The sequence below is a fragment of the Panicum hallii genome, chromosome 3 (assembly GCF_002211085.1).
Source record: "Panicum hallii strain FIL2 chromosome 3, PHallii_v3.1, whole genome shotgun sequence".
Taxonomy (NCBI): Eukaryota; Viridiplantae; Streptophyta; class Magnoliopsida; order Poales; family Poaceae; genus Panicum; species Panicum hallii.
This window is the reverse complement of record NC_038044.1, coordinates 43,337,569-43,409,657: the sequence shown is the minus strand read 5'-3', so window position 1 is coordinate 43,409,657 and position 72,089 is coordinate 43,337,569. Positions and strand designations below refer to the sequence as shown.

The window sequence follows — 72,089 nt, the reverse complement described above, 5'->3', positions numbered from 1 at the left end:
TCCAAGCGGTATGCTACCTCACCCTTCCGTTCCAACACCTTGAACGGACCAATGCATCTAGGGGCTAGCTTCCCTCTCATGTTAAACCTGCAGATTCCTCTCATCAGCGAGACCTTCAGGTACACATGATCACCCACTGCAAAGGTCAGATCTCGACGACGAACATCCGCGTAGCTCTTCTGACGAGTCTGAGCGACCCTTAGATTCTCTCGCACCTGCTGTACCAGCTATTCTGCATCCTCGATAATCTCCGGACCAAATACCTGCCTCTCGCCAATCTGATCCCAATACAACGGAGTCCTGCACTTCCTACCATATAAAGCCTCGAAAGGTGACTTCTTCAGACTGGCCTGATAACTGTTATTATAAGAAAACTCCGCATACGGCAGGCACTTATCCCAGCTTGTACCGTACAGAATAGCACAAGCTCAAAGCATATCCTCCAACACTTGGTTGGTTCTCTCTGTCTGCCCATCTGTTTGAGGATGATAAGCGGTGCTGAAACGCAGCTTCGTATCCAACGAATCATGCAACTGCTCCCAGAATCGTGAGGTGAACTGAGATCCTCGGTCAGATATGATCTTCTTCGGAACTCCATGCAGACAAACAATCCTGGAAATGTACAACTCTGCAAGTCTAGCACCGGAGTAAGTAGTGTTCACCGGGATGAAGTGAGCAACCTTCGTCAACCGGTCCACTACTACCCATATAGAGTTGTACCCTTTCTAAGTACGAGGCAACCCAACAATGAAGTCCATAGTGACCTCCTCCCACTTCCTCTCTGGAATCTTCAACAGCTGCAATAGGCCTGCTGGCCTCTGATGCTCTGCCTTGACACGCTGACAAGTGTCACAGATAGCCACATACTCCACAACGGAATGCTTCATTCCATACCACCAGAATCATTCCTTCAGGTCGTAATACATCTTCGTGCTGCCCGGATGAATGGAATATGCCGTATCATGAGCCTCACTCAAGATCAGCTTCCTGAGATCCTTCACATCTGGCACACATACCCGTCCCTTGTACCATAGGGTACCCTGATCATCCTCTCTGAAATGAGGTGCCTTGCCAACTTTGAGCAGTTCACGGATCTCCTGCAGCTTCCTATCTTCTTTCTGATGCTGCCTGATCTCTGCCTCTAAAGTGGGTTCTGCCTCGAATGATGCACTCGAGGTGTGATGTAAGAAACCCAGACTCAACTGCTCGAACTCCTCGCATAACTCCGGAGGCATCTGAAAGGCCACGGCCATGTTAACATAGCTCTTCCTGCTCAGAGCATCTGCTACAACATTGGCCTTGCCCGGATGATAGTGAATCTCCAGGTCATAATCCTTGACCAACTCTAGCCATCTTCGCTGCCGCATGTTCAGCTCACTCTGAGTGAAAATGTACTTGAGGCTCTTGTGATCGGTGTAAATATCACACTTCTGCCCAAACAAGTAATGCCTCCATATCTTCAGAGCATGCACAACTGCGGCTAACTCCAGATCATGAGTGGGATAATTCAGCTCGTGCCGGCGCAACTGCCGCGAGGCATAAGCGATAACTCTGCCTTCCTGCATCAGGACGCAACCAAGGCCATCCCTCGACGCATCACAATACACTGTGAACCGCTTGCTCTAGTCTGGCAGAGTAAGGATTGGCGCCGTAGTCAACCTCTTCTTCAGCTCCTCGAAGGCATTCTGATGCTCATCAGTCCAAGAGAAATCCACACCCTTCTCCAGCAAGGAAGTCAAAGGCTTCGCAATCTTGGAGAAATTCTCAATGAACCTCCAATAATATCCTGCTAAGCCCAGAAAAGAGCGGACTTCCTTCACTGTCTGCGGTACCACCCAATCAAGCACATCCTTCACCTTTCCGGGGTCCACAGAAATACCTCCCTTGGAGATGACATGGCCGAGGAATGGAACCTCGTCAATCCAGAATTCACACTTACTGAGCTTGGCATACAGCTTGTACTCTCTAAGCCTCTGCAACACAAGACTCAGATGTTTCTCATGCTCTGCTTCTGTCTTGGAATATGTCAGGATATCATCAATGAATATCACCACAAAGCTGTCCAGATAATCCATAAAAACCTTGTTCATCAGATGCATGAAGAAAGCCGGAGCATTGGTCAAGCCGAAGGACATGACCGTATACTCGTATAGCCCATACTTGCAGGTGAATGCCGTCTTCGGGATATCCTCGGGACGAATCTTCAGCTGGTGATAACCCGAACGCAGATCAATCTTCGAGAATACACAAGCACCCTGAAGCTGATCAAAGAGATCCTCAATACGAGGCAATGGATGCTTGTTCTTGATGGTGACTGCATTTAGATCCCGATAATCGACGCACATTCTCTTCGCGCCATCCTTCTTCTCTACAAGCAATACAGGAAAAGCCCAAGGAGAGAAACTACGACGGATATAACCCTTGGCTAGCAACTCGTTGACAGTCTTCTTAACTTCCTCATGCTCAACGGGTGCCATACGATAGGGCCGCTTAGCAATAGGAGCTGTGCCAGGCAAGAGATCAATAGAAAACTCAATGCCGCAATTAGGCGGCATACCATGCAAATCATCCGGAAAGACATCCGGGAATTCAGACACCCCGCGAATACCATCCGTGGGTCTAGCCTCCATCTAACAAAGAATTCCAGAAGGCTCTGAAGCACTGACTGTGACCTCCTGTCCATCCGGTGCCGACAAGTGGACAGTCCTCTGAGCACAGTCAATCCTGACACCCCATCTAACAAGGGTCTCCATTCCCAAAATCACATCAATACCCTTGGTGTCTAGCACCATCAGATTACATTGAATTTTACCCCCCTTATGACAACACTGACTCTGGGACAGAAGATATGAGACCTCAACTGCCCTCCCGGTGAAGATACCAACATGCCCCTCTTTAATGTGCTAATATGAATGCCATGATGCTCAACAAAAGACCAAGTAATGAAGGAATGCGTAACACCAGTATCGAAAAGCACCGTAGCAGGGTGAGTATTGACCATGAATGTACCAATAACCACGTTGGGAGCCTCGGCCGCTGACTCGGCCGTCACGTGGTTCACCCTGCCCTGGGATGGCGCCTTGGGCTGAGCTGGGCGCCCCTGCTGTCCGGACTGCGCCTTCCGGGGATAGACGTTGGCGTAGTGTCCCGGCTTGCCACAGTGAAAGCACACCCGTGGGAGCGCTGGAGCCTGCTGTCCGGTAGGAGGAGTAGGCATTCCCTGCCGTGGAGCTGGTGGAGCCGGTGGAGTAGAGCGTGCCGGAGGCGTTGGAAGCCTCTGGCCCTGTCTCGCCTGTTGCTGCTGCTGAGGACGAGGCGGGTACTGCTGCTGTCGTTGCTGGTACGACTGGATCTGCCTCTGCGGCTGCTACTGCGGGTACTGGTACCGAGGCCGGGTTTCCAGACGCAGTAGGAACCATCTTCCTCTTCTTGTCCTCAATCTCCCAGCGCTTGCACTCGGTGTTGAGGGCAGCGTCAACCAGATGGTTGAAGTTGTCGAAGCGGTGGTTCATGAGTGTGTACTCTAGGTGGTCATCCAGACCCTCCCTGAAGCGCTCCTGCTTATCACCATCATTGGCGACCTCAGCGGGGCGTAGCGAGTGAGCTGGAGGAAACGATCACGGTACTCGGTTACCGTCATAGCTCCCTGAAATGATAATCACCGGAAAAAGAGGATGGAATTTACTCAGCATTTCTTATAACAAGGGTGGGTTTGAGCTCAAAAAGAAATTGCGGAAAGATTTTACTCCAATTTACCTGCTTGAGCGCAAGGAACTCCTTGTGCTTCATCTTCATCACTCCAGCGGGGATGTGGTGGTGCCTGAAGTGCTCCCGGAACTGGACCCAAGTGAGGGCGTCGCGGTCCCGAGCCGGGTAGGACTCCCACCAATCGAGAGCTGAGCCTCGCAGCTGCCCTGCTGCGTACAGAACTCGCTCCTTGTCGTCGCACTGAGCGACATCCAACTGGCGCTCCACTGAACGAAGCCAATCGTCAGCCTGGAGTGGATCAGCCGCATGAGAGAACGTCGGTGGGTGACCCCTCAGAAAATCCGCACGCCTGTCGCGGGGCTGCTGCGGTGGAGGAGGTGGTGGCTGAGTATGGATCTGCTGCAGAGCCTGAACGGTGTTGTTCAGGGTCGCCATCATCTGCATCTGGAGCTGAAAGAACTGCTCCGGGGTCAGTGGTGGCGGCATCGGTAGTGGCTGGCCAGTACGCTGGTTGTTCTGCCCCTGCTGGCTAGAACCGGAACCGGTGCTCCTGGTGTTCACCATCTGATTGCAACAAACAAAATTCATAAGAAAAGATATTGTGCAGCTGCGGAAATGAAACTCCGACAGGATATGGCAGAGAGAAAAGAATATAGATTTTACCCCCAACGATCTAACTCAGTTTTATTATTTAGTTCAAGTCTGTGTTAGGGTCGATTTGCATGAACAAGTTTAACTACTAAACTATGCAATCAACCAAAAATCCAATCAAACATTTGCACAATAACAAACATTCAATATTCAAACTTAGTCGAGTTTATCACACTACTCAACTAACACACTCGTTCTAGCGCATTTTCATCGGGATAGCCTAAACTTATAGATTACAAGATTAGATGACTCCGGCCAACTTCTACGGAAAACTCCAGCTATTTCTCAAAAAGGACAGAAGAGAGATAGCAAATCAAGGGTTGAAGACTCAAGGAATAGAATCAGAAAATGATTTTAGGAGGTTTGCGGAGGCAAGGCAAGAGAAAAGAAGTCCTAAACTCATCCAGATCTATCTAGGCTTCATCCTACAGTCGATATGGCTCTGATACCAATTCTGTCACACCCAATTTATAAAGAACATAAATCGAGCAATCATATATACGCCAGGATCAAGTCACGCATATATACCACAGAATCATCAAGATATCATTACACATATCACGTACAACAATAATATAAATCGTAAATGAATTATTTTATTACAACCGAATCAAGAATTGGTTCAAGAGTTGCGGAAGCGCAAAATGAAGTACATGAAGAGCAGGGCGCCATAGGGACGTCGACTGGGAGACGAACGTCTAGAAGTCATCGAAGCCGCTGACGTAGTCCTCCATGTTGCTGGGCACTGAGCAGCAGTCGAAGGTATCCAAGAGAACAGAAGAGTAGAGAGGCAAGTGTGAGTACAAACTCGTACTCAACAAGTATAACACAAACTATGAGGCTCTAAGGTTGGCTGACTCAACTGCATTAGCTTTTAATCTTGGCAGAATTTTATTAAAACTATTTACTACAAGTGGATGAATTACCATATCCCAAATTACATAATAATTAATCAGGATTTATTAAAGCTACTGAGAAACCAAACCAAACCAAACCACCAAGATAACCCCACTAATCAGACGGAGGATCTGGGCCGCTCATGACCGTGAGCACGGCTAGTATACCAGTTTTACACTCTCGAGAGGTTGCACAACTTTACCCACAAGTCGTGAGCTACGCTAGTTGTTCATCACACTTCCTTAGGTGAGATGACTAGCAAGCACACTACGAGACCGTTACAAAGGATCACATTAGTAAGGTGTAACCGCTAAGGTTTCTGGATCAGCGACGATGGGGCCACCTCCGGGGGTACAAGACACACAGCACAGACCAAGCCGGAGGAGAAGGGACCATTGAAGCTTACCACCCCTCTTGCCCCGCAGGTAAGTTACTCCCAAACCAAAATAACCTAATTAGTAAGTCAAGACCGTCCCATTCCAGTCTTGTGGTTGAGCGGTTGTCCCAGGTTGTCGCTCTATGAACCGGTCCTTATGGAGAGTGGCCAACAAAGCACTAAGCACCGTGCTGGCCCCCTAAGCCATGTTTCTAACAAAAACATATTTTAAGGAGACGTGAGCCACTCAAGCACACAGCACAGAGGGCCACTCTCAGAATTAAGTTGCATATAACCATTAATCAAATTAATTAAAAAGGACCGAGGTGTGTGAGAGCGCAGCACCTAGCACAACTAACCAAAATGCAACCCAAGGTATATATAAAGGATAAGGTGGCTAGGCAGTCCTTATAGGCATACAGAATTAAAATGCAGTATGAAATTGTATTTAAAAGTGATAGGATGTTCATGTTATACTTGCCTTCCTCAAAGTTCTCCTGCTGCTGCTCAAACTGCTCTGCAGAAAGGGGCTCTTGGTACTCGTCCAAAGACTCAGCGTCTACTCACGATCGCAACGCCAAAACATGGTCCAGCACATACACATACATACAAACAAACAAAAGATAAGAAACAGTACAACATTACATAAAACAGCACACAAAACTATGATAGAACTATTCTACACGTTACAACGATCGCGTGAGCGCACAAACCAACTAAAACGGAGCTAAACGTGAAAACTAGAGCTAAAACAAGTTCCAGGGGCTTTTCTGAGAGAAAAACAGAACTTCCAGGGGGTTCTGGCAAAAACCAGGGACCTAAACGTAGTTAAAGGCTAGATCTGGGGGCTAACCCGCAAAAATACCGGGGATGGACGGCGGGTTCTACTTTTAAAGAACTCAGGGGCCTAAACAATAAAAACATGGCCTGACTGTAAATACTTTTGAATGGCATAGGACTGCGGGTTGATTCCAGAAAAAACCGGGGACTCTTTAGCAAAATGGGTAGGCCGAACCGGCACGCACAGACGTGGTCGCTCGGATCTCGATCCTACGGCTCACATCAAAGGAGGTCGCGATCTAATCTCACCCGCGGACGTCAGATCGAACGGCCTAGGAGCAAAGGGGCACGAGCTGGCGGCGCTGCGACGCCGGCGACAGATTTCGTGGCGGCGCGGCTCGGGGCGGCGGACATCGCCAGCGAGCGGTGCTCCAGGAGCTAGGGCGGGTCCTAGGCTACAACAGCTAGCGCATAAATTTCAGGGAAGGGATGTGATGCTCACCAGGGGCTTGCGGAGGCTGGAGCTGCAGCGTAGGCTAAGGTCGACGACGGCCGGCGGCGAAGGAGGTCGGGTTCTCGCGGACCGGCGGCTACAGACGGGCTTCAGGAGGCTCCTGCGAAGATGACTGAGGGGTTAAGAGGGTGCAAAGATCACCGGCGGCGAGGAACTACCGAGGCGGAGCTCCTCACTCGCGACGACGGTCGTGGCGGAATTCCGGTGATGCCGGGGTCTAGGGCTCCAATGCTGGGCTCGAGAAGCTTCTAGGGGTCGAGGCAGGGCGTTTGCGGGGGTCGTGGTGGTCTGGGGCGCGACGGAGTGGCTCAACCACGTCGAGGCCGAGGATGCAGCGCGGCGGAGGAAAAGGGGCGGCGGCGCTGGGGGTCTCCGGGGTGTTGCAGGCTAGGGTTAGGGCACGGGGTGATAAAGGGCCTCTTTTGTAGGGCGGCGGGGTCACATTGGCGTGCGGGCCTGGGGAGAGAAGGTCGCCGGAAATGTCGCGGCGGAGCAGAGCTCGGGGATGAAGAAAAAGGAAAGGGGAGGGAGGGGCGCTGACGAGTGGGGCCGCTAAGTCAGAGAGAGAAAGGAGGGAGAGTGCGGGCGCGCGGGCGGAGAGAGAGGGCGCCGACAAGTGGACCCGGGGCGTCAGCGTGGGAGATAAGGAGAGGGAGCTCAGCTCGGGCTAGGGGAGGACTGGGCCGGGTGCGGCCGACGCGGGGAGGGGAGAGGAGAAAAGAGGCCCGAGAGAGAAAGGGAAGCACTGAGCCGCCGGCTGGGCCGCGGGAGAAGGGAAAAGAGAGGGGCCCAAGAGAAGGGAGAAGGGTTGGGTTGGGCTGGCTGGGCTCTCTTCCCTCTTTCTTCTTCTTTCCTTTTTCTTTTCTATACCCAAACTATTCAAACAAAACTATTTGAATTCAAATAAATTCGATTTTGAACCCTATAAACTCAACACAAGGAAAACAATGCTCCAGCATGAATGCACAAACATGTTGACCTTATAATAAATTTTATTTTCTTATGTTATAAAATTACTTTAAATGCAAGATAAATTAGAGAAAGCCCTGGAAATTTTATTTGAGCCAAAATAAATTCATTAAAATTTGGGAAAATTACATTAGGGTGTTATAGACTGGCTGCTGGATGAGGAGTGATCTGGCTGAGGATTAGGTTCTGGGTCTCCATGCTCGGAATCAAGATCAGAAACTCCTTCAATTTCCTCCGGGTCTTCTTCTCCACCTTGAGGTACTACAAGTGCAGCAGGAGGTACTGGCTGCTGCTGGAGTTCGTCGATGTGAGCATGGGCGTCGTCAACTTCAAGGATAAGGTCGTGGATTTGCTCCTGGAGGAACTCAATGATCGTGTTGTGTTGAGTGATTATTGCATCACTCTCATTGATCTGATCCTCCAGGTGAAGAATAGTCTCCTCACGTGCTGCGATAATCTCCTCCTTCTCCGTGACCAAGGCTTGATGCTCTACTATCTGAGTGACCTATCGATCATCATTTCGATAGTGACCTTGAGCTATGCCAATCAACTGACCCATACCGCGGCTTAGCAGGATTTGATAGTGGTGCTGGATATTCATGAACCTGATAGTGCCACGGAGTGTTTCTTCGGCTGAATCTCCCAGCATATGACCATAATGGGCTATCCTAAAATTCCACTTAGGATCACTGGAATCTATTGTAGGGAATAAGCCAAAGGATACCCTGCAACTTCCATAGGGTGTTGGTTGCAAAAAATGTGGATGGCCTCCAGAGCTATAGTCTTGATGGTGTCAACGAGACGATAACCAACCACATCGACCCCGATGGGCTGCCACTGAGAACGAAAAGGTTGCTGAGGAATAGTCATCTTGACTCTGCACCGGGGAACACCCTCCTCTCTATACTCCACTCCATCGTACTAGGGAGGCTCGGTGTCGAAGAATAAACTAAGTGATTCCCATAAAAGATGGGGAAAACCCTCCCAGTGCAAGGCATTGGTATGGAGATGCCCTGCATGATCCCAGAAGATGTTTGAAGGAGCTGCCATCTGAAACAAGAATTCAGATGGTGAGATTTGGAAGAATACTGAAAATCCAACTAAGGCTGTAACAAGAATCCTATTAAAACCATACTAAAGATAGACAACACTTTACCTGTCCTTAAAAGAACAACACATTCAAGCACTCATTTTGCTTGTTAATGGATTATGCATGCACGTAATATTCGACCTCACAACCAAAACAACTGCCGAATATCTTCGGACTTACGTGGTTAATTTCGGTGGCATAACACATACGGCTCTCTCTAATAACTAGTCGATAAATCCTATCCATCTTAACATCTTAATCGTGGTTAGTGTACCTGCAGAAAACCACATTCATATAATATAAACCTTTCATGGCAGCACGACATGAAAGCGTCCCCAAATAGTACTATTCACTATAGAAACAGCATCTATACCATTACTACCATACAGACAACGTTAACATACGTCATCGGAACAACGTATTCACGAGGGTACCGTGTAAAACGGGGGTATGAACACCGATCGCCATACCCTGCGCCGAACCATATACTCCCAATATATTCAACTTAAGTTGATATATTGGCAGCATCTCAAGTAGGCCACTGCTTGAGAAACAGCGTTCGGTTCGCATTACCGATGGGAAGGCCAAGCTCCCTCAGTTGGCTGAGGATCCTTACCTTCTTACCTCACCATCGATGGTGTCGTTACAGGAAGTAAAGTTGGGTGGTGCATGAATTTAAATTTTGACAGAAAGTAGTGCTGCAAGTCAGAGCTATACTTTTTACACATATATATATTAGTAACCACCTGATTACTCCCATATAAATCCCTAGGGCTTTGCGTTCTAAGCACCAACCTTAACGAATCCAACGTACTTTGTAAATTCATTTGTTAAGCAAGTTTTTATCCTGAAAACATTTTTAAGAGCTACTGCAATTGTAAGAGTAAACCTATAGCTCTGATACCAGCTGTGGCAGAACCGCCTGAATTATTCCAGCTCAAGTGCACTAGTCATCGCTATACAGCCGATACTATCTCAACGCACTTCAAACGGAACAACCCATTGGTCTGTCGGGTCTCAGCCCGATACAACCACGGTTCAACAGGATCGAAGCAGGTTTACCTCGCACGAAGGTGAGTTTACAATCGCACAACAGCTGACCAACTTTTAATTCACAGAATATTAAACATCATTACAAACGTTTCAAACTTAAGTATGCTTATACAAACATTGTTTGAAAAACCACAAGTTATGCAAGCTTGTCTAGAGTCACAGCGGAAGAAATTAACATGCGACTACTATGTCGTGAAGGTTGACACCATGTTCAGCTTGAAACTTGGTATCATTCCGGAGGGTCACTGCCAGCCGGGGACGGATCCCACTCCACGGACCAGCCAAACGGAACAGAGGTTGGCCATGCAGGACTATCCGTGGGGTTCTCAAAGGTCATACCTGAAAAATTCACTAGCAAGACTGAGTATACTAATACTCAGCAAGGCTTAACCGCTTCATGGTATACTTAGCTATGTAACTAAACTTATGAAGGCTTGAAATGGTTCTGGGTTTAATTTCAGCTGAAAAGCAACAAAGAGTATGAGCTAATTTTCATATTTTAGCTGTCAGATTCTAGTTTCATTAATCATTCTAGGTTAGCACCTATACTAGACAAACAAGGTAGGGATTAGCATCCATCCAGATTATTCCATAATGGTTACTGTTCTTACTCTATGTGGCAGAAGGAATAAGCAGTCTCAATCTCCGTGAGAAACGGACGATTCTGAAACAAATTTTCAAACCTTGCAAGGCAAACCTAACTCACACGCTTGGAACATCCAACGATAGTTCCGAAGCAACCATTTGCCTTTCATTCCGACTCATGGAATAGGGCCACCACAAGCGACTGTAGGACCGTACGCACACCAATTGTACAGGACATAGGTCTGTAGCGCGACTACATGGCCGTACTCCTATCCGCTACGCGGAACGTACTCCCGCACATCGGTGCATGAGAAAAACCAAATTACGAGTGGTGGGAGGTATGTCCACTCCTCGGGCCAATTGGTTACTAGGCTTACCGCTTTACCATATTTCGCGGCATGTGGCTAGTATTTTCAAACGCTTAGCCACTACTACCACACACTACGACCTTATCAACTTTTATCAACACAGACGGGATAACCTTCCGAGTCATGATACTGCACATGACCCTGTCCATGATCCTTATAGTGATTGCAGAATAGTAAACATTCAACTCCTATATCGCGCGAGTGACAGGAAATCACCTGACTTCTGCCGGTCCTATTAGCAAAGCATCTATCCAATAAGGACTCAGGCACAATACATAGGTTCCTAGTATCAATGCATCTTGGGTTCCATTTCAACTCCTAGACTTAATGCAAGATATAATATATACATATAGAATTGCATAAATGTAGTAATTTTAAATACTAGGTTATGCACCAGGGCTTGCCTTCTTGAGCGGGGCTGGGGGCAGGAGTGTCAAGGATATCTAAACTTGGGTTCGGAGCTTCAGTTAGAGTTTCGATGACGCTCACTGGGTCTTCAGAAAACCCTTGCCCTTGTTCCGGGACTAGCTCGTAGTCTCCGTCGTCGAGTGTCGTTGACTCTACATGATATGCAAGGATTTGATTTAGATGGTTCTCGAGTTAAGGGTTTTATTTTACGATAAAGTTGCAATCCAACAGAATAATACACATACATTCATAAAGCAAGAGGTTTAAATATAAACTTATTATTGGTATCCTAATTCAATTATCCTAATTAGTTGAATTAATTGAATTAGGTTAACAAGTTTGATTTTAAATTTGAAATTCATAAAGGCTATGGCCTTGAATTTTTGTGGATAAGTTTATTCATAGTGGATAAGCTTACTATGAATTTTTCATAATTTTCTGAAAATAAAAGCTATAGTAGTTGAATTAAGTTCAAATTTCAAATTCAAATACAAACCTTAAGTAAAACAGTGTTGTAAATTCCTAAAATATTCACCATGGACTACTCTATTTTAGATCATCACATGGTAAAAAGATCTATGTATAAAAACCTTAACAACAGGCTTAATTAAATTTAAACTCTTTCAAGCTTGATTTGCATAAGTTTAAATTAACTTAAGCTAGAGTGTAGTGTTATAGGTGAATCTTTCACACAAGATCACTTATACCTTAAACAAGCTGCTCACCAAAATTCACAGGTAACAAAACTAACATGCAAAAGTTACACACAATACACTCTGTTTCTTGACTTTAAAATAACTTAACAAGCATTGGGTTTCAAACCATCCTCTATTAATCAAAGATGTAGAGCTAAACTTCAGGAGTATAACTAAATTGGTTTGGCTATTTTTGGATTTTTCTACAAATTCCTATGGATTTTACAAGTTGGCTGATTTGAATTAGAGAGGGGTACTGATTTCCTACAGATAGGCCCTTGAAAAAATTTGAATCATTACAGATAGACCCTTGGTCGGGTTTTACAGAGGGGCAGATCGACGGCGACCAAATGCGGCGAGGGGCAAGTGAGGGAAAATGTTCAGGAGCTCACAGCGGTCTCAGGGGTGGCCGGGGTTGAGGCAGAGAGGGGCTGTGGCGGCGTATCGACGGCGAAGCCGAGCGGGCGGCGGAGCTCCGAGAGTGGCGGCAGCGTTCTGGTGGCTGGGAGGCTGGGTGGCGGTGGAGGAGTAGCTAGAAAGCTTCTACGGGATGATGTAGTGCTGCTGGTGCCCTTGGCTGGGGCTGAGGGGCGGTGTAGCGTCGGGTCGATGGCGAGGCCGAGCGGCGGCGGAGCTTAAGCTCGCCGGTGCTGTGGGGGACGACGCTCGAGTGCGGGAAAGCAAAATTGGATGGGTCAGTGAGCTCTAGGGAGTCGCGGCGGTGCTCTAGGAGCACTGGACCGGGGATGGGAAGCGGCGTAGGCAGCTGACGATGGCGGCCAGAGGCTGCGGCGGCGCTCCGGTAGGGTGTGGTGGTCGGGAAAGGGAAATTCAGTGGAAATGCACTGGTGTGAGCGTAAGAAGGAGTCCATGGGAAGCTCCAGGATGTGCTTAAGGCCTAGAAGAAGGCGTGGTTGTGCGGGAGCAGGAGCTGGCAAGCCGGCGGGAGGCGTGGCGGCTCGAGCGGCAGCGGCGCGACGTGGTGAGGCAGGAGCAGGCCAGCGCGGGCCAGGGAAGCGGTGGCGCGGGTGCTGGGGCGGCACGTGGCACGGCTTAGAGTGGCACGGGGGCGGCCGAGGCGTGGCATGTAGCAGAACCAACCTGAATTATACCGGCTCAAGCACGCGAGTCCACTCCAGAGGGCTCCAACGTACTTCAAACGGTATAATCGCTTGGTCTATCGGGTAGCGTCCCGATAAACCACAGATACAGAATCAAATAAGGTTACCTCACACGAAGGTGAGTCCAGAGATACAGTCACTATCATATTTTACATCATAGGGAAATTATTTTACAAAAGTTTCCACAAGTAGTACAAAATTCCACACTTAGCAAAGTTATTACAAAGTTTGCAGAAACAGCAAAGGTTCAAACTAGGAGTCATTATTACAAACCAGTTTTAAAGTTCAAGTTCTAGCAGCGGAATTTAAAGTAGGATAACTATACACGTCGCCAGTAAGGACGTCATGCTAAGCCAGGGCATAACATCACTCGTTATGATCAGGATTGGCCGGGGACGGGTCCCACTCCACGGACCAACCGTCAAGCAAAGCATAAGGCCAAGGTATGGGTTAAGTAGGGTCTTCAGAGACATTACCTGAAACAAAATTATATAGCAAGACTGAGTACTCTAATACTCAGCAAAGCTTACCCGGAAATTTGGGTATACTTAGCCCATAACTAGACCATGAAGGCTTTATAAGGGTTTTGGGTTTTGTTTCAGCTGTAAAGCAACAAAGAGTAGGTCCTTACTTTCTGATTTTAGCTTTCAGATTCTAGTTTTCTTTAACCATTCTAAGTAAGCACCTGTAACTACTCAAGCAAGGTAGAGTCCTTTAAACATACACCAATCTTTCTCATCAACATCATCACTCTTGTTACTCTATGTGGCAAAAGAGTTAAGCAGTCTCAATCTTCGTGAGAAACGGACGATTCTGAATCGAATTTCAACCCTTGCAAGGTAAACCTAACTCACAAGCTTGGAACACCAACAGGTCGTTCTGAAGCAACCGTTTGCCTTTCATTCCGGGTCGTGGAACAAAGCCACCACAAGCGACTGCTGGACCGTACGCACATTCAATGTGCAGGACATACATCTGTAGCGCTTCTACATGACCGTATTCCCGTCTGCTCTACAGAATGTACTCCCACAGTCGGTGCGTGTAAACATAAAATAAAAGTCGAGTGGTGGGGGACGAGTCCACTTGCCGGGCCGATTAGTTACTAGGCTTACCGCTTACCATATTTCACGGCATGTGGCCAGTACTTTCAAACGCTTAACTGCCACTACCACACACTGCGACCTTAACCAAATTCATCAACACAGACGGGGTATCCTTTCTTTCCATGATGCTACACATAACCCCGTCCGTCATCCTTATAGTGATTGCAGAATTGTAATCAATCAATTCCTATATCGCGCGAGTGACAGGAAATCACTCGACTTCTACCGATCCTATTAGCATAGCACTAGTTGGACTCAGTTTCTAATATTCAGTACATTGGTTCCTAGGGAGATGCATCTACGGTTTCCAGACAACTCCTAAGAACTTAATGCACAAGTATATAAACATATAAAGGTAAATTGCAGTGTAAATAAGATACTGGGTTTATGACCGGGGCTTGCCTTCACTGGCGGGGCTGGGGTCAGAAATGTTAATAATTTCTTTCGAACTCGGGTTCGGGGCTTCGACTGATTCTTTGACGATGTTCCCAGCGTCTTCAGAGACTTCTGTTTCGGATTCCGGAAAGATCTGATAATCACCATCGGCAAGAAACGTCGAGTCTACATGTGATGAAAAAGATGCAATTAAGAAAATGCATAGATTGTCATTCTACTTCACAACAAAATTACAAGCCAAAGAACATAACATCATATATTAGCAAACAACACAATTGCCCCTTACTGGGCAGTCATTTATCGAGTATTAAATAAATTACTGAGTTACATTAAGTAACAGGGTCATCTATCCCAAACATTTAGCTCACTACAAGAAGTAACATGGTTGACTACTAAACTAATTACACTTAACATTTTTATTTAATTAACTAGCTAATCACCTTGAAAAACCCTAAGTTATTATTTAATATAGATCTACTAATAAAATTCTATTTATTTTAGTTATTTTACACCTAATCATAGGTTGAAATTTTGTAGTTATGCTACACTACTTAGGAACAACATCTTAGAATATTTTCATAATTTTCCATGAATAGAAGCTAGCATAAATGACTCATTTTTGTAATTAACCCAAAATTTCATAACTTGAAATATGACCTACTATTAATCCTAATATTTTTACCATGGATTACACATTCAGAAAGGAAGTTATGATAAAAATTTCAAATACAAACATCAACAGAAACACCCTACTATTAAGAATTTCATCAACATATAACAAAAAGTACTCCAAATCTAAGCAAATGAACAGTAAAGTACTTGAACTTTTTATACAGAGCTATACATAGCACATACAATCTAAGTTCCAAATTTTAGCTATAACACATGCCTACAACATGAGATACAAATAAAACACTTATTTTCTAGTATTTAATCTACAACAGAAATTATACATATATATAGCTCAAGTTTACTACACAAAAGTAGTCAAATTTAACTCAAGGATTCCAACAAAACTGGTTTGGCATTTTTCTGAACATTCTACAAATTTCTACGAATTTTTGAAGTTCACAGCTTTTGAATTGGGGGGCTCTGGAAATTTACAGGGACACCCTTAACATTTTTGAAATCCTTGCACTTATACCCTTGGCTCGTCGGGGAAGAAGGGCAGAGGGGGTGCCGGCCAAATTCCAGCGAGGGGACGGCGAGGGGTTGGAGGAGAAGTGGTCAGCGAGCACTAGGAGGTCAAGGCGCACCTATTAGAGGTCTTGAGAAGGGGAGGGGGTGACCGGAGGGGGCTTTCCCACGGTAACCGAGGCGGCGGCGGAGGGGTGCTCGTCGGCGAGGAGGTTCCCGGCGAGGAGGAGGGCCAAGCTTGGGCTCAACAGCTGCAGGAGGATGTGGGGCAGCTATTGGAGAAATTGAATTGGGCAGAGGAGGGGTGGAGGCAAGAGCTCGACGGTAACAGAAGCTTACCAGCGGAGGGGAGAACGGCGGCGAGGTAGCTCCAGTGGAGGTCCGGCCTCGATAAGTGACTGGTGAGCGTCAGTAAGGTACGGGGAAGCTTTCTAGGGAGTTGTGGTGGTGCAGGAAGGATTGGAGCGGGCTGCCCACGGTGGACAGGAGGGCGCCGGAGTTGGAGGGGATGGCGGTGGTGGTGCTCGGGGTTCCGGGCAATCCGAAAGAAAGAACAGAAATGGAATGGGAAGGGAGGGAAGCAGTACTGCTCTTGAACCAGAAGAGATGATGCGAGGGGGCACACACGGGCAATGCCACGGCGACGGCAAGGTGGCAGCGGTAGAGCTGCGGGACGGCGTGGCGCGCGCGCGAGAGGGCCAGGGAGGAGAAGCTAGAGCGGCGCTCGGGTTGGGGGCGACGCGTGGAGTAGCTAGGAGCTGGAGGTGGCGCCGGGGAGCGACCGAGGCGCAGCACATGGCCGGGGAAGCAGCGCTGACACCGGCGGCAGGGGTGCAGCGGCGGAGCAGAGGAGTTGCCAGAGGAGGAAGAAGAGAGGAGGAGGTCCGAGGGACTTGGTTGGAATTTGCAAAAACCTCAGGGACTTCACTATAAACAGAAATTTCCCACTGAACCAGAGCTCTAATGAGGAAATGGTCAAAAAGGAAGTTGTAGAACTTTTCAAAACCTATAACTTTGCTTTAGGGCTGAAGTTTAGAAACCTAAAGTACAAAGTTTTATTTCACCATTTTGCACTCACGTGAAACTTTACATAAGTTTGTCCTAATAAAGTAATTTTTATGAACTCTTGGGCTTATTTGCAAGCATTTAAGGCTGGTCATGATGACATTCACCTTTTTCACTTTGACCCTTGGTAATTTCTTTGAAAGTTACTTTATACTCCAACTAAATTACATAAAAGGACTTGTATTTTCACAAATTTACACAAATACCCTTATTCTCATAACTTTATTAGATTTTCACACAATTTCTCACACACCAAACATTATTTCTATTGGTTTGATCTATTTGACACCTCGGGTGTCACAACCTTCCCCCCTAAAAGGAATCTCGTCCCGAGATTACAGGAATGAGGTCATAAGAGCATAGATACCTAGGAATTCCTGAGAAAGTCTAGGAAGTTCCTCTGGAGATAGTCTTCAGTTTCCCAGGTAGCTTCTTCTTCTGTATGATGATTCCACTAGATTTTAAACATTTTGACCGTTGCTCTTCTAGTACTTCTTTCCTTGGTATCCAAGATTCTGATTGGAAGTTCCTTATAGGAAAGATCAGGCTCGATGTCAATACTTTGTGTATCAACGATTTTGGTAGGAACACGAATACATTTCTTCAGCTGGGATACATGGAAGACATTATGAATGGCTGCTAGCTGAGGAGGAAGTTGAAGTCGATAGGCTACGGGTCCACAAATTTCAAGAATTTCAAAAGGACCAACGTAGCGAGGAGCGAGTTTGCCTTTGATACAAAATTCTTGAACACCTCGAGTAGGAGATACTCGCAGATATACTAAATTAACTACTTCAAACTGTATTGGTTTCCTCCTTTTATCTGCGTAGCTCTTTTGTCTTGAATGAGCTACTTTAAGATTATTCCGAATGATCTTTACCTTTTCTTCTGCTTCATTAACAAGATCAGGTCTAAAAATTTCGCGTTCACCAGTCTGAGACCAATTCAAAGGAGTTCTGCATTGGCAAACATATAAGGCTTCAAAAGGAGCCATTTTGATACTTGACTGATAGCTGTTATTATAGGAAAATTCTGCCAAAGCTAAGCATTTGTCTGAATGCTTGTCGTATTGGATTACACAAGCCCGAAGCATATCTTCTAGAATTTGGTTGATCCTTTCTGTCTGTCCATCTATTTGCGGATGATATGCGGAGCTTCGGATTAACTTGGTTCCAAGAGTTTGTTGAAACTGTTCCCAGAAACGGGCAACAAACTGTGCTCCACGATCAGAGATGATCGTTTTAGGTATCCCATGGAGACGAACGATCTGGTCTAGATATATTTCCGCATACTTCCTAGCAGGGTAAGTGGTATGTACTGGAAGAAAATGAGCGGTCTTGGTTAACCTATCCACAATCACCCAAATAGAATCATGCCTTTGAGAAGTATTGGGTAAACCTACGATAAAGTCCATACTGATATCTTCCCATTTCCAAGAAGGAATAGACAAAGGTTGTAGTGTACCAGAAGTCCTTAAATGACTGGCCTTAACTCTCTGGCAAATATCACACTCAGAAACATATTTTGCTATTTCTCTTCTCATGCGAGTCCACCAAAAATTCCGTTTCAAATCTTGGTACATTTTCGTACTGCCCGGGTGCATAGCAAATTTAGATAGATGTGCTTCATCCATTATTTGCTCACGAAGCTGATGGTTCTTGGGTACAACTATACGTTCCTTAAACCATAGAATTCCTTCAGAATCTTCTTGGAAACATTTATACTTCTCTTCTCCTTGGGCTAATTGTTGTTTGATCATTTTAACTCCCTTATCGTGTTGTTGTGCCGTCACAATACTAACCTGGAGTATAGGCTTAACTGCTATATGGTTCAGACTACCTTGAGGAACGATTTCCAGATTAAGCTTCCCCATTTCCCAGCAAAGAGTATTGCTAAAAACTTCTACTGATAAATAATGGCAATGTGACTTGCGGCTAAGTGCATCCGCAACCACATTGGCTTTGCCGGGATGGTAGTGCACTTCAAGATCATAATCCTTTATAAGTTCTAACCAACGTCTCTGCCTTATGTTCAAATCTGCTTGTGTAAAGATGTACTTTAAACTCTTATGATCTGTATAAATATTGCACTTAGTACCCATAAGATGGTGTCTCCAAAGTTTAAGTGCATGTATTACGGCTGCAAGCTCAAGGTCATGAGTAGGATAATTCTGCTCATGTGTTCGAAGGGCTCTAGAGGCATATGCGATCACGCGATTATCCTGCATGAGTACACATCCAAGTCCGGTGCCTGATGCATCACAATAAACATCAAAAGATTTGGATGTGTCTGGCTGAGCCAAAACTGGAGCAGTGGTAAGATATGCTCTTAGAGTATGGAAAGCTTCGTCACAATTCTCATTCCAGGAGAATTTAATTCCCTTTTTCAAAAGTTCTGTCATGGGCTTGGCTATTCGAGAGAAATCTGGAATAAAACGACGGTAATAGCCAGCAAGACCGAGAAAACTGCGGATCTGATGGACCGAAGTAGGGGGTTTCCAATCCATCACTTCTTGAACCTTACTTGGATCGACTAATATACCATCCTTGGAGATGGTATGACCCAAAAATTTGACGGTATCTAGCCAGAATTCGCATTTAGAGAATTTGGCATACAGATGGTGATCTCGTAGATGTTGAAGAACAGCATGAAGATGTTTAACATGATCTTCAAGAGATTTTGAATAGATCAAAATATCATCGATAAAAACCACGACGAATTTATCCAGTTCCGGCATGAAGACAGAGTTCATGAGATACATGAAATATGCCGGTGCATTGGTAAGACCAAAGGACATAACCAAATATTCATAGAGCCCATATCTGGTGGAGAAGGCGGTTTTCGGAATATCACTTGGTCTAATCTTTATTTGATGATACCCGGAGTGAAGATCAATCTTAGAAAATACCTTGGCTCCGGCTAACTGATCGAACAGAATATCAATGCGGGGAAGAGGATACTTATTCTTAATAGTAACCGCATTGAGGGGACGATAATCAACACATAGCCTGAGACTGTTATCCTTTTTCTTAACAAACAAGGCAGGGCATCCCCAAGGTGAAGCACTTGGGCGAATATAACCCTTATCCAGGAGTTCTTGAAGCTGAAGTTTTAATTCGGCCAGTTCATTGGGTGGCATACGATAAGATCTCTTAGAAATGGGGGCCGTGCCAGGTTGTAAGTCTATGACAAACTCAACATCTCTATCCGGAGGCATTCTGGGTAACTCGTTTGGAAAAACATCTAGGTACTCACATACAACAGGAATATCCTCTACCTTGATTCCTGTTGTAGCATACACACAAGAACTGATATATTCCTGTGATGGAAGATGAAGGATGGTATTTCCATATTCTGGGGAATTTATTTCCACCTCTCGAGAAAAGATATCTAAAGATACTCGATGTCTAGTCATCCAATCCATGCCTAGGAGAATATCCATCCCTTCTAGATTTAATGCAATTAAGGCTGTTCTTATTAAAGTACTACCCATCTGGATCGGGACATCTCTACAGATTTGATTTGATGCAATTTTACCTCCTGGGGTTGTTATCATATAGGTTCCACTTGTGGGGTAGAAATCCAATTCTATTTTGGTCCCAAACCTTGTACTAATTATACTATGGGTTGCACCAGAATCAAAAAGTATAATAGCAGGGTGATGGTGTAGAGTGAATATACCCGTCATTACTGGTGCACCTTCCGGGAGTTCCGATAGAGTGGTGAAATTCACCCTTCCTTGACGGACTTGCATAACTTGCTTCCTGCCTTTATTCCTAGAGTTGGAGTTGAAGTTGGAGGTCTGTCCAGGGAATGTCCTCTTGGGTTGGGGCAGTCTTTAACAAAATGTGCCGGACTACCGCAGTTGAAACATCGATTGATGTTATTCCCTTGATTAAACTGCGGAGGCTTCGGCCTTGGACCAACTGGTCGTTGCTGCTGCGGTTGAGGTACTGATGGCCTATTGAATCGAGGCTGCTGAGGAGGCCTAGCTACCCACCTGCCTATTGGGATATTTCTAGGTGGAGCTCGGGAAGCCAGGTTTTGAACTAACCGATACCTCGAAGGTTGTGCATTCGAGGGTCCAGTAGACACTTTCTACCTCTTCTCAGCACGATGTGCTGAGATACAGTCCTCTTGGGTAATGGCCATATGGACCAATTCATTGAAATTGTCGGACCTGACCAGATTTAAGCGCTCTTTCAGCTTGGTGTTTAGTCCGCGACGGAATCGATCTCTTTTCTTGGTGTCCGTATCAGCATGATAGCCCGCATACTGGCACAAGTGATTGAAAGCTTGTGCGTATTGGAGTACAGTGTGGTTCCCTTGAGTTAGTGCCAAAAATTCATTGAACTTCCGCTCAATGAGTCCTTCCAGGATATGGTGCGCCCTAAAGGCAGCCTTAAATTCTTCCCAATTGACGACATGTCCATCCGGTTGCATGACACGGTAATTGTCCCACCAAAGGCGAGCATTTCCACGGAGCTGTTGGGATGCGAAGAGAGTTTTGTTTGCTTCGGAGCACGGGACCGGGAGTAATGCAAACTTGGACTTGATTGTACGGAGCCATGCATCCGCATCCAGGGGTTCTTCAGTCTTATGAAAGAGTGGGGGTTGTGTACTGAAAAAATCCTGATAACCAGCCGAGGGATACTCTTCACGTCCACGTTGAGGAGAATGGAACTGATGTTGCTGGGCCTACACCAGCATGTTCAGGAGTTCGGTCTGACGGGCCATTACTTCCGCTAGATTTGGTGGTGGCGGAGGTGGTTGTTGTGAACCACTAGCTTGATCCGGTCTGAATCCTTCCGGGGTTCCTCGCGTAGCGCCAACCATCTGAAATATAGAAGTTGTCCATTAGCATTCACCAATACTTACTTCTATTTTCAGAAATCATATCATACCAACATAGCTTTATTTGAACAATGCAAGGTAATAAATCCAAGTCACAAGTGTTAACTTAACCATCCAAACAGCAACTTAGATTTACATAACCAACTGAAACTTGTCCCATAATACATCACCTGGTTCCAAACCAAACCATACATAGGTTTGCCACATATTCTACAACAAGTGGCTCGCAAGTCATCTAACTACTCACTCCATTACCACACTAACTACATCTAGGATGCTGTCAACTCAAATGAAACTAAAAGTCATCGAGGTTGCCCACAGATGACTAACTACCGGAAGAGGAATGATGAGGACTAAGCACAGGATCTCCATGCTCAGAGTCGATCTCAGAAACTCCTTCGACCTCTTCAGGGTCTTCTTCTTCTTCTTCACTCTCAAAATCATCTACAACAGGCTGAACTGGTTGCTCATGAAGCATGTTGATATGGTCAATGGCTTGGCCAAGGTTAAGGTTGAGCTCATGAACTTGCTCTTGAAGAAAGTCAATGACAGTGTCACGCTGGGTAATGAGAGTATCGCTCTCAACAATTTGCTCTTCTCGATGCTGAATGGTTCCTTTCCGCTGAGTAATAACCTCTTCCCTAGCAGTGACAGTAGCTTGAAGTTCCTCAATCTGTGTATTCTGCCGGCCAACTTGATTATGATAACTTTGGGCTATGTTGGTCAAGCGATAAATACCGTGCTGCTGAAGTGTCTGGTAACGATACTGTGCATTCATAAATTTGACTGAGGTGCGTAAAGTCTCTCCAGCTAGAGTTCCCAGTAAGTGGTCACGGTATATCAATCTGAAAGTCCATTCTGGGTCACGAGAATCCATGGCAGGAAATAAACTGATAGGGTATCCTGCAACTTCCTCAGGGTGTTGATCACAGAAGATGTGAATAGCTTCTATAGCTGCCGCTTCAAAAGTATCGGCGAGGCGATGACCAATCACATTTACTTCAATCGGCTGCCACAGAGATAAGGTAGGATGTGGAGAAACAGTCATTTTCACCCTAAAACGGGGAACACCTTCTTCTTCATACTCTACTCCATCATAAGGTGGAGGCTCGGTGTAGCCAAACACCTGGAGAGATTCCCACAAAAGACGAGGAAAACCCTCCCAATGCAAAGCATTGGTATGAGCGTGTCCTGCGGAATCCCAAAAGAACCTTGGAAGCTCGGCCATCTGAAACAAGGATTCAAATGGTGAGATTACAAGTTTCCACCACACACCTTGAGAAGACTGCGGATCCAAATGTGGGTTAGATTGATAGATTGATTTGGACAACAGCTATCCTTACAGGGTAAAAGAAACAAGGTAACCTATCGTGATAATAGCAAATTCTGAAGATCGAAAGATTGTTCTAGATCTTGAGAAAGAAATGATAAGGTAGAAACATTAACCTGAAAACTACCCAATTACCCTTTTCAAACTATATTGGTTACTAACATACCCTCTAGATATCGTTGAAGCAACAAGCCATGCCATTCACACAATCAAATCAAGGAATATGCATGCACGTGTTACACGTCCTCACAATTCAAAATAAATGCCAAATATGTTTTGGACTTACATGATTAGTTTCGGTGGCACAATATAATCGTCTCTCCCTATAATAACTAGTCGGATATCCTTATTCGTCTTAACCTATTTAACCGAGGTTAGCATACCTGCAGAAAACCACAATATATGTGAACCATTCATGCCAGCACTCATGAAAGCGTCCTCAATCATTACTGTTTACTATAGAAACAGCATCTGTACAATTACCGCCGTACAGACGACGTTAACATACATTATCGAAACAACATATTCACAGGATACCGCAAAATGCGGGGGCATTGCTGTTCATACCCTGCTACTGACCATATACTCCCAATATCATCAACCTAAGTTGATATATTGGCAGCATCTCAAGTAGGCCACTACTTGAGAAACAGCGTTCGGTTCGCATCACCGACGGGAAGGCTAACTCCCCAGTTAGCTGAGGATCCTTACCTTCTTACCTTACCATCGAAGATGTCGTTACAGAATGTAAAATTGATTGTGCATAAATTTAAGGTTTAACAGAAAGTAGTGCTGTAAGTTAGAGTTATATACATATACTATAGCCACCTATACTTCCCATATTAACATTACCCTAAGGCTTTACGTACTAAGCACCATCCTTAACGAATCCAACGCGGCTTTGCCAAACATTTTGTTAGTCAAACTTTTATACTGAAGGCATTTTTAAGGTAAAATGTATCTCCAGAGTAACCTTATAGCTCTGATACCAGCTGTGGCAAAACCAACCTGAATTATACCGGCTCAAACACGCGAGTCCACTCCAGAGGGCTCCAACGTACTTCAAACGGTATAATCCCTTGGTCTGTCAAGTAGCGTCCTGATAAACCACCGATATAGGATCAAATAAGGTTACCTCACATGAAGGTGAGTCCAGAGATACAGTCACCATCATATTTTACATCATAGGGAAATTATTTTACAAAAGTTTTCACAAGTAGTACAAAATTCCACACTTAGCAAAGTTATTACAAAGTTTGCAGAAACAGCAAAGGTTCAAACTAGGAGTCATTATTACAAACCAGTTTTAAAGTTCAAGTTCTAGCAGCGGAATTTAAAGTACGATAACTATACACGTTGCCAGTAAGGACGTCATGCTAAGCCATGGCATAACATCACTCGTTATGATCAGGATTGGCCGGGGACGGGTCCCACTCCACGGACCAACCGTCAGGCAAAGCATAAGGCCAAGGTATGGGGTAAGTAGGGTCTTCAGAGACATTACCTGAAACAAAATCATATAGCAAGACTGAGTACTCTAATACTCAGCAAGGCTTACCCGGAAATTTGGGTATACTTAGCCCATAACTAGACCATGAAGGCTTTATAAGGGTTTTGGGTTTTGTTTTAGCTGTAAAGCAACAAAGAGTAGGTCCTTACTTTCTTATTTTAGCTTTCAGATTCTAGTTTTCTTTAACCATTCTAAGTAAGCACCTGTAACTACTCAAGCAAGGTAGAGTCCTTTAAACATACACCAATCTTTCTCATCAACATCATTACTCTTGTTACTCTATGTGGCAAAAGAGTTAAGCAGTCTCAATCTTCATGAGAAATGGATGATTCTAAATTGAATTTCAACCCTTGCAAGGTAAACCTAACTCACACGCTTGGAACACCAACAAGTCATTCCGAAGCAACTGTTTGCCTTTCATTCCGGGTCGTGGAACAAAGCCACCACAAGCGACTGCTGGATCGTACGCACATTCAATATGCAGGACATACGTCTGTAGCGCGACTACATGACCGTATTCCCGTCCCACAGTTGGTGCGTGTAAACATAAAATAAAAGTCGAGTGGTGGGGGACGAGTCCACTTGCCGGGCCGATTGGTTACTAGGCTTACCGCTTACCATATTTCACGGCATGTGGCCAGTACTTTCAAACGCTTAACTGCCACTACCACACACTGCGACCTTAACCAAATTCATCAACACAGACGGGGTATCCTTTCTTTCCATGATGCTACACATAACCCCGTCCGTCATCCTTATAGTGATTGCAGAATTGTAATCAATCAATTCCTATATCGCGCGAGTGACAGAAAATCACTCGACTTCTACCGATCCTATTAGCATAGCACTAGTCGGACTCAGTTTCTAATATTCAGTACATTGGTTCCTAGGGAGATGCATCTACGGTTTCCAGACAACTCCTAAGAACTTAATGCACAAGTATATAAACATATAAAGGTAAATTACAGTGTAAATAAGATACTGGGTTTATGACCGGGGCTTGCCTTCACTGGCGGGGCTGGGGTCAGAAATGTTAATAATTTCTTCCGAACTCAGGTTCGGGGCTTCGATTGATTCTTCGACGATGTTCCTAGCGTCTTCAGAGACTTCTTTTTTGGATTCCGGAAAGATCTGATAATCACCATCGGCAAGAAACATCGAGTCTACATGTGATGAAAAAGATGCAATTAAGAAAATGCGTAGATTGTCATTCTACTTCACGACAAAATTACAAGCCACAGAACATAACATCATCTATTAGCAAACAACACAATTGCCCCTTACTGGGCAGTCATTTATCGAGTATTAAATAAATTACTGAGTTACATTAAGTAACAGGGTCATCTATCCCAAACATTTAGCTCACTACAAGAAGTAACATGGTTGACTACTAAACTAATTACACTTAACATTTTTATTTAATTAACTAGCTAATCACCTTGAAAAACCCTAAGTTATTCTTTAATATAGATCTACTAATAAAATTATATTTATTTTAGGTATTTTACACCTAATCATAGGTTGAAATTTTGTAGTTATGCTACACTACTTAGGAACAACATCTTAGAATATTTTCATAATTTTCCATGAATAGAAGCTAGCATAAATGACTCATTTTTGTAATTAACCCAAAATTTCTTAACTTTAAATATGACCTACTATTAATCCTAATATATTTACCATGGATTACACATTCAAAAAGGAAGTTGTGATAAAAATTTCAAATACAAACATCAACAGAAACACCCTACTATTAAGCATTTCATCAACATATAACAAAAAGTACTCCAAATCTAAGCAAATGAACAGTAAAGTACTTGAACGTTTTACACAGAGCTATACATAGCACATACAATCTAAGTTCCAAATTTTAGCTATAACACATGCCTACAACATGAGATACAAATAAAACACTTATTTTCTAGTATTTAATCTACAACAGAAATTATACATATATAGCTCAAGTTTACTACACAAAAGTAGTCGAATTTAACTCAAGGATTCCAACAAAACTGGTTTGGCATTTTTCTGAATTTTCTACAAATTTCTACGAATTTTTGAAGTTCACAGCTTTTGAATTGGGGGGGCTCTGGAAATTTACAGGGACACCCTTAACATTTTTGAAATCCTTGCACTTATACCCTTGGCTCGTCGGGGAAGAAGGGCAGAGGGGGTGCCGGCCAAATTCCGGCGAGGGGACGGCGAGGGGTTGGAGGAGAAGTGGTCAACGAGCACTAGGAGGTCAAGGCGCACCTATTAGAGGTCTTGGGAAGGGGAGGGGGTGACCGGAGGGGGCTTTCCCACGGTAGCCGAGGCGGCGGCGGAGGGGTGCTCGTCGGCGAGGAGGTTCCCGGCGAGGAGGAGGGCCAAGCTTGGGCTCAACAGCTGCGGGAGGATGTGGGGCAGCTATTGGAGCAATTGAATTGGGCAGAGGAGGGGTGGAGGCATGAGCTCGACGGTAATAGAAGCTTACCGGCGGAGGGGAGAAGGCGGCGAGGTAGCTCCAGTGGAGGTCCGGCCTCGATAAGTGACTGGTGAGCGTTAGGCTGACTCCAACGGAGCAGCCATCTGGGCAGTCAAAGCCAAAATGGCTCCCACGCGGGTACTGTAGCGCTCGGATGGGTGTTCCAACAGGCCAGCCATTTGGGCCAGCCAAAATAGCGGCACGAGGGAGAAGCAGCTAAACTGGCCGGTACTGTTGCCGCTAGCGATCGGCGCTGGGCCCAGTCGTACCAACGGCAGCAAGGCGGCTTCCTTCTCCCCGTCCCGCTCCCCCTCCGTCTCCATCGGTTTCGAGTTCCCCTCCTCCCCGCCTCGACCGCCGCTGGCGCGCATCCCGTCCTCGTCGCCTTGGCCACCGACGCGCCTTCCCCTCCTCCCCGCAGGGTCGCTCCCAGCAGCCACTTCACCGCCGCCGGCGCACTTTCATCCTCCCCGCCTCGGCCGCCGCCGGCGCGAATCCCGTCCTCCTCACCTCGGTCACCGACGCGCGGACAAGGTGCGTTCTTCCTCCCTCCCTTTGCTGGCGACGAGTGCATCGTCCAGGTATGCCCGCCCCCTCTCTTTTCTTCTGCTGTGCGAGACGGAGCACCCCAAACCCTATTTTAGCGCCGGATCTGAATCCAGTTACAATATATACGTACTAACTTCGATTTCGTTTGCAAGAATTATCGGGTGTACATGTCCTATGCTGGTTCCGCCCCTGATTTCGATCTGTAGCGCCATGTCCCATGCTGGTTCGCCCCTGATTTTGATCTGTAGCGCAGCAAATGCTTAAGCAAAGGAAATGTTTCTGAGCACCCTCACTACTAAAATGAAAATTGTGTCAAATTTGTTTTCGCAATCCCTTTTATTGTTTCCCCAATATCTTTTGCTGTCCATTTCATAGTACTATTGCAGTATCGCTATGGAAAGCTTAAGATTCAGTGCTGGCTACTTAACTACATCACAGAAAAGATTATGTTTTGCATGTGGAGAGTCGCTGATATTTCTCTTTATCTTTTGAGCACAATATATATAGCTCGAATCGTTGCTGAATATTTGAAAGGAACAACGATTTGAATTTATGTTGATAGCAAAGACAAACTTGCAGTATGTCTTGTACGAGGCCAACAGTCGTAGTAACAGACATGGCCTGTTGCAAGACAGGAAGGAGTTAGTTAATGATACTTAAGGACGTATGTATTTATTTTTTCCTTCGATCGATATCCACGGGCCATGGATTGATCACAAGCTGAAACTTTAGAGCTCTAATTTCCATTGTAGTTGGAATATGTGTTTATTTTTTTCAATGCTTTAGTTATAATTAAATGATCTAGAATTAGTTTGCAACTGGAAGTTTGAACTTCCAAACAAAATTGACAGTTGATATTTCTATGATTTGTCATTTCAATTTCAGTTTCACTGCATCTTTTGTGGCCTGTGATGCTGATTGTGTTCGATTTCCTTTGATTTAGATGTGGGCACGATTTCGTTCGATTTATAAATATGCCCTACTTGCTTGCAGTAATGGAGTCAATTATTTAACAAAGTATACACTCATTATTCCAGGATGGACAACCAATTCAATGGTTACATGTTTCAGGGTGGTCCGTCTCAAGGAGGTGACAATTCCAATGAGTTGTCGTTACCTCTGCCGTCAACCATAAGGGAACTTGAGAAGGTATGTTTCCTTCCTTTTGGATTTATGATGGCTGATGGCTGATGAAAACATTTTGCGTGCATGTTTCAACAGCAGTGTAATTTATGAAATTTTTATTAGATGTGCTTAGGCTTGATGATTCTTTACGATGTGCTTCTATTTGATCAATGAAAGTAGTTTCGTCTGAGATGATTAAATATTGAAGCTGTGCACAAGAGAGTGCTCCTCTTCGTGTGTTGCTTGAAAAGTGCAAGAAAGCAGTACAGTCCGGCCGCACCAAAGAAAGCTGCAGGTTTTCTGTGCTTTCAGCCAAAGGTCTTCCATGTGATCAAATAAAAACTTAACTGAGAAAACATGTAGCAACAAAATCACAGCAGGAAACTAGCCCTCAGAGACAACACGACCCATTTTAGCCCTTTCCAATATCAGGGAACGTGCCCAGTTACAATTAATATCTAAACACAGCCTTCCTATTACAACAGTAATTCGAGGATATATACGTCCACCATGCAGTTATCTAGGCCTCCCACCTCTGAACGAAGAGTCAAGCGGAGCACATCACATTTATGTAGGCCTCCCACCTCTGAACTGCCAGCAGCTGCCCGTTTCTTGTACTGAAATTCCATTGTTATCACGAGGTTCATAGTCAGATTCTCTGCAGAAACAAAAAAAAGCTAATCAGAGTTTCATGGCTAATAACCTTCAAAATTGAATGGAAGTAAAAGGTCAGAGGCCCAGAAGTAAACATGGCGACATTACATTTCCAGGATATATACGTTTCTAAAGCGTTTGAAGGTAACACCTCCAAATTCAGTTGATGCAGGAGCAGCTGATCGAGGGGGTCCTTTGACATCAAACTCCTGAAGCTTTGGATTTATATACTGCTGTTTTCTCTATGACCTTAACATCTAGTATTGAAGCTTCAACTTTCAGTTGGTCATTTGGTTGAATAACATTACCTTTTGTTCCACTTAATTCGAAGATGTAACAATGACTGTTAGAAACCGAATTAAGAGAACATTTGAATTTATAATCTTGATATGATGCAGGGAAAGGCATCAAAGATGCTAGTGTGAAGGTAAAGAAAAAGAGAATAGCAGTGAGTGGATTTGTTGTACTAATACTTACCTGCAGGTTGTTCAATAGCAGTTGCTTCCAAGCTTGCAGACAATATAGCACCAAATATCTTAACATCACTGATCTTTGACAACGGAAATAGCCCACGTATCTTACTGAACTCTTAAAGGATATATTGCAGGAACCACAAGAATTTGTTGATCACTATCTCCAGCTACTGAGTCCTGTCAATGATAAGGTACAAATTGGTTGTGGCACCAAAAGCAATGTAGCAATCAACTAGAATAACTCATGCAAAATTCTGCTGGCATAGACCAGCAGGGAAAACTTTAGTTTTGGCTACATGGCACTTGGAGAAAACAGATTACACATCTCATATTTTCTAAAGACAACAATAAAAACATGGTCTCACCAGCACTTACCTGGCTGTTTAAGTATTAGTTAATTACATCATTATCAACGCAGAGTTCCATGTTCCTGCAGGCGCTGTTTATTTGCAAAAGGTGCTCCATGAGGTCTCGTTGCAATCTGTTAGACGTGGCCTTGTCACGAATTTTGGTGTATGAATTAATCAACTGAGAAATTTCCGGCACATCTCTATTCTGAGAAATCGGTGGGTCTAAAGACATCTCAAACTCCTGATGATCGTTGTACAAATTTCTCTCATCTTCAATCACCATGTTGTGCAGAATAACACAAGCACGCATGATGTTGTTTAGATCACTTTGGCTCCACAACCTACCAGGGTTATAAATTATCCTGAATCTGGACCGTAACCCCCCAAAAGTGCGTTCCACATCCTTCCTGACTGACTCCTGCCTTTCTGCATATACTCTCTCCTTTAGACTAATCGGCGCACTGTATGATTTTACCAACGTAGCCCAATCAGGGTATATTCCGTCGGCAAGATAGTAACACATGTTGTACTTGTTCCCATTAACATCAAACTCAAATTGCGGTCTTCGTCCTTCAACGAGGTCGTAAAACACCGGGGACCTATGAAGCACATTAATGTCATTATGGGACCCAGGCAATCCGAAATATGCATGCCAGATGCGCAAGTCCTGCGTAGCAACAGCCTCCAGAATTATGGTCGGTTTGCCTTTGTGCCCCTTGTACTGGCCATGCCACGCAGTCGGGCAGTTGGACCATTCCCAATGCATACAGTCAATGCTGCCGATCATCCCAGGAAAACCTCTAGCTTCATTGACTCGTAAAATTGTCTCAAGCTCGCTTGCAGTCGGTGGCCTCAAGAAATCAGACTCATAAACAGCAATGACGGTTCTTGCAAATTGCTTCACAGTCTCAAGAACTGTTGACTCGGCCATGCGGTATGTGTCGTCGAACGAATCAGCTGGACTGCCGTAGGCAAGCATCCTCATAGCCACAAGGCATTTATGAATGGGATGGAAACCGATGTGCATGCAAGCATCCTCGCGTTGAAGAAAATACGAATTCTTCTCGGTAATCTTCTGGACCATGTCAAGGAATAAGGACTTTCTCATTCTAAACCTGTGCATGACGAGGCAATACATTGGCCATTAGTTTCTAGAGCATACCATCTCAAGAAATATGGTAAAACCCTGACAACTGACAGCAGGAAAGGGTACATACCGCCGTCGAAAGTCCTCCGCGCTGTACAGAGGATCGTCAACAAAATAATCCCTCATGATTTGTTCAAAAGCTGCTTCTCTGTCACGACGCATAAATTTATGCCCTACAACGGAACCACCCCTCTTACGTTTACAAGGTTCCAACGAAGCCAAGACAATCGAAGTTGCCATGCATTGTTCATCTTTCTTCCTTTTATTCTGCCAAAAAAGTGATTCCTTCAGGCATGACCAAGAAGACATGCTCGAGAAGTCTGTACAACATAGATCACACATTAAGTTCAGTACCACGGGAATTACAAATAACGTTATGAAATCATAAACAACTGGGGATATGTTCAAAGCATACGCACAAATACAAAGGAGGTACTCGGGTACGATGTATTGAAATGTAAGCACAAATACTAAGTATGACCGGCATCTCAAGTTTTAAAATTTATGAAAGACATATTCTATATGGAATATCCACATCTACTGGAAAATTTAATTACTCGTTCATCCAAGAATTCCCCACCTTTTAAAAAAAGATTGAATCCATTAATACCAAATTATTTCCCACACAATGAACTAACATGTTTGTCTCATTTTTTGATCTGCAAACCCATTGTAATTGGATAAACTAATTTCTAATTGGATGAATTCCATATTGAACCAATTTTTTTTTGATTTGCTCCCCCTGATCTCAGCCTTCTTAACGAGTAGAAATTAATTAATGACAACTAGGTATTTGTCCACGTATGAATACAATCCACAAAAGGGATATCACGCTAGCTGATTGATATGATGCTGGGAGCAGCCTCAAACAGGAGAACCTTGAGTGTGCATAGCATGCATGCTAGCTATTGCAGTGATAGGATGAGCATGGTGGATTCGTGGCTACAAGCCAATATGAAACGGAAATTATGTACTGGTCATACTTTAGGGGAATAAAACATTTACTGGTCATTGTAAGCAATACAATAATCTATCAATTACAAAAGTTATGCGCAGAGCTACAAGCGAGACCATGGCTACGAACCAAATTGCCTGTTGGTCTGTCCATCAATCTGATAGGATGATACTCCAAACCAACAATCGGACTGAACTAATCGACGTACTAATTGAATCGGAAAAATTACACAATCCCGTAGCAGATTTGCAAAGAAATCAATACGAATGGAGTTGAAATAGCAGATCGGCGGTGGGCTTCGTACAGCAGAACGGCGGCGGGCTTCGGAGCGGAGTAGACCGGCGCCGGAGCTGCTTAGGCGCGTCCCCTCCACCTCCGCCGCGTCTTCAGCGGACCTGCTCGGCCGCGTCCCGAGGCGGAGCTCCTCCTCCGCCGCTGCGTCGTTGAGGGGGAGCTGCTTGGGCACGTCCCCGACGCCGAGCTCCTCCTCCGCCGCTGCGTCGTTGAGGGGCAGATGCTCGGCCGCGTCCCGAGCCGGAGCTCCTCCTCCGCCGCTGCGTCGTTGAGGGGGAGCTGCTCGGGCGCGTCCCCGAGGTGGAGCTCCTCCTCCGCCGCTGCGTCGTTGAGGGGGAGATGCTCGGGCGTGTCCCGAGCCGGAGCTCCTCCTCCGCCGCTGCGTCCTTGAGGGGGAGCTGCTCGGGCGCGTCCCCGAGGCGGAGCTCCTCCTCCGCCGCTGCGTCGTTGAGGGGAACCCGCTCGGGTGCGTCCCCGAGGCGGAGCTCCTCCGCCTCCGCCGCGCCTCAAAGGCGGAGTTGGGCCACGCGAGTACAGGCGGCCGGCGGGGGCTACGCCGCCGATCCGTCGCTAGGAGGCGAGGCGCGAGAGGCCGCCGCCAGCTCGGACGAGGTGCGCCGACGGGGCCTTGTTTTCGCTTCTGTGGTGGCAACTAGCGCGGCATTTTCCTTTCCGTGGCGCGAACCAGGCTAGGCCCAACGTCTCCAGCTATTTTACATGCTCCGTTGGAAATAGCAGCTAAATCGATGGCAAGGTAGACTTGACGGGGCAGCCAAACTCCAGGATGGATGGGCCAAATGGCTGCCACCCGTTGGAGTCAGCCTTAGTAAGGTACGGGGAAGCTTTCTAGGGAGTTGTGGTGGTGCGGGGAGGATTGGAGCGGGCTGCCCACGGTGGACAGGAGGGCGCCAGAGTTGGAGGGCATGGCGGTGGTGGTGCTCGGGGTTCCGGGCAATCCAAAAGCAAGAACAGAAATGGAACGGGAAGGGAGGGAAGTAGTACTGCTCTTGAACCAGAAGAGATGATGCGAGGGGCAAGCACGGGCAATGCCATGGCGACGGCAAGGTGGCAGCGGCAGAGCTGCGGGACGGCGTGGCGCGCGCGCGAGAGGGCCAGGGAGGAGAAGCTAGAGCGGCGCTCGGGTTGGGGGCGACGCGTGGAGTAGCTAGGAGCTGGAGGTGGCACCGGGGAGCGACTGAGGCGCAGCACATGGCCGGGGAAGCGGCGCTGACATCGGGGGCAGGGGTGCAGCAGCGGAGCAGAGGAGTTGCCAGAGGAGGAAGAAGAGAGGAGGAGGTCCGAGGGACTTGGTTGGAATTTGCAAAAACCTCAGGGACTTCACTATAAATAGAAATTTCCCACTGAACCAGAGCTCTAATGAGGAAATGGTCAAAAAGGAAGTTGTAGAACATTTCAAAACCTATAACTTTGCTTTAGGGCTGAAGTTCAGAAACCTAAAGTACAAAGTTTTATTTCACCATTTTGCACTCACATCAAACTTTACATAAGTTTGTCCTAATAAAGTAATTTTTATGAACTCTTGGGCTTATTTGCAAGCATTTAAGGCTGGTCATGATGACATTCACCTTTTTCACTTTGACCCTTGATAATTTTTTTGAAAGTTACTTTATACTCCAACTAAATTACATAAAAGGACTTGTATTTTCACAAATTTACACAAATACCCTTATTCTCATAACTTTATTAGATTTTCAAACAATTTCTCACACACCAAACATTATTTCTATTGGTTTGATCTATTTGACACCTCGGGTGTCACACGGCACATGGCCAGCAAGGGCGGCGGCGCGTCGGGCACAGAGAAACAGAGGAGCCGAGGGCTGGAGGTAGACGAAGGGGACCTGTTTGCAATTTCCTGAAAGTGCAGAGACTCCACTGTGAAGCCTAGATAACTTTCAACCATAGCTCAAATGAAAATGTGTCCAAAAGCAAAACTGTAGGGTTCAACAAGATCTACAACTTTGCTTTAAGGTTCAGTTGCAAAAGAGCTAAGGATTTGAATATACTTTGAAACTTGGCTAAATTTTAAACTTTAATTAAATCCTATTTAAAAACTACACTACACTTGCATCCTATGTGTAGTTTCATCTATATTTGCGATTTTAAAGCAAGTTCTTGACTTTTGCAAAACAACCTTCATATATTTGGATTTTACCTCCCATTCTCACCCATTTAACACTAAAGGACCTAAATTTTCCAGAATATATAAAAATATCCTTTTCCCTTTGAATTTAAATTTTAGCACATACGCAAGATCAAACATGCACACATTATACTAGAATTTAGTGTATTTTATTCCTAAGTATCTGAATGTTACAACCGTCCTCGCCGGCCATGTGCCGAGCCTCAGCTGCACCCGCGCCACCTCTCTTCGCGCCACGTGACGCTCCAGCACCCTGCCCGCCGCTTCCCGGCCCGCGCTGGCCCTCTCCACGCTCCTCCACGTCGCGCCTCCGTCGCCCGAGCCTCCACCCAGGCCGCCGAGCTTGCCAGCACCTGCTCTCGCCCGTTGTGTCTCTTTCTCGACTTGAAACATGTCCTGGAGCTCCCCACGAACTCACTCTTGCCTTCACGCACTTGCATTTCCACCGCCTTTTCTTTCCCGAGCTCCACACCTCGCCGGAGCCCCGCCGCTGCCTTGGCTCACCATCGACAGCCGCCTCCGCCGTTTCCCACCCTTGATCCAGTGCTCCAGCAGCACCCCTGCCACCCACTCATGCTCGCAAGCCTACCCAATTTTGCTCTCCTGCCCCAGAACGACCGGACCACTACGCCGGTGAGGCCGAGCTTCTGCCGCCGCTCGGCCTCGCCGTCATCCGACGCTCCGTCGCCCCTTAGCCCCGGCCAAGCACACCATCAGCACCACATCATCGCGAGGAAGCTTCCTTGCTACTTCCCCGCTGCCCTCCTGCCCTCCGGCCACCAGAATGCCGTCACCGCCCCTCGGAGCACCGCCGCCCGCCCCTGTTCGCCGTCGACCCGCCGCCTCGGTCCCTCTCTTCCCCAACACTGGCCACCCCCATGACCGCCGTGAGCCCGTGAACCTTTTCCGCCACTTCCCCCCTTGCCGCCGGTGAGCCCCCTCGCCGAAATTTGATCGCCACCGATCGGCATCCCTGTGTAGCTCGGCCAAGGACCCGATTGCAAAGATTTAAATCTTTCCAGGGGCCTTTCTGTAGAAAATCAAAATCCCCCAATTCAAATCAGTCAACTTGGAAAATCCATAGGAAATTTTAGCAAAATCCAAAAATTGCCAAACCAATTTTGTTGCACTCCAGAAGTTTAGCTCTACACTTTTGTTATTAAAGTGCAGTGTGAAACAAAATATTTTTAAAGTTATTTTAAAGTTTAACAAAGGGGTATCTTCAGTATAACTTTTGCATGTTAGCTCTATTGCTTGTAAATTTTGGTGAGTAGTCTATTTAGGGCATGAGTGAGCCTGTGTAAACATTTCACCTGCAGTACTGAACCCTAGATTAAATTAATTTAAACTTATGCAAATCAAGCTTGGGATGGTTTAAATTTATTCAAACATGTTACTAAGGTTTTCATACTTAGATCATTTTACCATATGATGTTCTGTAATAGAGTAGTTCATAATAAATTTTTCAAGAATTTATGACACTGCTCTGCCTAAGGTTTGAATTTAAAATTAAAATTGGAACTAATTCAAATGCTTTAGTTTCTGTTTTCATTAAATTATGAAAAATTCATAGTAAGTTCATCTGCTAGAAGTAAACTTACCCACAAAAATTCAAGGCCATAACCTTTGTGAATCTCAAAAGTAAAAATCAAACGTGTTAATCTAGTTCAATTCATTCAATTATTCTTGATAATTGAACTAAGATACAAATAATAGGTTTGAATTTAAAGTTCTTATTTTATGAAGTTGTGTTTATCAATTTGTTAGATTGCAAATTTATCATGAAATAAAACTCTTAAGTCAAGAACCACCTAATTCAAACCATTGCATATCATGTAGAGTCAGCGACACTCGACGACAGAGACTACGAGCTAGTCTCGGAACACGAGCAAGGGTTTTCTGAAGACCCAGTGAACGTCGTCAAGAATTTAACTGAAGCTCTGAACCAAAGTTCGAAAGTCTTTGACATCCCTGACCCTAGCCCCGCACAAGAAGGCAAGCCCCGATGCATAACCCAGTATTTTAAATTATTACGCATATACAGTTTCTACTTCTATATTTATATTATGCATTAAGTCTAGAAGTTGAAATGGAACCCTAGATGCATGAATCCTAGTAACCTATGTATTGAGCCTGAGTCCATATCGAATAGATGCTCCGTTAATAGGACCGGCACAAGTCGAGTGATTTCCTGTCACTCGCGCGATATAGGAATTGAATGTTTACTACTCTGCAATCACTATAAGGACGATGGACGGGGTCATGTGCAGTATCATGACTTGAAAGGTTACCCCGTCTATGTTGATAAAAGTTGATAAGGTCGCAGTGTGTGGTAGCTGTGGTTAAGCATTTGAAAGTACTAGCCACATGCCGTGAAATATGGAAAGCGGTAAGCCTAGTAACCAATCGGCCCGAGGAGTGGACATACCTCCCACCACTCGTAATTTGGTTTTTCACACGCATCGACGTGCAGGAATACGTTCCGCTCAGCAGATAGGAGTACGGTCATGTAGTCGCACTACAGACGTACGTCCTGCACATTGGATGTGCGTATGGTCCTACAGTCGTTTGTGGTGGCCCTGATCCACGAGTCGGAATGAAAGGCAAACGGTTGCTTTGGAATGATTATTGGATGTTCCAAGCGTGTGAGTTAGGTTTACCCTTGCAAGGTTATGAAACTCGATTCAGAATCGTCCATTTCTCGGGGAGATTGAGACTGCTTATTCCTTCAGCCACATAGAGTAAGAACAGTAACTATTGTTAGAATAATCTTGATGGATGTTAATTTCTACCTTGTTTGTCTAGAATAGATGCTTACCTAGAGTGGTTAATGCAACTAGAAGCTGAAGCTAAAACATGAAAGTTAGATCATACTCTTTGTTGCTTTTCAGCTGAAATTAAATCTAGAACCATTACAAGCCTTCATAAGTCTAGTTATATGGCAAAGTATACCATGAAATGGGTAAGTCTTGCTGAGCATTAGCATACTTAGTCATGCTAGTCTGTCTTTTAGGTATGGCCTGTGTGAACCAAACGGATTGTCCAGCCTGGCCATCCTCTATTCCGTTTGGCTGGTCCATGGAATAGGATCAGTCCCCAGCTGGCAATGACCCTCTGGAATGACGCCATGTTTAGGGCGAAGCATGGTGCCAACTTTTACGACGTGTAGTCGCAATGTTAATAACTCTCTCTTCCGCTGTGACTCTGGACATGCTGTTTAGCTTGTTGTTTTAAACAATGTCTGTATAAGTTACTTTCAGCTTCAAAACAGTTTGTAATAATGTTTACTTATTCTATGGACTAAAAGTTGGTGAGCTGTTGTGTGATTGTAAACTCGCCTTCGTGTGAGGTAAACCTGCTTCGATCCTGTTGAACCGTGGTTGTATCGGGCGGAGACCCGACAGACCAATGGGTTGTTCCGATTGAAGTGCGTTGAGTTAGTATCGTCTGTATAGCGATGACTAGCGCACTTCAGCCGGAATAATTTAGGCGGTTCTGCCACAGCTGGTATCAGAGCTGTAGGTTTACTCTTACAACTGCAGCAGCTCTTGAAAATGTTTTCAGGATAAAATTTGGCTTAACAAAAGAATTTGCAAAGTACGTTGGATTCGTTAAGGATGGTGTTTAGATCGTAAAGCCCTAGGGATTTGTATGGGAGTAATCAGGTGGCTACTAGTATGTATATATGTATAGTTTAGCTCTAACTTGCAGCACTACTTTCTGTCAAAACTTACTTTTGAGCATAACCAACCTTAGATATTTCATTGTATTGTTTTGTTCTTCAACGTTGCGACAAGAAGGTAAGAAGGTAAGGATCCTCAGCCAACTGAGGGAGATTGGCCTTCTCGTCGGTGATGCGAACCGAACGCTGTTTCTCAAGCAGTGGCTTACTTGAGATGCTGCTAATATATCAACGATTAGTTGATCATATTGGGAGTATATGGTTCGCTGCAGGGTATGGTGATTGCTATTCATACCCCCGTTTTATACGGTACCCCCGTGAATACATTGCAGATGTAACGTATGCTAACGTCGTCCATATGGCGGAAATTGTACGGATACTTTTTCTATAGTGAACAGTACTATTTGGGAACGCTTTCATGTTGTGCTGCCATGAAAGGTTCCTGTTATATACCTATGGTCTTCTGTAGGTACACTAACCACGATTAAGAGGTTAAGACGGATAGGATTTATCAACTAGTTATTAGAGAGAGACGTATGTATTATGCCACCGAAATTAACCACGTAAGTCCAAAGATATTTGGCAATTGTTTTGGTTGTGAGGTCGAATAGTACGTGCATGCATAATCCATTATCAAACAAAATGATTGCCTTGTATATGTTGTTCTTTTAAGGACGTATAGAGTGTTGTCTATCTCTAGTGTGATTTCAATAGGATTCTTGAGGTAGCCTTAGTTGAGTTTTCGGCATCCTTCAAAATCTCACCATCTGAATTCTTATTTCAGATGGCGGCTCCTTCAAATGTCTTTTGGGATCATGCAGGGCATCTCCATACCAATGCCTTGCACTGGGAGGGTTTTCCCCATCTCTTATAGGAATCACTTAGGCTATTCTTCTACACCGAGCCCCCAAAGTATGATGGAGTGGAGTATAGAGAGGGAGGTGTTCCTCGGTGCAGAGTTAAGATGACCATTCCTCAACATCCTTTTCATTCTCACTGGCAGCCCATTGAAGTCGATGTGGTTGGCTATCATCTCGTCGACACCATTGAGACCGCAGCTCTTGAGGCCATCCACATTTTCTGCAACCAGCATCCCATGGAAGTTGCAGGGCATCCTATCATCCTATTCCCTACAATAAATTCCAGTGATCCCGAGTGAAACTTCTGGATAGCTTAGTATGGTCATATGCTGGGAGATTTAGCTGAAGAGACACTCCATGGTACCATCAGGTTTATGAATGCCCAGCACCACTATCAGATTGTGCTGTGCCGCCGTATGAGTCAGTTGACCAGTATAGCTTAAGGACACTACAGAAATGTTGATCGACAAGTCACTCAGATAGAGGAGCTTCAAGCATTGGTCACGAAAAAGGAGGAAATTATCGCAGGCGAAACGAGACTATTCTCCAACGGGAGGATCAGATCAATGAGAGTGATGCAATAATCACTCAACGTAACACGATTATTGAGTTCCTCCAGGAGCAAGTCCATGACCTTATCCTTGAGGTTGACGATGCCCTCACTCACATCGACGAACTCCAGCAGCAGCCAGCACCTCCTGTTGTACCTGTAGCACCTGAAGGCGAAGAAGAAGAACCCGAGGAGATTGAGGGAGTTTCTGATCTTGACTCCGAGCACGGAAATGCAGAGCCTAACCCTCAGCCAGATCACTCCTCTTTCGGCAGCCAGTCCTCCTAGGCATGGATTGGATGACTAGGCACTGAGTGTCATTGGATATGTCTTTCCGAGCCGTGGAGATAGATTCACCAGACAATGACACTACTATTCTCTATCTTCCTCAACGGGAGTGCAATAACTCTTGTGCCTATGCTGTAGAAGGGATTAAGTTAAAGGACATCCCTATTGTTTGCGAATACCCAGATATTTTTCCAGATGATTTGCCTGGAATGCCCCCGGATAGGGATATTGAGTTTATCATAAAACTACAACTCGGCACAGCCCCCATCTCTAAAAGACCCTATCGTATGCCACCCAATGAGCTGACAGAGTTAAAAATCCAACTACAAGACCTCCTTGATAAGGGTTACATTCGTCCGAGTGCTTCACCATGGGGTTGTCCAGCCGTGTTCATGAAAAAGAAGGACAATAGCCTAAGGTTATGTGTAGATTATCGTCCCCTCAATGCGGTAACCATAAAAAACAAGTATCCTTTGCCCCGCATTGACATTCTATTTGATCAGTTAGCCGAAGCTAAAGTATTCTCTAAGATTGACCTTCGCTCCAGATATCATCAAATCAAGATTAGGCCAAGTGACATTCCAAAAACAGACTTTTCCACCAGATATGGACTCTATGAATATCTGGTCATGTCGTTTGGTCTTACCAATGCACTAGCATACTTCATGTATCTCATGAACTCTGTCTTCATGCAAGAACTCGACAAATTCATAGTGGTCTTCATTGATGATATTCTAATCTACTCTAAAAATCAAGAAGATCATGCGAAACATCTTCATGTTCTTCTTCAAAGATTGAGAGACCACCACTTGTATGCCAAATTCTCCAAATGCGAATTTTGGCTGGATACCATTAAATTTCTAGGACATACCATCTCTAGTGACGGTATATCCGTTGATCCAAGTAAAGTCCAAGAAGTGATGGACTGGAAACCTCCTACGTCAGTCCATCAGATCCTCAGTTTTCTTGGTCTAGCTGGCTATTATCATCGGTTTATTCCTGACTTCTCAAGAATAGCCAAACCTATGACCGAACTGCTAAAGAAAGGAGTTAAATTCTCCTGGGATTAGAAATGTGAGGATGCATTTCACACCCTCAGAGCACATCTCATTACTGCCCCAGTCCTGGCTCAACCGGATGTTTCCAAACCTTTTGACATCTATTGTGATGCTTCGGGAATCGGACTTGGTTGCGTGCTTATGCAAGACAACCGAGTGATTGCTTATGCATCGCGAGCACTCAGAACTCATGAACAGAACTATCCTACTCATGATCTTGAACTCGCAGCTGTTATCCATGCACTTAAGATTTGGAGACATCATCTGATGGTTACAAAGTGCCATATCTATACCAACCATAAAAGCCTCAAGTACATCTTCACGCAAGCAGATCTAAACATGAGGCAAAGACGCTAGCTAGAGCTTATCAAGGATTATGATCTAGAAGTACACTATCATCCAGGCAAGGCCAACATCGTTGCAAATGCACTTAGCCGCAAGGCACATTGCTCTTGCTTGTCAGTAGAGGCTTTCAATGAGACTCTTTGTTGGGAAATGAGGAAGCTCAATCTAGAGATGATTCCTCAAGGTAGCTTGAACCATCTTTCTGTTGAAACTACGCTTGAGGATAACATCGTTCTGGCGTAACAGCATGACCAAGGGGTCAGAATCCTAAAGGAGGAATTAGCACAAGGAAAGGGAAAGTACAAGTGCTTTCGAGTAGATCACGAAGGGGTTCTATGGTTCAACGAGCGTATCGTTGTACCTAAGGACCTTAAGCTTCATAAGCAAATATTGGACGAGGCCCATCTATCCAAATTCTCTATGCACCCCGGCAGTACCAAAATGTACCAGGATTTGAAGCAGAACTTTTGGTGGACTCGTATGAAGCGTCAAATTGCAAAGTATGTCTCGGAGTGTGATATTTGCCAAAGAGTTAAGGCTAGTCATCTCAAAACTGCTGGTATTCTTCAACCTCTACCCATTCCTTCCTGGAAGTGGGAGGATATCAGCATGGATTTCATTGTTGGCTTACCCAACACCTCCCTGAGGCATGACTCTATTTGGGTAATCGTTGATCGATTAACCAAGACTGCCCATTTCCTTCCCGTTCATACTACTTACAATGCCAAAAAGTATGCTGAGATCTATCTTGATCAAATCGTTCATCTCCATGGCGTTCCTAAGATGATCATTTCTAATCGTGGAGCACAATTCATCGCTCGGTTCTGGGAGCAATTTCAATATGCTCTTGGAACTAAGCTAATCCGAAGCTCTGCATATCATCCTCAGATAGACGGGCAAACGGAAAGGATAAATCAGATTCTAGAAGATATGCTTAGAGCCTGTGTACTATAGTATGACAAGAATTGGGATAAATGCTCGTCGCTGGTAGAATTTTCCTACTACAATAGTTATCAGACAAGTCTCAAGATGGCCCCGTTCGAAGGATTATACGGTCGCCGATGCCGAACTCCTTTGAGTTGGTCACAAACCGGCGAGCGTAAAATCTTTGGACCCGACCTTGTCACTGAAGCAGAGGAAAAGGTGAAGACTATTCAGAACAATCTAAAAGCAGCCCAATCTCGACAGGAAAGCTACGCTAACATAGAAGGAGACCATTACAGTTCCAAACTAGAGACTTCGTATATCTTCGAGTATCTCCTACTCGAAGTATTCAACGGTTCGGCGTAAAAGGAAAACTTGCCCCTAGATATGTCGGACCCTTTGACATTATATAAATCTGTGGACCCGTAGCATATTGTCTTCAACTTCCTCCTCAACTAGCGGCCATTCATGATATCTTCCATGTATCTCAACTTAGGAAGTGTGTCAAAATTCCTATCGAGATCATCGATCCCCAAGCCATCAAAATCGAACCTGATCTAACTTATACCGAACATCCGATCCGAGTGTTAGATACCAAAGAGAGAAGTACTAGAAGAGAAACCATCAAGATGTTTAAAATTCAGTGGGATCATCATACTGAAGAAGAAGCGACTAGGGAAACTGAGTCATATCTTCAGCGAAACTTTCCAGACTTCCTTCAAGCCAACTCCCAAATCTGACCGTCCAATTTCATTCTATTCTGGAATCTCGGGAGAGATTCTTTTTAGGGGGGAAGGCTGTGACGTTCAGGTACTTAGGATTAAAAGACACTAGATTCTAGTATAAAGTGTGTATGTTTGATCTTATGTATGTGTGCTAAAACTTGAATGCAAAGGGAAAAGGGTATTTGTGTAATTTTGGAAAATTTAGGTCCTTTGGTGCAAAATGGGTGAGAATGGGAGGTAAAATAAAAACATGTGAAGGTTGTTTTGCAAAAAGGCAAGAACTTACTTATAAACCACAAACAGAGGTGAAACTACTCTAAGGATTTAAGTGGAGTGTAGATTTTAAATAGGATTTCTCCGAAGTTTAAAATTTTGCCAAGTTTTAAATTAGATTTGAATCCTTAACTCTTTTGAAACTGAATCTTAAAGCAAAGTTGTAGATCTTGCTAAGCTCTACACTTTTGCTTTTGGGCACATTTTCATTTGAGCTATGGTTTAAAAGTTAACTCGGCTTTACATTGGAGTCCCTACACTTTTAGAGAATTACAGATTAGTGCCCCTCGTCTACCTCCAGCTCCCTCCTCTCTCTATTTTCTCTCTGCCCGACCCCGCCGCCCCCACCGGCCATGTGCCGAGCCTCAGCTGCCCCCACGCTGCCTCTCTTCGCGCCATGTGCCGCTCCAGCACCCTGCCCGCCGCTTCCCGGCCCGCGCTGGCCCTCTCCGCGCTCCTCCACGTCGTGCCGCCGTCGCCCGAGCCTCCACGCACGCCGCCGAGCTTGCCAGCACCTGCTCTCGCCCGCCATGTCTCTTTCTCAACTTGAAACATGTCCTGGAGCTCCCCACGAACTCACTCTTGCCTTCATGCACTTGCATTTCTACTGCCTTTCTCTTTCCCGAGCTTCACACCTCGCCGGAGCCCCGCCGCTACCTCGGCTCGCCATCGACAGCCACCTCCGCCGCTTCCCATCATCGATCCAGTGCTCCAGCAGCACCCCTACCACCCACTGATGCTCGCAAGCCTGCCCAATTTCGCTCTCCTGCACCAGAACGACCGGAGCACTATGCCAGTGAGCTCGAGCTTCCGCCGCTGCTCGGCCTCGCCGTCGTCCCGACGCTCCGTCGCCCCTTAGCCCCGGCCAACCACACCATCAGCACCACATCATCACGAGGACGCTTCCTAGCTACTTCCCCACTGCCCTCCTACCCTCCGGCCACCGAAACACCGTCGCCGCCCCTCGGAGCACCACCGCCCACCCTTGTTCGCCGTCGACCTGCCGCCTCGGTCCCTCTCTTCCCCAACACCAGCCACCCCCGTGACCGCCGTGAGCCCCTGAACCTTTTCCCCCACTTCCCCCTCGCCGTTGGTGAGCGCTCTCTCCGGAATTTGATCGCCACTGATCGGCATCCCTGTGTAGCCCAGCCAAGGACCCGATTGCAAAGATTTAAATCTTTCCAGGGTTCTGTAGAAAATCAGAACCCCCCAATTCAAATCAGTCAACTTAGAAAATCCATAGGAAATTGTAGAAAAATCCAAAAATTACCAAACCAATTTTTTTGCACTATAGAAGTTTAGCTATACAACTTTTCTTATTAAAGTGCAGTGTGAAACAAAATATTTTTAAAGTTATTTTAAAGTTTAGCAAAAGGGTATCTTGAGTATAACGTTTGCATGTTGGCTCTATTGCTTGTGAATTTTGGTGAGTAGTCTATTTAGGGCATGAGTGAGCCTGTGTAAACATTTCACCTGTAGTACTGAACCCTAGATTAAATTAATTTAAACTTATGCAAATTAAGCTTGGGATAGTTTAAATTTATTCAAACATGTTACTAAGGTTTTCATGCTTAGATCTTTTTACCATATGATGTTCTATAATAGAGTAGTTCATAATAAAGTTTTCAAGAATTTATAACACTGCTCTGCATAAGGTTTGAATTTAAAATTGAAATTGGAACTTAATTCAAATGCTTTAACTTCTATTTTCAGAAAATTATAAAAAATTCATAGTAAGTTCATCTGCTACAAGTAAACTTACCCACAAAAATTCAAGGCCATAGCCTTTGTGAATCTTAAAAGTAAAAATCAAACGTGTTAATCTAATTCAAATCATTCAATTATTCTTGATAATTGAACTAAGATACAAATAATAGGTTTGAATTTAAGGTTCTTGTTTTATGAAGTTGTGTTTATCAATTTGTTAGATTGCAACTTTATCATGAAATAAAACTCTTAACTCAAGAACCACATAATTCAAACCATTGCATATGATGTAGAGTCAGCGACACTCGACGACGGAGACTACGAGCTAGTCTCGGAACACGAGCAAGGGTTTTCTGAAGACCCAGTGAACACCATCAAGAATTTAACTAAAGCCCCGAACCAAAGTTCGGAAGTCTATGACATCCCTGACCCTAGCCCCGCTCAAGAAGTTCACTGGGTTGAATGTAGGAATTGAATGTTTACTACTCTGCAATCACTATAAGGATGATGGACGGGGTCATGTGCAGTATCATGATTTGGAAGGTTACCCCATCTGTGTTGATAAAAGTTGATAAGGTCGCAGTGTGTGGTAGCTGTGGTTGAGTGTTTGAAAGTACTAGCCACATGCTGTGAAATATGGAAAGCGGTAAGCCTAGTAACCAATCGGCCCGAGGAGTGGACATACCTCCCACCACTCGTAATTTGGTTTTTCACATGCACCGACATGCGGGAATACGTTCCGCTCAGCGGATAGGAGTATGGTCATGTAGTCGCGCTACAGACATACGTCCTGCACATTGGATGTGCGTATGGTCCTACAGTCGCTTGTGGTGGCCCTGATCCACGAGTCGGAATGAAAGGCAAACGGTTGCTTTGGAATGATCATTGGATGTTCCAAGCGTGTGAGTTAGGTTTACCCTTGCAAGGTTATGAAACTTGATTCAGAATCATCCATTTCTCGCGGAGATTGAGACTACTTATTCCTTCTGCCACATAGAGTAAGAACAGTAACTATTGTGAGAATAATCTTGATGGATGTTAATCTCTACCTTGTTTGTCTAGAATAGGTGCTTACCTAGAATGGTTAATGCAACTAGAAGCTGAAAGCTAAAACATGAAAGTTAGATCATACTCTTTGTTGCTTTTCAGCTGAAATTAAATCCAGAACCATTACAAGCCTTCATAAGTCTAGTTACATGGCAAAGTATACCATGAAACGGGTAAGTCTTGCTGAGTATTAGCAATCTCAGTCTTGCTAGTCTGTCTTTCAGGTATGGCCTGTGAGAACCAAACGGATTGTCCAGCCTGGCCATCCTCTATTCTGTTTGGCTGGTCCATAGAATGGGATCCGTCCCCGGCTGGCAATGACCCTCCGGAATGACGCCATGTTTAGGGCGAAGCATGGTGCCAACTTTTATGATGTGTAGTCGTGATGTTAATAACTCTCTCTTCCGCTGTGACTCTGGACAAGCTGTTTAGCTTGTTGTTTTAAACAATGTCTGTATAAGTTACTTTCAGTTTCAAAACAGTTTGTAATAATGTTTACTTATTCTGTGGACTAAAAGTTGGTGAGCTGTTGTGTGATTGTAAATTCGCTTTCGTGCGAGGTAAACCTGCTTCGATCCTGTTGAACCGTGGTTGTATCGGGCAGAGACCCGACAGACCAATGGGTTGTTCCGATTGAAGTGCGTTGAGTTAGTATCGTCCGTATAGCGATGACTAACGCACTTGAGCCGGAATAATTCAGGCGGTTCTGCCACAGTGGATGCTCCCGCATGGTCAAGCCAAGCTTCTTGACCACCTCAACATTCACCAAATTGTTGCAGCTACCTCCATCAATGATTGTATGCACACGGCAGTCCTTGATGATAAGAAACATGTTGAAAAGGTTGTGACGTTGGCGTTGTTCATCCTCTCCCACCGTGGCGCTCAAAGCTCGGTGCACGATTAAGGTCCTGTAGTTGTTGGTCGCAGATGTACCAAGAAGCTCCTCAGCACCATCATCGGAACCTGAAATGTTAGCTGCAATAATATGTTCATCTTCAATATCAGAAGCACTAGCATACCCACCGTCGGCAGTAGCAATGATGGTCCGTTTGCTAGGGCAATCTCACTGCATATGGCCAAATCCCTGGCAGTGATGGCACTTGATGTTGGATGTGCGACCAGTGGAAGTGTGAGCCTTTGCTGCAACACTTGGAGGCGTCTAGGACTTGCTGCTATCTTGTCCCTTTGAAGTTGGAGGTGCGGTGCCGCGTACGACACCGGTGGAGGGAGGTGTGGCCGCAGAGGGCACCGCTTTGGCTGGCGCCGAAAACTGTCGTGGCGTGAAGGTGTTGTTCCGCCGCTGTTGGTGACCCTGCAGTTCTTTTTCTGCCAACATAGCAAGTTGAAACAAACGTTGTATAGAATGATATTCCTTATAATCAACTATGTCCTGGATCTCACGCCGCAAGCCCCCATAAAACCTAACAATCTGGTCTTCGTGATCCTCAACTACCCCACAACGAAGCATACCCTTCTGCAACTCTTGGTAGTACTCTTGGACAGACATGTTACCCTGATCAAAGCGTTGTAATTTCTTACGAAGATCACGTCTATATGATGGAGGAACAAACCTAGCGCGCATCTCTTCTTTTAATGCAGTCCATGTCTATGGGGCATTACGTGCAGTGACAAGTTCATTCCACCAAATGATAGCAAAATCTTTAAACTCACTAGTGGCTTTTCTAACTCTATGACGCTTAGGAACTAGATGGGAACTAAATTTCTGTTCTACCATCATCTCCCAATCCAAGTAAGTCTCAGCATCATAAGATCCATAAAATGGTGGAATAGAAAACTTAATCTTAGCATAAGGATCATTATCTTGCTTAGGAGCATGAGGACGACGTCTACCATTACCTCCCATACCTTGACAATTACGCAGAAGGCGACGGCGCTGCTGTGCATCAACCTCGCCATCATCGAACTTGTCCTCTGTGTCATTGTGGGCAAGTCCGCCGGCAGCAGGGATGATGGGGGGTGGATCATGGTGTGGAAAATGAGCCTCCACTATGTCCAGCCGTGTGGCAAGACCATCAATACTTGTATGAATCCTCTGAAAGGTGGCTGTTGTAGTGGTCTGGTACTTGTTGAAAGCATCAGTCATCGCCCGCATCATGTCTTTTAGTTCCATATGTGACACGCACTCAGTATTGTCCGGAAGTGTAGAAGGAGAGGTCTCGTCCATCGGCGCCTTTCCTGTCATGGTTAGAACAAAATAGAAATGGAAGGCAAAAGGTTGTGAACCCTACGACTACACTCTCTGAAGTGGAAGTGGAAAACAAGTAGTAAGATGCGTCTTACCCCGCTCTTACCAGTGTCCTACTAGGATTGCGGGTGGCAAACGGTGACCGGTATGATAACACAAAGAGAGTGGGTGTGATTGCACAGGGTACCTATTCTGCTCGGGAGAAGGTAGAGCTTGGGAAGGTTCAAGTGCAGTATATGTATGTGGCACACAAGTTAGTAACAGATAGCAATGCTGAATAAGTGTCCAAAGAACCTGACCTAGTTGCTGGCCTAAAAATGTATTAGAATAGTTGTGGCAGCAAGCAAGGAACAAGGATCAAAGATGATGAGCCACAAAGACAGTACCAGCAGGTATCCAACAATGCACATAGAAAACAGCAAAGTCCCCCTGTTTTGTCTTTTAGCACCAGTAGGAATCAAATTTTTATTTTTTTTGCTTTCGTTTTTTATATTTTTGCTCAACCAGGGGCACAAGAGAGTGAACAGCACCAAATATCAGCTCAAACTGATGAAAGATATGATCGGTACAATTTCAGGAGCGTTTGGGAAAACTCGTGCTGGAACTTCGTAGCCCGAATCAAGTGCCTTCCTGATTTTTTTCAATTTTTTTGAGAATGCCAAACCCAGCGTAGCGGGGGAATCATATGTGCAACTTTTTGAGAGCTTTCCGGGAGAAAAATCACCTTAATTGGAGTTCCGAGCAAAAAATTATGCCCGATTTAAGGAGACTCTCCGAATTAGGGTTTGTGGCGGTGGAAACTGATTTGGATACCAATAGATGGATCGGTGGTGGATTGAAAAGTTTCTATAGATTGATTTTTCTTTTTGTGGATGGCAGCGGATGGAATAAACAAAACTGAACTAAAACAAATCTAAACCAGCAACCAAACTCAACCTAGGACACGAACTTAGAACTACGGACTCCGAAACTAAATTGTGCAAAAGGCGGGAGCGAGGGTTGTAGGTCGGAACGAGTAACAATTTTTTGGCTTTTTGTGGACTATAGGACGAAAACAAAACAAATCTAAAGGCACACGAGTATACCTCACGGGCAACCTGATAACTGATACCACTTGATAGGAGGTTGAGTCCCGATCTTCCGAGAGGTACGGTAAACTTGATTGGTGGAGAACTCGACGTTGATGATCCAAGGCTCCGAACGAACAGAACCCCGCAATCACTACACCACTGCTCCGTTGGTTATCACCCATGTCACACGAATGACCTCACCATGAAGGCTTATCCCTGCAAGCACAATCAAGAACACAAGCAAGAACAGGAGATGCAATCAAATAGACTTGATTACGAGATGGGGGTCTCACAAACCGATGAACGGCGACACTGTTTGATGACAGAATGAATCTAAGCAAAACCCAAACCCTAAGATGGTGATGGCTACTGAATGAAAGCGAGTTAGAGGCATGCAAGTCCCCTGGACGCAACCTTAACGGGCTTCAACACGGTACACGTGCCAACAGCCCAAAAGACGATGACACAACAGCCTGTCAGATTTTGAGGTGGGACTAGTTCTATTGGAAGCTCTATGAAATTCTGGTTCCAACCATATATAGAATGTCTAAATTCGACTCTGTATGTGGCCAGGGCGTCAGTTTTGGTGAAGTAAGGTTCTGGAATCCGAAGTGGAGTCGAAGTCGAGTTGGACGTGGACTCCTCCTTGGTGTGGACGTCCTAGCTCCTCCTCCTTGAGTCCTTTGCCTTCTCCAAGTCCTTGCTGGTCCTCTCCATTATTTCTAATCAATAATACATCCATGGAACCAAGCGTAAGTTCTAAAAAACAATTGACAAGGTTAGAACGTACCTGGAGATCCAACTGTCGCGCACGTGCTCTAGTGATCGGTCCTTGCATTGTATGCAAAGGAGAGATGTCCTCATCAATATCCCCTATGGAGAGTTTAGTGTTCCACTCCGGCCTCACGATAGGGGTTTTACCAAATCTTTCAAGAAGTTGGGGGACATGGTTTCTGATGTAAAACTAATGGATTTTCCATCCAGAAATATTAGAGGGGAATTTGTAGGATAGGTATGTGTCGCCGGCTTGTTGCCTAAGCTGGATGCTGGCGCCCCCTACAATGGATGGATTTTTGGAGGTGGGTTGTGGTTTTACCCGGAAAAGAAAGCGGAAAAGATCCCAGTGGGGTTCAATTCCAAGGAAAGCTTCGCAAAAGTGGATGAAAATAGCAATATGGCAGATTGAGTTTGGGTTGAGGTGATGGAGCTCAAGCCCATAGAAATAAAGAAGGCCACGGAAGAAAGAACAGGTGGGGAGAGCCAAACCCCGTTCAGAGAAATGGTAAAATGAGATGATTTTGTCCACATTTTCCATGGGAAGAAGTTGGCAAAAAGAGGGGCGCTAGTTGATAAGATTTTTCTCCTAAAGCAAACCCTCAGAAACAAGATTCAGGAATTCGTTATTGGAGCACTTACTGTAAGTCCACTCCCCAGTAGGCGGTTGCGACTCCATCCCCTTCCTATCCTTCTCGTTGGATCTCTTGGCCGCCATTTCTAGATTTGTTTGCCACGAGTTGCTCGGGGGCTGCAGAGAAGGGGCAGAGAGATTCGGCTAGTTTAGGGCTTGTCAAAGGGGGTGAAGGTGGAGCATGGATCTGATTGGGGATTCAAAAATTTCTTGGTGGATTGAAGATTAAATGCACGGGTCTTCACTTTCGGTTACCATGGGGTTAAATAACTAGTGGTTGAAGTTGAAGAGTCATCACAGGGAATATTTGGAAGATGAGGGGTCATTTGGTGGATTTTTTAGATAAATTATTCGATTAACCATTTTTTTAGGGTTAATTGTCCCGAAAAAAGTGGTTTTTCGAATTCCAAATCTAACTTCCATCATCTGTTGCTCCAACCAAAAATTACCTTTGGCTAGAGCACTTCCTCTTCTGTGGACCTTCCCTTGCTCCAACCAAAAATTACCTTCCTCTAGTGTACGAGCTGGCCAAAGGTTGCACTGTTGGCCTTGGTAAATTGTTCCTTGGAGAAATTTACAGATATCTTTACCTGATGTCCTTGAGCCTTCTCTCCTAGAAAAAACTTAGGACTGGTGGTCCCTGGTGGTTCATCCAGCTGTGGGTTCATCTTAATTTTCAAGATTTCATCCCAAACTTCTCCCCTCTGGCCAACAATTCTTTTCTGGACCAAAGTGGGAGGCAGATCCGATGCACCAGCTTCGTCCAGACCTTGTACAGTCTCCCTGGCGGCAATTTGAATCCTTTAGACGCCTCATAATGGTTTAGGATTTTCTACAAGGGCCTGGACAACCCAATCTTCCTCCCCTATGCTGAGTCTGAAATCTTTGAGAGCCCAGCCACGTTCCGATTGTGTGGCAGAACCAACCTGAATTATACCGGTTCAAGTACGCAAGTCCACTCCAGAGGGCTCCAACGTACTTCAAACGGTATAATCCATTGGCCTGTTGGGTAACGTCCCGATAAACCACCGATACAGGATCGAATAAGGTTACCTCACACGAAGGTGAGTCCAGAGATACAGTCACCATCAAATTTTACATCACGAGGAATTACATTACAAGAGTTTCTAAAAGAAGTACGAAGTTTCAAACTTAGAGAAAACATTACAAACTGTTAAAGTTGTGGTTTTTGGCAGCGGAAAACATACGCGATGATTTACGATACGTCGTCAAGACGGATGTCATGCTAAGCCCGGGCACGACATCACTCGGTATCCTCAATGTTGGTCGGGAACGGATCCCATTCCACGGACCAACCTTCTGGAAGAGCACAGGGCCAAGGCAAGGAAGAGTAGGGTTTTCCAGACATTACCTGCAAAACATATAGCTAGCAAGGCTGAGTATACTAATACTCAGCAAGGCTTACCCGGGATTGGGTATACTTTAGCCCATAACTAGACTTATGAAGGCTTATAATAGTTCTGGGTTTAGTTTCAGCTGAAAAGCAACTAAGAGTAGATCCTTATTTTCGACTTTTAGCTTTCAAGTTCTATGTGATTATCCATTCTAGATAAGCACTTATAACTAAGCAAGCAAGGTAGAGCTCTTTATCTCAACCATCAGTATTACTCATCATATAGTTGCTCTTGTTACTCTGTGTGATAAAGGGATCAAGCAGTCTCAATCTTCGTGAGAAAAAGACGATTCTGAATCGAATTTAACCTTGCAAGGTAAACCTAACTCACACGCTTGGAACATCCAACGATGATTCCGAAGCAACCGTTTGCCTTTCATTCCGACTCGTGGACAGGTCCACCACAAGCGACTGCAGGACCATACACACTTCCAAAGTGCAGGACGTACGTCTGTAGTGCAACTCCAAAACCCGTACTCCTGGTTGCCCTTGCAACACGTATTCCCACACGTCGAACATAAGTAACCAGAAGAAGCAAGACGAGTGGTGGGAGGTATGTCCACTCCTCGGGCCGATTGGCTACTAGGCTTACCGCTTACCCAAAACTCATGGCATGTGGTTAGTACTTTCAAACGCTTAACCCCGATCGGCACACACCGCGACCTTATCAATTTCAACAACACAGACGGTGTATCACCTCAACCATGATACCTTACATTCTTCCCGTCCGTCATCCTTATAGTGATTGCAGGAATGTAAACATTACAACTCCTATATCGTGCGAGTGACAGGAAATCACCCGACTTCTACCGGTCCTATTAGCATAGCAGCTAGTCGGACTCAAGTGCTAACATTCAATACATTGGTTCCTAGGAAAATGCAACTAGGGTTTCTCATACAATTCCTAAAAACCTAATGCATAGATAAATATAGATAATATAGGTTGCAGTGTAAATAAAGTAGGGGTTATGTCCGGGGCTTGCCTTTACTGGTGGGGCTGAAGTCAGTAAAGTTAAGATCTTCCGAACTTTGGTTCGGGGCTTGCGATATCCCTTGGTGACATTCACCTGGTCTTTAGAAACATCCTCTGCAGACTTCGGGGAGACCTCGTAGGTACCGTTGCAGAAGTAGTCGTATCTACATGCAACGCAATATTTCATTCAAAGTGTGCACATAAAACTACCTTACTTCACAATACAGTTGCAATCCAGCACTCATATAACACACTATTCACATCACAACCAAAAAGATCTGAAACTAAACTTAGATCGAGCTCTAGGTGGATAACTAATTAGAATCGGCTACTTGTTGAGGGTTACAACAGAGCCGACTGGAAACAACGGGGGTTTAGTCGATTGAAAGGTGCATCGGTTCCTAATTGATCGATGAAAGCATCGATTACTTTAGCAGAGAGGTGTTTCCTAAAGCAACTATGTCTTAACTGAGATGTGCTTAAGTGTTATCCTAGGTAACTAGGTATGGTTGTATCGGCTCGATTACGTCAGCACAACTATTGGGTGACGTACAGCTGATTGGAGTGTGGTTGAGGATATGTGACCGATAGATATATAGCCGATCTCTCAGATAAATCGGCTGATAGAAGTGTGTGGATAAGGATAGGAAAACTAAGGGTTGATCGGCCATAACCGATATGCACAACAACTAGAATCGGCTTGGATCGGCCGATAGCAAGAGTCCTAAGATTGTGTATACACCTTTGATATATCGACTATATGCAGTCGATGTAGGATAGAACAAAAGAACTGTATCGGCAGTAGCCGACATTAGAAAGATAACAACCGTATCAGCTAACCAGCCGAGCGTAGAAACATATGAAAAGAAATGCATCGGCTGATAGCTGTTACACAGAAACACCATAGACTCAAAGAAAACTGATGCTTAGTGGCTGAGCTGATAGCCTGACACTGAAGCACAGCTGTCGAGATGTAGTGGCTAAGCAGCAGATACACACGAACTAACAAGGATCCTTTTACGAAAAGGATCTTAAGGAAACGGCAATTAAGACAAGGATGACATCTTGATGGCAGGGACATGAGCACTCATATGAAAGGATTAACTAAACATCACACATCTCTAATTAAGACATATATTCTATGGCTTACTTTTCAGTTATAACACAAGCATACAATATAAAGCACAATAAAACACTCATTCCCTAACACTTGACCTAGACCACACATTTAAGACTTTTAACTCATGATCCTAACATACAACTTGTAGGTTTTGACCTAGGGTTTCAAACAAAGTTGATTTTATACTTTTATGAACTCCTTACGAAAACCTATAAAATGTAGAAGTTCATTGATTTGAAATAAAGAAAGTTTTGGAAATTTTACAGAGAACACCCTAGAACTTTCTAAATCAAAGCAATTAAGTCCCTGGTCCGGGAAAACAGATAACAGGAAGATAACGACGATATTCCGGCAAAGGAATCGCCGGCGTTAAGAAGATTCAGTGAAATGGGGCAAACCTTGGGGTAGCCTTGGTTATGAAGAAGAACAGACGGAAAGTGAACTCCCGCGATGAACAGAATCGGCGATAAGATGAGCTCGACGATGACGAGATTCCGTGGTTGATGAAGAAGCTTGTCGGGGATTGTAGTGGGTAGAGAATGGCCGAAGAGGTAATCCCCGCGGTGATTTGTGGTGATGGTGGTTGGTTGAGTGATCAACGAGGGTAGGAACTGCTGGATGTCGTGGATCCCTGGGGCGAAACGACAGAGCCGGATTGGTTTGCTGGGACAACTCCTCCGCAAACCTCCAGGGTCCAACTGCTCACGAGCTAAGCCTTCTTTTGCTCACGCACGTGTGCCACTGAAACACGGTCGGCACACCCACGTAGCATCCTGCAGGACTGCCGTGCTTGGTTGCATCAAGGCTCCTCCGAGCTCGTCACGCCCGACCGCTGCCTTTGCTCCGCAACTTCTCCTTCCGACTTGCCGCGCCATAAGCGCTTCTCCGCCTCCGCTATGATCGAGGTTTGCTCCCACCTGGCCACCTCCAAACTCTCCACAAGCAGTCCGCAGTGCCGCCGGACTTCGCTCGTTGCCTTCTCCTCGACGGCCTCTAATGTCCATCACACGCGACCCTCCTGCACCCAACTCGGTCGTGGCCTAAGCTCGCCCAGCGGGAACACCGCCATGCGTTGCATGCCGCCACCCTGCACGTCGTCGCTCGGTACATCGTTGCCCTACACAGTTACTCCTCTTCTCCTGTTGTCGGACCCGCGCTTGCTCTGGCCTTGCCGAATCATTCCCGCGCACACCCAAACCGCGAGCGTTATTGGCCCGCATCGCGCTGCTGCTCACGCGTCTGAATCCGCCCTGCGCACCATTGCTTGCTCCGGGCCGTTCGCCTCCGTTCGCGCCGCACCAGTGTTTCACCTGCACAACCCGCTCTGCTTCGCACCTGCCGCGCCACCAGCACCTCCACGCTCTTGCGCTACACCACCAGCTCATACTGCTCCTGCTCTGGCACCGGCCACGCCGCGCCACCAGCACCTCCACGCTCTTGCTCTACGCCGCTAGCTCGCACTGCTCCTGCTCTGGCACCGGCCACGGCGCGCCCACTCCCTGCGTTCGCGCTCACCGGCTCTGCTCTAGTCAGCCACCAGCTCCTGCGCGCCTGCGCAGCGCCCGCGTTCACGAGTCCATGCTTCAACGCCACCCGAACAGCCCTCGCGCCGACTCGCTATGCCCGCGCTCCACTTGAACTGCCCTGCATCGTTGGCGCCCAGCTCCCGCGCTTGCACAGCCCGTCTGCCGTCTGAGCCAGTGCGCCCCTGCTACCTGTGCTCCGCTCCTGGGCTCGCTTGCGCCGCGCTGCAACCGTCACCGGTGCCAGCACGCTGCGTGCCGCCAGCCCACACTCGCCCGGCGCTCGCTCCACGCCGCCTGCGCGCCCAGCCGCTGCCTCCGCACCAACCGCGCCGCCCCCGCGCTCCTGGGCCACGCGTCCGCGCGCCGCCGGCCTGCCTCCGCTCGCCCCAATGCCCGTGCACCTGGACCTGCGCCAGCCGCCGCCAGCACCTGCTGCCGCGCGCTCGCGCGCCACCCGAGCCCGCGCACCCCACCTGGGCCCGCCTAGCGCAGCGCCTCCGCTCGCCGCTCGGGCCCCCTCGCTCTGGCGCTGCCGCCTGCGCGCGCTCAAGCCCGGCCGCAGCCGCCCGAGCGCCTGCTCCGGCCAACATCCTATGCCAGCGGAGGGGAGAGAGAGGGAGGGGAAAAAGCAAGGAGAGAGGGAGGAAAAGGAGTATTTGGATGGAGCCGCCGGTGGAAAAGGATAAGACAGAGACGCTAGGGGAGAAAAGAAATAGAGGAGAAGGATGAACAGATTTCCCCAAGGACCTATGCGTAAATACAGAAAACTGCATGGGCCTGTCTGTAAAACAAAATTTCCCGTTGATTTAAAACCCAAATGAAGAAATGCCCAAAACGAGAGTTGGAGAGTTTTTCAAACTCTACAACATTGCTTTAGGGCCCAAGTTCAAAAACTCAAAACTTATATTTTTACACGTGAATCTTTGAACAAAAGTCGGATTTGAATTGCTTTTGTCCTAAAGAATAAAACTTTATAAAATTCAGGACCTAAATGCAGGCATTTATGACACGTCATGATGACGGGATAGACTCGTCATTATGATTGGATAGACATGTCATGATGACTTGCACTTTTTACACTTTAGCCCTAAGTAAATTTTGAAAGTTACTTTTGTAAATCAAACATTTGCACAAAAGGACTTGTACTTTTATAAAATCACATAAATACCCTTATTTTTACCATTTTACCCAAAATTTTTACACACTTCAACACACACATTTCAAATACAACTTTCAAATAAACATATATTTTTTACAAGGGATAACATAAGAAAAACATGTTTACAAAACCACCTTTCACTTATTTCGAAATTATCCTTCTCCAAATACATTTTGCAAAAACAACCCTAGGTTTTTCTGTAATTACAAAAATACCCCTTTTTACTTGCACTTTAAATTTTCAAAAGCTTCACACAAACACGCACAAGCTTTATACTAACAAATACACATTTCACACTAACAAAATATATGTCTAACATTACAAGTACACGAACTGTCACAGCCTCCCCCCTAAAAAGAATCTCGTCCCGAGATTCGGACGAAAGGCTCTGAAGGGAAGAGAAGCAAATCACCCATCAAAAGTAACAGGAAACAATCATACCAGAGAAGATTGAGGTTGATGATGAGAGCATGACGAGATGAGTATAACGAGAGCATGAAGAGATTGTACACAGATGTGTTTGACAGGATAAGAGAGGAAAAGGTGATCAAATTCTCATAGAGCTAAGATCACAACATGAGGACGATAAATGTTGGCGACATTCATCCCAAAGCTCATGGATAGCAAGTGAGGATAACATAAGAGATTACTAAGTGATGTTTGAAACATTTTTGCTCAGAGTTTATTATCTGAATGATTTAGATGATATTGATTGCAAAATATGCCTATTTATACCGATGCAATCAAGGAATAATGACAAAATGCTCCAACCATGATCGTGATGCACTGTTGAGATGTATGATTACAATGATGGTGCAACATGAGGATGAGGGATCCCATGCACGACCGAGATGATGCATATGACACAACGCAATTACCATGATGTTGACCAAATGATGCATACACTATGATGCAAGGATGATGATACTTGCAATGTATGCACGTATGAAATGCATGAAGTATGATGCACACCCTCATGAGTTAATGATGCACACGACTCGCACCCTGCAACCATTCGCGCGTAACTAACATCTGGGTAGCTCTATATCCTTGAACGAAGATCAAAAGTTAGGACACTAGTAAGGTTGCATAAGAAGAGATTGCAGTGGGGTTACGTCACATATACCTAGTCACCAGTGCACCCCTAATGGCTCAATCATGTGACTGCAGTGCACATGAGGCCTTAGGTTCCGACACGGCATCATGGTCATGTGATTAAACACCACCACAAAAGAGGAATAGCAACCCTGTAGTGCCAACAGCAACAAGAAAGACTTAGGAAACCGAAGGCAACCCAAAGTTGTACTGGAGACACACCCGTTAGTTAGTCTACGGGTTTTCGATGATGATGCAAAACCATGCACTGACCAAAGATGGAATATGTTATGATGCATGACTTTTGCTGGGAGAATTGTATTCAAAAAGTAATTATTGCCATAAATCCTTTTTAATTTATCCAAAATCATCTGAGCAAAAATTGAAGGTGCAACTTTCAGATGTTGTAACCAGAATAGTCAACAATATAAGATACAACATCAAGAGAGGACAGATGAATTACTGAATGATGGATTGAAGGGTTTGATGATAGTTATCAAAGGTTAACCATCAAAGGAAAAGCTCAAAAATTCTGTCGAAACTGATTCAGGACAAGACCAAGGGTTTGATTTAGCTGTTAGGCTAAGATCGGTGATAAGGTCCAAACATGACCCAATCCGCTTGATTCACAAAAGACTTTCCAAACTCTAAGTTAGCCTAGCAGATTACGTTGGCTCTTACAACACAAAGTTTAGGCAGACATTCAGATACAAGCACATATTTTAGTACATCAACGTAACAACCAAGGCAATCAGGTCAATCCAAGATGTCATGATGTATGCACGTTCTACACGTCCTCACAAACAAAAATAACTGCCAAGTAATCTTGGTCTTACGTGGTTAGGTACGGTGGCACAATATAAATACGTCTCTCCCTGTAATATCTAGTCGATAATCCTAACCGTTCAGAACCTATCGAATCGTGGTTAGTATACCTGCAGAAAATCACAAGATATATGTATACCGAACCTTTCATGCCAGCATGTCATGAAAGCGTCCCCAATCATTACTGTTCACTATAGAAATAGCATCTGTACAATTACCGTCGTATAGACAATGTTAACATACGTTATCGAGATAACGTATTCACGGGGGTACCACAAAATGTGGGGGTGTCGCTGTTCATACCCCATACCTAACTATATACTCCCAATATAGTCAACTGAAGTTGGTATATTGGCAGCATCTCAAGTAGGCCACTGCTTGAGAAACAGCGTTCGGTTTGCATCACCGACGGGAAGGCTAACTCCCCAGTTAGCTGAGGATCCTTACCTCCTTACCTCATCATCGAAGGTGTCGTTACAGAATGTAAGGTTGGGTTGTGCATAAATTTAAGTTTTGACAGAAAAATAATGCTGATAGTTAGGGTTATATATATATATATTATAGCCACCTCTAGTTCCCTCATAAGCAATACCCTAGGGCTTTACGTACTAAGCACAATCCTTAACGAATCCAACGCGGCTTTACCAAACATTTTGTTGGTCAAACTTTTATACTGAAAGTATTTTTAAGGTAAAATGTATCTCCAGAGTAACCTTATAGCTCTGATACCATCTGTGGCAGAACCAACCTGAATTATACCGGTTCAAGTACGCAAGTCCACTCCAGAGGGCTCCAGCGTACTTCAAACGGTATAATCCCTTGGCTTGTCGGGTAACGTCCCGACAAACCACCGATACAGGATCGAATAAGGTTACCTCACACGAAGGTGAGTCCAGAGATACAGTCACCATCAAATTTTACATCATGAGGAATTACATTACAAGAGTTTCTAAAAGCAGTACGAAGTTTCAAACTTAGAGAAAACATTACAAACTATTAAAGTTGTGGTTTTTGGCAACGGAAAACATACGCGATGATTTACAGCACGTCGTCAAGACGGATGTCATGCCAAGCCCGGGCACGACATCACTCGGTATCACCAATGTTGGTCGGGAACGGATCCCATTCCATGGACCAACCTTCTGGAAGAGCACAGGGCCAAGGCAAGGAAGAGTAGGGGGAACGGATCCCATTCCATGGACCAACCTTCTAGAAGAGCACAGGGCCAAGGCAAGGAAGAGTAGGGTTTTCCAGACATTACCTGCAAAACATATAGCTAGCAAGGCTGAGTATACTAATACTCAGCAAGGCTTACCCGGGATTGGGTATACTTTAGCCCATAACTAGACTTATGAAGGCTTATAATAGTTCTGGGTTTAGTTTCAGCTGAAAAGCAACTAAGAGTAGATCCTTATTTTCGACTTTTAGCTTTCAAGTTCTATGTGATTATCCATTCTAGATAAGCACTTATAACTAAGCAAGCAAGGTAGAGCTCTTTATCTCAACCATCAGTATTACTCATCATATAGTTGCTCTTGTTACTCTGTGTGATAAAGGGATCAAGCAGTCTCAATCTTCGTGAGAAACGGACGATTCTGAATCGAATTTAACCTTGCAAGGTAAACCTAACTCACACGCTTGGAACATCCAACGATGATTCCGAAGCAACCGTTTGCCTTTCATTCCGACTCGTGGACAGGTCCACCACAAGCGACTGCAGGACCATACGCACTTCCAAAGTGCAGGACGTACGTCTGTAGCGCGACTACAAAACCCGTACTCCTGGTTGCCCTTGCAACACGTATTTCCACACGTCAAACATAAGTAACTAGAAGAAGCAAGACGAGTGGTGGAGGTATGTCCACTCCTCGGGCCGATTGGCTACTAGGCTTACCGCTTACCCAAAACTCACGGCATGTGGTTAGTACTTTCAAACGCTTAACCCCGATCGGCACACACCGCGACCTTATCAATTTCAACAACATAGACGGGGTATCACCTCAACCATGATACCTTACATTCTTCCCGTCCGTCGTCCTTATAGTGATTGCAGGAATGTAAACATTACAACTCCTATATCGTGCGAGTGACAGGAAATCACCCGACTTCTACCGGTCCTATTAGCATAGCAGCTAGTCGGACTCAAGTGCTAACATTCAATACATTGGTTCCTAGGAAAATGCAACTAGGGTTTCTCATACAATTCCTAAAAACCTAATGCATAGATAAATATAGATAATATAGGTTGCAGTGTAAATAAAGTAGGGGTTATGTCCGGGGCTTGCCTTTACTGGTGGGGCTGAAGTCAGTAAAGTTAAGATCTTCCGAACTTTGTTTCGGAGCTTGAGATATCCCCTGGTGACATTCACCTGGTCTTTAGAAACATCCTCTGCAGACTTCGGGGAGACCTCGTAGGTACCGTTGCAGAAGTAGTCGTATCTACATGCAACGCAACATTTCATTCAAAGTGTGCACATAGAACTACCTTACTTCACAATACAGTTGCAATCCAGCACTCATATAACACACTATTCACATCACAACCAAAAAGATCTGAAACTAAACTTAGATCGAGCTCTAGGTGGACAACTAATTAGAATCGACTACTTATTGAGGGTTACAACAGAGCCGACTGGAAACAACGGGGGTTTAGTCGATTGAAAGGTGCATCGGTTCCTAATTGATCGATGAAAGCATCGATTACTTCAGCAGAGAGGTGTTTCCTAAAGCAACTATGTCTTAACTGAGATGTGCTTAAGTGTTATCCTAGGTAACTAGGTGTGGTTGTATCGGCTCGATTACGTCAGCACAACTATTGGGTGACGTACAGCCGATTGGAGTGTGGTTGAGGATATGTGACCGATAGATATATAGCCGATCTCTCAGCCGATAAATCGGCTGATAGAAGTGTGTGGATAAGGATAGGAAAACTAAGGGTTGATCGGCCATAACCGATATGGACAACAACTAGAATCGGCTTGGATCGGCCGATAGCAAGAGTCCTAAGATTGTGTATACACCTTTGATATATCGACTATATGCAGTCGATGTAGGATAGAACAAAAGAACTGTATCGGCAGTAGCCGACATTAGAAAGATAACAACCGTATCAGCTAACCAGCCGAGGGTAGAAACATATCAAAAGAAATGCATCGGCTGACAGCTGTTACACAGAAACACCATAGACTCAAAGAAAACTGATGCTTAGTGGCTGAGCTGATAGCCTGACACTGAAGCACAGCTGCCGAGATGTAGTGGCTAAGCAGCAGATACACACGAACTAACAAGGATCCTTTTACGAAAAGGATCTTAAGGAAACGGCAATTAAGACAAGGATGACGTCTTGATGGCAGGGACATGAGCACTCATATGAAAGGATTAACTAAACATCACATATCTCTAATTAAGACATATATTCTATGGCTTACTTTTCAGTTATAACACAAGCATACAATATAAAGCACAATAAAACACTCATTCCCTAACACTTGACCTAGACCACACATTAAAGACTTTTAACTCATGATCCTAACATACAACTTGTAGGTTTTGACCTAGGGTTTTAAACAAAGTTGATTTTGTACTTTTATGAACTCCTTACGAAAACCTATAAAATGTAGTTCATTGATTTGAAATAAAGAAAGTTTTGGAAATTTTACAGAGAACACCCTAGAACTTTCTAAATCAAAGCAATTAAGTCCCTGGTCCGGGAAAATAGATAACAGAAAGATAACGACGATATTCCGGCAAAGGAATCGCCAGCATTAAGAAGATTCAGTGAAACGGGGCAAACCTTGGGGTGGCCTTGGTTATGAAGAAGAACAGACGGAAAGTGAACTCCCGCGATGAACAGAATCGGCGATAAGATGAGCTCGACGATGACGAGATTCCGTGGTTGACGAAGAAGCTTGTCGGGGATTGTAGTGGGTAGAGAATGGCCGAATAGGTAATCCCTGCGGTGATTTGTGGTGATGGTGGTTGGTTGAGTGATCAATGAGGGTAGGAACTGCTGGATGTCGTGGATCCCTGGGGCGAAACGACAGAGCCGGATTCGTTTGCTGGGACAACTCCTCCGCAAACCTCCAGGGTCCAACTGCTCACGAGCTAAGCCTTCTTTTGCTCACGCACGTGTGCCACTGAAACACGGTCGGCACACCCGCGTAGCATCCTGCAGGACTGCCGTGCTTGGTTGCATCAAGGCTCCTCCGAGCTCGTCACGCCCGACCGCTGCCTTCGCTCCGCAACTTCTCCTTCCGACTTGCCGTGCCATAAGCGCTTCTCCGCCTCCGCTAGGATCGAGGTTTGCTCGCACCTGGCCACCTCCAAACTCTCCACGAGCAGTCCGCAGTGCCGCCGGACTTCGCCTGTTGCCTTCTCCTCGACGGCCTCTAATGTCCATCACGCGCGACCCTCCTGCACCCAACTCGGTCGTGGCCTAAGCTCGCCCAGCGGGAACACCGCCATGCGTTGCATGCCGCCACCCTGCACGTCGTCGCTCGGTACATCGTTGCCCTACACAGTTACTCCTCTTCTCCTGTTGTCGGACACGCGCTTGCTCCGGCCTTGCCGAATCATTCCCGCGCACGCCCGAACCGCGCGCGTTATTGGCCCGCATCGCGCTGCTGCTCACGCGTCTGAATCCGCCCTGCGCACCACTGCTTGCTCCGGGCCGTTCGCCTCCGTTCGCGCCGCACCAGTGTTTCACCTACACAACCCGCTCTGCTTCGCACCTGCTGCGCCACCAGGACCTATGCGTAAATACAGAAAACTGCAAGGGCCTGTCTGTAAAACAAAATTTCCCGTTGATTTAAAACCCAAATGAAGAAATGCCCAAAACGAGAGTTGGAGAGTTTTTCAAACTCTACAACATTGCTTTAGGGCCCAAGTTCAAAAATTCAAAACTTATATTTTTACACGTGAATCTTTGAACAAAAGTCGGATTTGAATTGCTTTTGTCCTAAAGAATAAAACTTTATAAAATTCAGGACCTAAATGCAAGCATTTATGACACGTCATGATGACGGGATAGACTCGTCATTATGATTGGATAGACATGTCATGATGACTTGCACTTTTTACACTTTAGCCCTAAGTAAATTTTGAAAGTTACTTTTGTAAATCAAACATTTGCATAAAAGGACTTGTACTTTTATAAAATCACATAAATACCCTTATTTTTACCATTTTACCCAAAATTTTTACACACTTCAACACACACATTTCAAATACAACTTTCAAATAAACATATATTTTTTACAAGGGATAACATAAGAAAAACATGTTTACAAAACCACCTTTCACTTATTTCGAAATTATCCTTCTCCAAATACATTTTGCAAAAACAACCCTAGGTTTTTCTGTAATTACAAAAATACCCCTTTTTACTTGCACTTTAAATTTTCAAAAGCTTCACACAAACACACATAAGCTTTATACTAACAAATACACATTTCACACTAACAAAATATATGTCTAACATTACAAGTACACGAACTGTCACAGATTGGCTGACTTCTCCAATGATATCGATACCCGGCACCTGTACTCTATCATGATTCGCCCTTGCCTCCTCCCAGTTGCATGAGCACTTCCAACCTGATCATCAAACCAGGATACGTGTTTTACCAGCCAGTTGTAGCAGCCCGGCAATTTGGTCTTGGGCAAGTTCCTCCACACTTCCTCCTTCATCATTTGACATCAATCAGGGTAGACCTTCCTGACGCCGTCACCACCCAAAGATGCTATAGTTTGTGTTCAGACCTTTTCATCCCAATTCCTGTTGACCTCGCCTTCATTTCTTCGGCTGTCGGCTTCGAGGACTGGTGGTTGATGTGGAAGACTCATGTTTTCCGGAAAGCCCTGGGGCCGATGCTACAGAAGATTCATGCTGAGTATGAAATCCCTGAAGAAGAGGTATTACCATTTGCCCATCATTTCTCCTTTTGACTTCGCTGAATCCTTTTCTGATTCCATTTACTTTTTTACAACAGGGGCCCGGAGCCCAAGAACAAAGATGGATCTAACTTCCAGTTCTCGTCAATTGCCCCTGTGGTTCTCTTTGGCAAAAACGCAGCTCCCCCTTCAAAAAGCATCATGCAGATCCAGCCCAGCACTGCAAAGCTGACTCCCAAGCGGAGAATCCTCTGACATTGTTGCCCCCCGGGCTCATGCTAAGACGAGGAAGGTGCTTGTCAGGAAAATCCGGAAGGCAGCTGGGCCATCTTCCACCAGTCAAGAAGCTCCGATTGCTAGCCAGGTTTGGATCACCCCTCTCGTAGTTGGCCTTCTGCACATGCACATTTTATCTTTATTACGCTCCCCTTTCTTGCAGTCCGTCGTTGTGGATATTTCCAGTGGGGAGGAACCTGCATGCCAAAAAGACTCAGCTCCAGAAGCTCCAGATGATTTCCTGGCACCAGTCAGCACTTTGGTTGCCCTTCAAGATCTCAACCCAAAAGCCCTGGAAGGCCCTGCCACGCCGGTTGATGCTCCGGTCCCCGTTCAAGGTCTGCATGAGCCGATTGTTGCTGCATCGGTCGTTAGCTCCTTTCCGTAAGGGCCAGCTGTCGCTTTATCGTCTGCCAGTCTTTCCTCGGAAGGGGCGCACCTGCAAGAGCTGACGGCTGCTTCATCGGCTGTCACCCCTCCTTCTGAAAGGATGAGACCCCAAGAGTCGACCATCGCTTCCCCCGCTGTCACCGTTCCTCCTCTAGAAAAGACGCGTCCTCAGGAGCCGATCATCACTTCATCGGCTGTCGCTACTCCCCCCTAGCACAGGTATGTTTTACCACTAGATCATTTTCATTCTTTTCTGTGCTGCTCTACTCACATGCCTCCCTTCAGGGCCTGAACCTCTCGGAATTGATCGTGTTTGATCCTGCATCTGTTGGATCGGCCATATTAGAAGCCGATGATCCTCAACCGGATTCGACCAGAGTCACCGGTCAGCTTCTTTGTGTGAAGGACCTTCTGTCAGCTCCGATCGACGCCCTGGTCCTGGACTCCAGTGCGGTAAGGCAGATCCTTGAGGAGATCAACTCTCAGCTTCCCGTGTCTCTTCAAATCAAGCTCTGGCCGACCGGGCACCTCCCTTTCTTTTGGGCAAGAGTAGCACAAGCCCGTCACAGGATTGAGACCCGTCGCTCTCAAACCCCTTTGAAGGTCAACATTGCCGAGAGGTACCGGTCGGTTAACAAGAAGAAAGTTGTTCTGGACGCCAAGGCTGACACGTCTGTGCACACTCAACGGCTTCTTCTTCTGGAGAAGGAATTAGAAGATCTCAAGAAACGTATCCAGGAAGAAAAAGACCTTATTGCAAGCTCCAAATGGGAAGTAGAAGCCCTGACTGCTCAACTAAAGGTGGATTTGGCCGAGCTGAGTGCTCTGAGTAAGCAGGTGGTGCCAGGAGTGGACGAGGAAGACGAAGTAGTGATTGCTGAAGCTAATCGTGTCCATCTCGAGGCCATCGCTACCATCGATGAATTTCTTCAGTAGGCTTGCTTCTTTAACAGATAAACTTGTATATGTGTATTTTAAACTCTAAAGTCGATGGTCACACATCGGCTGTTCGATGGTCCCAATGTGCTGGGCACTTCAAAACCCTAGAGTCGATGGTTGTACATCGGCTATTCTATCAACTTAGTGTGCTGGGCACGAAATGCTTCTCTTTTTCTTTTATATATGTGGACCGACTGCACGCATCGGCCTTCTTTCCTTGTTCTTATTTTGGCACATGTTACCAGTTTCGCATATACGGACCATCGAGCTCTATCGGTTTGAACCCTTCCACACAGCTTCGGCACTCCCTTATTCAGGCCCATTGGTCACATCGGCTTACAGCCTGATGTACAACATCAGCTTCACCGCTCACCATCCCACATGCTCGGGAAGTATCTTTTGAGATGCTGACCGTTGACCGCCACCGGGAACTTGACGCCATCTAATTCTTCAAGCATATATGCATTCACAGATAGGACTTGGTCAACCCTATAAGGCCCATGCCAATTTGGAGACCACTTGCCATATGCTGCATCTTTAGTCCCTAATGGTAGCACTGCTTCCCAAACCAGATCTCCAACTTGGAATTCCTTCGGCTTGACTTTCTTGTTGTATGCGCGGGCTACTTTGGCCTTATTTTCCTTGATCTATTCAAGTGACCAAAGCCTGAGTTCCGTGAGGTCTTCTACATTATCATTCATCAGCGTAGCATACTCTTCAGCTGTTAAGTCATTCTGGAATTCTACGCACCTTGAGCCGGCCGTAATTTCCCATGGTAAAACAGCCTCTTGTCCATACACCAAGTGATAAGGAGAAGTTTTCATTGCTCCATGGCAAGATATACGGTATGCCCAAAACGCCTCTGATAAAACTTCGTGCCAATGCCTAGGATACTCATCAATCTTTCTCTTGATCAACTTGATGAGGCTCTGATTGGATGCCTCAGCTTGTCCATTTGCTTGGTCATAATATGGAGATGACCTGATCAATTTGATGCCCATGTCAGCGGCAAATTTCTTGAATTCTTCTGAAATAAAGACCGAGCCTCGATCTGTTGTGATGGTCTGAGGGATCCTGAACCTATGAATGACATGTTCCTTGATAAAATTGATAACATCTTTGGATGCCATTGACTTCATGGGAACCACCTCTATCCACTTGGTAAAGTAGTCCGTGATGGCTAAAATAAATTAGTGGCCTCTGCTGGATGGAGGAATAATTTTGCCGATCATGTCCATCCCCTAGCCATTGAACGGCCACGGTTTGATAATGGGATTCATCACTGACACTGGTACCATCTGAATCTTTCTGAATCTCTGACACGCTTGACATTCTTTATAATATTTGAAGCAGTCTTCAAGCATGGTGGGCCAGTAATACCCAGATCGCCTAATCAGCCACTTCATCTTGTGAGCCGATTAGTGAGTCCCACAGGTTCCTTCATGGACTTCATGTAAGAGCCGATTGGACTCAATCGGCCCTAGGCACTTGAGTAGTAATCCTTCCAAAGTCCTATAGAACATGTCGTCTTCAATCAGGACATATCTCATAGCCTTGTAGCGTATCCTCTTGGGTGCCCCCCCAAGCTGAATCCTTCAAATAATTGAAGATATCAGCTCTCCAATCGCCTTGGTCCAGGAGGTGCACCTGAAGGTCGGTTCCATCTGCCACAGCCTTGTACCTTGAAGCCATCTGTGCTAAATCATTAGCTTCAGAGTTTCGCGCCCTAGGTATCCAGTAGAAATTTATGTACCTGAACTGGGTCATCAGCTCTTGGCATTGTACCCATAGAGGGAAAAGCAACTCGCTCTCACATCTGTAATCTTCTGTGAGCTGTGAGATTACCAATTTCGAGTCCCCAAAAATTTCCACTGCTTCGGCCCCGGCCTCCTGGAGCAATTCCATACCTCTACGCACCGCTTCATATTTTGCCAGGTTATTGGTGCAAGCGGTATGCAATCTGATTGAAAAAGAATACGTTGCCCCTCGAGGCGATACCAGCAAGATACCGATGCCACATCCATCTCCGCAAGCTGACCCGTCAAGGTACATGGCCCATGCGCGTATGGAAAGTACGGCTATATTAGTACTAACCCTCTCTGCAATAAGATCCGCCAATGCTTGCCCTTTTACCGTCTTTGCGGGTTGATATTGGATATCGAATTTTGACAATGCAAACATCCATTTTCCCAATCGGCCTTTCAACATAGGAGCCGATAGCATATGTTTTATGACATCCGATTTGCAGATGATAATTACCTCGGCCGATAGCAGGATATGACGAAGCTTGGTGCATGTAAAAAATAAACAAAGGCATAAATTTTCAATATCAGGGTACCTTGTCTCCACGTCTAGCATCCTTCTGCTGAGGTAGAACACAACCCTTTCTTTGTTGTCATGCACTTGAATCACTACTGATGCGATGGAGGTGTCACCTACTGATAGGTACACATAAAATGGCCTATCTTGTTGGGGTGGGACAAGCATAGGTGGCTTCGACAGATACTCCTTGATCTCTTCAAATGCCCGTTGCTGCTCTGCCCCCCCAGCGAAACTCTTCATTGGCTTTAATTTTTACCAGCTCGATGAAAGGCTCAATCCGCCCGGAGAGATTGGAAATAAACCTTCTAACAAAGTTAATCTTACCAATGAGCTGCCGGAGCTCCCTCTTCGTAGTAGGTGGCACCATGGTGCGCACCGCTTCTTGACTTTTTAAGCCGATCTCAATTCCCCTTTCATGAACCAAAAAAACCCAAAAACTGACTGGCCGACACGCCAAAAGCGCACTTCCTCGGATTCATTCTAAGCCCGAACCTTCTAGTTTATTCCAGAACCTGTCGTAAGTCTTCCAAATGTCCTTCAACTGATGCAGACTTCACCACGACATCATCAATATAGATTTCCACCAGCTTGCCAATCAAGTCATGAAAAATGTAGTTCATAGCACGTTGATATGTAGCGCCAGCATTCTTCAACACAAAAGTCATAACCACATATTCAAACAGACCTACTGCCCTAGGTACTCTGAATGCAGTTTTGTTTATATCCTCGGGAGCCATGAAGATCTGGTTATAACCGGCGTTGCCATCCATGAAACTCAAGATCTTATGACCGGCAGCCATGTTAACTAATGTCTCCGCAACAGGTATCGGATATTCATCCTTTGGAGTAGCCTTGTTGAGGTCTCTGAAGTCCACGCAGACTCACCATCGACCATCCTTCTTCTGCACAGGTACGACACTTGAAATCCACTCAGCATACCTGCAAGGCCTGATAAATCCTGCTTCTAGCATCTTCTCCACTTCCTTTTTAACTTGAACCAGGACCTCAGCCTTCATCTGTCAAGCCCGCTGCTGAAATGGCCAAAATCCATTCTTGAGAGGGAGCCGATGCTCGACTATGCTTCTGTCCAACCCAGGCATTTCTGTGTAATCCCATGCGAAGTAATCTGCGTATTCCTTTAGCAAGGCTATCATCGGCTCTTGTAAACATGGGCGTAACTTTTTGCTAACAAATGTTGGTTGTGGCTTATCCCTAGGACCAATATCTATTTCTTCAAGCTCGTCAGCCGATGTAAACCCATATCCTAGTTTCCCATCATCTGTTAAATCAATACTGCAGATGGACAAAGAAGATAATAAAAAGAATTTTTGCCGATCGTCGAGATCGGCCGCTCCATGTCTTTCATTGCTTTTTGAAACTTTACAAAAAGGGTAAGGCCGGCTGTCAAAGTGGGCCTTCCTGTAACTGCTATGACTATGCACAACACTTGACATCAAAAATTTATACTTTATTTTTTGGGGCCGATTGCAAGAATCAGCCTCATTAAGTGGGTCGGAGCAGCTTGTTCTCCATGACTCATCTACTCTGTAAGGCCAGTGGATAAGACCAGTCTCACCCCTTTTTTTTAGCTTCAATGTGGTCGCAGCCCTCCAAACTGATCCCTGATATTGGCTCCTGGTCCTCCGCCTAAATGTTCATAGCAGCATGCGAGATCTCGTTCGAGTCATCTGCGTGAACCACCTCTACCTGATCTCCATCCCACTGGATTAAACACTGATGCATTGTGGAAGGGATGTAGCAGTTTGTATGAATCCAATCCCTGCCATGTAGAACGTTGTATGTGCTCTTGCTATTGACGATGAAGAAACAGGTCAGGACGGTCTTGTTTCCGATGGTCAGATCCACACTGAGGATGCCTTGAGCTTCTGAAGTCTGTCCGTTGAAGTCACTTAGTGTGACATTGGTCTTAATCAGGTCTCTGGTGGATCGCCCCAAGCGGCGTAGAACTGAATATGGTATTATGTTAACTGCCGCTCCTGTGTCCACCAACATCTTATAAACGGGCTGGCCGTTTATGTAACTCTTGAGATATAAAGCCTTCAAATGCTTGTAATTCTTTGCTTGTGGCTTCTCAAATATTATCGGCCGAGGTCCCAAATCCAGCTGAGCTACTGACTCCTCATGAGCTCGAGCGTGGAATTCTGTAGGAAGCACAAATACCATATGCGTATCAGCCGATGTCCTCACATCGGCTCTTGTCGACTTTGGTCGCCACTCCTTCCTGGAAGAACGTGACTCCCTTTTCTGCACATGGTGGACCTTATCCGCCAAATCCGGGCGCGCCTTCCTTAGTGACTCGAGATATCTGGATTCAGCTTCTTCCAGGCTGCGCAACCATTGAACCCTGCGTTTCTGAGAATGATTGAGTCCATCAGGGCACCACCGCGGATGATGATACTTATCTTTTTCTTCCTCAAAGTCCACCCTCCGAAACTGCGCTTGTTGAGTTGGAACAGGTCCCAAATGCCGGAAAACCAAGACCCCCTTTGCATCTGGTTTCACAGGTCCGCACACTGGGCAGTCTCTGGTAGTAGGCAATCGACTCGTGCCAGAATCCCAACAGTACCTAAAAAAGGGCTATGCCAATGATCACACGCATCTTCTTATTTCTTCAAACGCTTTCCAGTACGGCGCTCATACTCCTCTTCTTTTATCTCACGCCGGAGACACTGTTGATACTTGTACTCATACTTTCTGAGGAGATCAGAAGAGGTTGGTCACTAATTCCTGACATGCCTCACCTGTTCTTCTATGACATATTCTTTTTCTTCTTTGTGGGGCCGATCGCTAGGATCAGCCTCTTTATTCTTGGTTTAGCGGTGTGGTGCAAACCTTGCCATATTAATGTCGAGCACGAAATCCAATTGCCACCTCGCAGACCGATCGCAACCCTCTACCATGTTTACACTCGGGAAAGGTTGGGTATCGACCTTCATAGCAGTTTGGCCCAAGATCAATCGGCCTTGCTCGATAGCCGATTGGATCTGCCGACGGAGCTCCTTGCAGTTGCTCGTGCTGTGGGTGAAAGAGTCATGCCACTTGCAATATGATCTCCCCTTCAGTTCCTACGCTGTAGGAGGCTTATAACCTTCAGGAAACTTCAACTGCTTTTCTTTCAATAACAGATTGAATATCTGTTCAACTTTGCCTACATCAAAGTCGAAGCCCTTCGCACGCCCATTCTGTTTCACCCATTTGCAGAGCACGGG

At 45.5% G+C, this 72,089-nt stretch overlaps 1 protein-coding gene across 1 annotated transcript; it reads right to left on the bottom strand.

Annotated features, from left to right (window-relative positions):
• Positions 1-29,268: 29,268 nt before the first annotated feature.
• On the bottom strand, positions 29,269-31,210 carry LOC112885437. The gene is made up of 5 exons (XM_025951058.1): positions 30,701-31,210; positions 30,251-30,254; positions 29,880-29,990; positions 29,333-29,406; positions 29,269-29,283 (listed from the first exon to the last, which is right to left on the bottom strand). Exons 1-5 carry the CDS (start codon positions 31,208-31,210, stop codon positions 29,269-29,271), a joined length of 714 nt encoding a protein of 237 aa, XP_025806843.1.
• Positions 31,211-72,089: the final 40,879 nt, after the last annotated feature.

Excerpts from the sequence above, each read along its gene's own strand:
- LOC112885437 (XM_025951058.1), bottom strand. The coding sequence starts at position 31,210 with ATGAGGATGCTTGCCTACGGCAGTCCAGCTGATTCGTTCGACGACACA. Across the intron at positions 29,407-29,879 it reads TGCTATTGAACAACCTGCAG|AGAATCTGACTATGAACCTC; the intron begins GTAAGTATTAGT and ends TTGTTTCTGCAG.